The sequence below is a fragment of the Marmota flaviventris genome, chromosome 9 (assembly GCF_047511675.1).
Source record: "Marmota flaviventris isolate mMarFla1 chromosome 9, mMarFla1.hap1, whole genome shotgun sequence".
In the NCBI taxonomy this organism is placed as follows: Eukaryota; Metazoa; Chordata; class Mammalia; order Rodentia; family Sciuridae; genus Marmota; species Marmota flaviventris.
In genome coordinates this window covers 6200223-6270604 of record NC_092506.1, presented here as the reverse complement: position 1 = coordinate 6270604, position 70382 = coordinate 6200223, and the positions used below count along the sequence as shown (strand labels likewise).

Sequence of the window (70382 nt, the reverse complement as noted above, 5' to 3'; positions counted from 1 at the left end):
TTGGGTTGTTTTCACCTTTTTGCTGTCACAAATAATGCTGCTATGGATAGCCCACTTTATATATTTTGTTGTTGTTGTTGTTGTACTTAGTTTTTAATGACAGCAGAATGCATTTCAATTGATCATATACAAATGGAGCGCAACATTTCAATTCTTTGGTTGTACACAGTGTAGAGATGCATCATTTGTGCAATCATACATGTACCTAGAGTAATGATGTCCATCTCATTCCACTATCTTTCCTACCCTCATAACCCCTACCCACCCTCCCCTTTCCCCAATCCAAAGATCCTTCATTCTTCCCATGCCCCCCCACCATCATAGATAAACATCTACTAATCAGAGAAAAACATTCGGCCTTTAGTTTTTGGGGATTGGCTTACTTCACTTAGCATAATATTCTCCAGCTCCATCCATTTACCTGCAAATGCCACAATTTTATTTTCTTTTAATGCTGAGTAATATTCCACAGTCTCTTTATCCAGCTATTTAATCTCTTTACTCAGCTATTGATGAGTATCTAGGTTGGTTCCACAGTTTAGCTATTGTGAATTCAGCTGGATAGCCCACTTTTATAAAAATATTTGAAGAAGAATTTTCTGTTTCAAAAGTTATAAATGATACCTAGTATGTAGAAAGTACTCACAGAAAGCTTCTTCAAGTTCACCCAGCTAGAAGAAAGCCTCCACGCTGACTTCTGACCATGGGAAGGTTGGTGAAATTAAGGTTGGTTGCTGTCTCCTTCCCGCTGTGAGCACGGATGCCATTCCTCTGCTGTCTTCTGCCCTTTGTCTCCTCCCAGGTATCCAGGGTATGGAGGTACAGTTGGAGAACCAGATGGTCTTGGTGCAGACCACTCTGCCCAGCCAGGAGGTGCAGGCACTCCTGGAAGGCACTGGGCGGCAGGCCGTACTCAAGGGCATGGGCAGCAGCCAGTTGCGTGAGTGACCACTGTGTCCTTGGCCTCTGACTCTCTGGGAGGGAGCTAGCCCACTACTGGTTCAAATCTACCCAGACGATTCTCATACTCTTGGTTGGAGTGACTTTGGGGACAGTGTGAAAGTCATATGAGACTCCCTGCCCTTCCTGAGTTGATGAAGAGGTAGAGCAGAGTAAGGTGGCAAACCAGCCTGAGTGTCCAATACTTTGCAGAGAATCTGGGGGCAGCAGTGGCCATTCTGGGGGGCCCTGGCACCGTGCAGGGCGTGGTGCGCTTCCTACAGCTGACCCCTGAGCGCTGCCTCATCGAGGGAACCATCGACGGCCTAGAGCCTGGGCTGCATGGACTCCACGTCCATCAGTATGGTGATCTCACGAGGAACTGCAGCAGGTATATCATCCATAATATCCCTGATAGTGGCTTCATCTGTGTGCTTTCACACCTGATCCTCACAAGAACCCCAGGAGGCTCAGCCTACAGATAAGAAACTGAGGCTCAAAGAGATTAAATGGTTTACAAAAGATCCCAGAGGATGTGAAAGGTAGAGTTGGGATTTGAATCAAGGTCTGATTCGGACGCTCCTGCTGGGAACTATTGTACTGCCTCTCAGATGAAGGGCAGGGTCTGTGACAGAGTTTTTGTCCTACTGTCATATAATTAGATGTTTACTCCTTTATATCTCTCCTGGACCAAAAGCTCATTCAGGCAAAACACAAACCCATTATTCTATCCAAACCCTTCCTTCTTGTTGCCATCTCCCCAAAGCCTGGAACAGAGTAGGCCTATTTGTTGAATGAATGAAACAAATGTAGATAGAGAAGAAAGTGGACCAACTTGGCCTGTGAGCTGCTGTTCTGCTGCCCACCTGCTACCTCTCCTCCTTAGTTGTGGGGACCACTTTAACCCTGATGGAACATCTCATGGGGGACCAGAGGACTCTGAACGGGTAAGTATTCGTCTGGGCTGGGTTCGGGTATAGAGAAAACCCAGGTCTCAGAGGCTGGGCAGGCAGCTCCTGGGGCCTTGGAGTGTGGTGGGGTCTTTTCCTCTCATTTCATTTTGTTCAGTGTAAGAACATGTGTTAATTCTTTTCTGTGAGCAAGGCCTTGGGAAATAACACTGCATAGCCCAGTGCCTGCCTCCAGGGGGCTCACAGTCTAGTGGTATAATCCTTGCTGGAGCCCCAGGAACCCAGGCTGACACCTGATCCAACCCAAGGGCCAGTGGGAAACCGCCTCCCAGCAGAGCAGGTGAGGGTGTGGAAATTGAAGGTTTTACTAAAAAGGCTGCCCCTGACACTAGGACCCCAGTCCTGGCATTGTGTTCTCTCCAGAAAATTGTTTCCCTGACTTCAGGGAGTCAATCACATGCCACCTCAAAGATTTTCGAATTTTCTGAGTCGGGTTTGTACGTTCCTCAATTGTTTAAGTTGACTCATTTTTTTCCTTCGATAAATTTAGTTGTATTATTATTACTGTTGTTGTTGTCATTATTATTATTTTCACTCAATCCCAGGAAGTTTCAACATGTTCCAAAGTAGAGCAATAAATATCAAAAACGGCCATGTGGGGCTGGGGCTGTGACTCAGTAGTAGAGCACTTGTCTGTCATGTATGAGGCACTGGGTTTTATCCTCAGCACCACATAAAAATAAATAAAATAAAGGCATTATATCTATCTACAGCTACAAAATATTCTAAAAAACCCCAAACTGCCATGTCTTTATCATCTAACTTCAGGTTACCATTTCATGGTCACCATTATTTTGTCTATGTCCCTGGCCCTTCTCCACCAGTATTTTGAAGCAAATCAAGACCTCATTTCATATCACTAAGGAAGATTGATTGATTGATTGATTGATTAACTGACTGACTGAGATAGGGTCTTGCTATGTTAAGCCCAGACTGGTCTTAACCTCACCCTCCCTAAGAGCTAGGACTGCAGGCTCACAGATAGCTGAGGTAAATTTATTTTTAACTAGAAACTTGATATTGCCACATAAAAATAAATCAATAAAAGAAAAAAAGTTATTAAAGTCCTGCTAGAGACTGGCTTGACAGGCTTGGGGACTGAGGTCACTTTGTCAAAGTACAGATTAGAGGACATGAAAGTGATGTAAAATACCTGTTCACACTAACCTGAGACTTTCCTCCTGATGCCTTCCCAGGGGCTGGAAGCCATTGAAGGGGGGACTGCATGTTCCTTAATGCCCTGTCACACCTCTTATCATCTCCTTTCTGGGGGTCTATGTCCCCCCAGCTCTTGGAGATAACAGCCAAAGGCAGGTTCCTGGTGCTGGAAACCTGCCAGCTCCTTCTAATGTGGTAGGACTCGGGGCCTTGTTTTTATTTTTTTTCTTTTGTTCACATCTGTCTCTCATTACTTATGAGATCTTCAAAACTTCTTTACCTTGTAAAATACCTTTTCCTGCCTGTATTTTTTTTATTTTTATATTACATTTTCTTTAAATATGATTTTATTTATTTATTTATTTTGGTACTAGGGATTGAACCCAGGGGTGCTTATTCACTGAGCCACATCCCCAGACCCTTTTATGTTTTATTTTTTTATTTAGAGACAGGGTCTCACTGAGACAGTGCTTAGGGACTCACTAAGTTGCTGAGGCTGACCTCAAACTTATAATCCTCCTGCCTAAGCCTCCCAAGTTGCTGGGATTATAGGTGTGTGCTACCATGCCCAGCTTTATTTTCTATCTTGATGAACATTTTCAACCTCTGACACAAAACCAATGAAACCATGGTACAGGGTAAGCATCCTTAACCTCAAAATCCAAAATCCAAATACTCTAAATCTGGAACTTTGAGTGTAGTCCTTTTTGTTTTGGAGGAGATAGAGGTATAGAGGTTTGAACATGCTAGCAAGTACTCCACTGCAGAGTGAGGTGTATTTTTAAGAGTTTGGATTTTTGTATTAGGGTTGCTCAACCAGTAAAGTGTATAAGAACTTTTTTAAAATCTGAAACACTTGGAAATCACTGACCTCAAGCATTTTGGATATTATTCAACTTGTATGTTTATTATTTCATGTAACTGATTATTTTGGATTTGGGACAGCTCTGTCTTGTTTCTAGTGGTCAAAATCTCTAATTTTGCCCCTGAGAAGTTGGGGAGACAAAATGTCCGCAGTGTCCAGGGCATTAGTGATCTTCTGCCTCAAATCAAATGACTCAGCTTTAGCATATAAAACAGTAGACTTTGATCATCTCAGTTTCTTTGGGCCAGAATCTGGGTGTTTCTGGCTCAGGATCTCATGGGGCTGCAGTCATTGAGGGCTCAACATGGAAAGGATCAGTTTCCCAGCTTGCTATTGCAAGAGTTGCTGTTGACAGGCTTCGGGTCCTCCTTGGCTGTTGGCCAGATACTTAGTGCTTTGTCACGTGGGTCTCTCGCTAGGGCAGTAGCTGGCTTCCTTTAGAGTACATGAGTAAGAGTGTGAAAGCCTCCAAGACTGAAGCCAGGTTCTTGTTGTAACCTAATCTAGGAAGTGACACTCAGTCTAGCCCCCTCTCCAGGGGGTAAATCACACAGATGTGGATAGGGGAGGTGCATCTCCACCCTGCCTGCCTCCTTGAGCCTTGAATGAGCGTGGGAAAGGCAGATCCAGGGCGGGGGTGGGGGGGGTGGGGGGTGGGGGGGTGGCGGTGGCTTGGAGGCCAGGCCAGCCAGGAGGTATGGCACAGCAGGAGTGTTTCTGGAGGGCAAGAAACTACCTTGTCACCTGGTTCTTTGCCCCAAAGTGGATGGAGTTGGCAGCCATATTGCACCCCAGGAAGAAGTGAGTAAGAGCTGAGCAGCCAAGGCTGTCATGAGATCTCCAGTTTCCATACAGCACTTGGTTTTGCCCCACTGGAAATGAATTCATTGTGGGAATTCGTTTCCAAGCTGGTTGTCCCTTGCACATCTCTCCTAATGATCTCTAAGCTTCTGTCCCTTTTCTCCCAGCCCTCCTCAGTTTTGCCTTTTCATACAATGTACTGAGGGATTGCTCTGAAGCATGGAAGGACCATGCCACGCTCCTGCCTGAAACCCTTCTTGGCCCTCCAGTGCCTGAGGGTACAGACTGGGCCCAGCTTCTTGGTGTGATGTTCAAGGACTCCTTGGCCCAATTCCACTTGCCTGTGTGCTGAGGGGAGGGACTGGGAAGACAGTCTCTCCCTTACCCCCTGCAGGGTCATGCCCAGCCTGCTCCCAACCTAGCCCTGACACCTCCCCGACCTTGATGGTGGTTTCTACCATTAAAGTCCCCAACACAGGACAATATAACAAAAAGTGCCAGGTGCTGGCCACAGATGCTGGCCACAGATGCCCCTCTGAACATGAAGATAAAGCAGAAACAGTATTCTTGCTGCTGTCAGCCCTGTCACCCACCACGTGCTGGTGTGCTTTGCTATGCAGCAGCAAGGCCTGTGGAGCAGCCCACACTGGCTCCAGCACTTGCTTTTGCTCAAATGTCAGGTCAGGGATGATTTATTTGCACAGATGTAGGTTTCTGTAGCTTACCAATAAGGTCCTATCACCCCAGGACATACCAGCTATTGTCCTCATCTGTGTTACTTTTTTTTTTTTTTTTTTTGGTACTGTGGATTGAACCCAAGGGTGCTTTGACATTGAGCTATATCCCCAGCTCTTTTTTTAATATTTATTTTTTAGTTTTAGGTGGACATAATATCTTTATTTTTTTTAATTTTTATGTGGTGCTGAGGATCAAACCCAGTGCCCCACGCATGCCAGGCGGGTGCATTACCACTTGGGCCACATCCCCAGCCCCCCAGCTCTTTTCATTTTTCATTTTGAGACAGGGTCTCGCCAAGTTGCTGAGGCTGGCCTTGAACTTGCGATCTTGCCTCAGCCTCTTAAGTCACTGGGATTGCAGGTGTGCGCTACCATGCCCAGCCCCACCTCTTTTTTTTTTTTTTTTTTTTTCTTTAAGAGGAGAGAGAGAGAATTTTTTTTAATATTTATTTTTCAGTTTTCAGTGAATACAACATCTTTATTTTATTTTTATGTGGTGCTGAGGATTGAACCCAGCACCCCTCGCATGCCAGGCAAGCACGTTACCACTTGAGCCACATCCCCAGCCCCTCACCTATGTTCTTGATCACATCTATTTCATATCGGAGGCCTTTGAGGGTGGAGACCACATATGTACCCCACCATGCCTGCCAGAGTATCTGACTAGAGGTATTCAGGAGATGTGTTAGGATGCTTTTTCTTTTCTTTTGGAGGGGAGGATTGAACTACTCGGGGGCACTTGACCACCGAGCCACATCCCCAGCCCTATTTTGTATTTTACTTAGAAACAAGGTCTCACTGAGTTTTTGCTGAGGCTGGCTTCAACTCACGATCCTCCAGTCTCAGCCTCCTGAGCTGTTGGGATTACAGGCATGTGCCATCATGCCTGGCTAGATGCTTTTCTTACCTTCTAGGATGAAGGGGGGAAACCCAGCTTCTGGAGCCAGGACAGGCCCTTTGCCCTCTCATGTTTCTTCTTTCTTTCCTTGAGCCAGGAGTCAGGGAAGTGATGCTGGCTCCTGTGATGGTTAGAGAAGCCAACTGTCACAACTTAAGCCTAGGGGAATTGAAGACTGCCAAGGGCCTGCAGAGCCAAAGGAGGCTGGAGAACTGGGCTTGGAAAGAAGCAAGAACTGGGCTATCAAGGCTGCAAGTAGGGCTGGACAATGTAGGAAAGACAGGCTGGTCCAATAGGGGTGACTGCCCAGAATGGGGATGCTGGCCCTTTCCAGGGTGCTGGCATTTCCCCTAGGATTTGAGTTCAGGGAAGGAGTGTCCAAGTTGCCTTCCTTGAGTTCCAGAACATCCCTTGATCCTACTGACTGGGCCCACAGGAAGAAATTGGTGGTTTTGGGAAGTGGGAAGAGAAATCAGATACTACAAAGCCAGAAGATAACAATATCTGTGCCCCCATGTAACCCTTCTTCCCACTGTGTCTCCAACTAGCACCGCGGAGACCTGGGCAATGTCCATGCTGATGCTGATGGCCGAGCTGTCTTCCGGATAGAGGATGAGCTGCTGAAGGTGAGCTGGGAATAAGGTTGGGCCCTTCCCAAAGGGACAGTGATTCTGAGACTGTTGTTACCCTTCAAAGGTGTGGGACGTGATTGGTCGCAGCCTGGTTGTTGATGAGGGAGAAGATGACCTGGGCCGGGGTGGCCATCCCTTATCCAAGATCACAGGAAACTCCGGGGAGAGGTGGGTAACTGCCCTCAAGAGGAGGCTGTTCTCTGCCAGTGGCACACATGGGACCCTGGGAGGTACCAGACAAGGGTCTACTCTGACCATACATCCTTCTTCAGGTTGGCCTGTGGCATCATTGCACGTTCCGCTGGTCTTTTCCAAAACCCCAAGCAGATCTGCTCTTGTGACGGCCTCACCATCTGGGAGGAGCGAGGCCGGCCCATCGCTGGTGAGGGCCGAAAGGACTCAGCCCAGCCTCCTGCTCACCTCTGAGCAGGGCCTCGCCTTGATTCTCTTCTGTCCTGCCAGCTGAGCACCTTCCCCCTACAGAGGAAGAAGAGTGAGTTGTGCTTGCTCAGGCCCAGGAGGACTGGGCACAGGGCATATAGGGGTCACTGTGAGGTTCCTTTGGCAAATTAAACTTTTATTTTCATATGGAACATTGCTTTTGTCTCTCTGTGTCCCTTAATGGACTTGGTGAACATAGTCTTTCTGCTCTGTGTTTTGCCCCAGGGCTACTCCTTAGCTTTGAAGCCAAAAAACCTGGATTAAAATCCACACACTGGCCAGGAGTGGTGGCACACACCTGTATTCCCAGGCATTTGGGAGACTGAGGCAGGAGGATCACAATTTCAAAGCAAGCCTCAGGAACTTAGGCCCTCAGCAATTTAGTGAGGCCCTGTCTCAAAATAAAAAGTAATAAAAGGGCTGGGATTGGGGCTGATGTTGTGGCTCAGTAGTAGAGTGCTCTCCTAGCATGTATGAGGCGCTCAAGCCTTAGCACCACATAAAAATGTATAAAATAAAGGTATTGTGTCCAACTACAACTGGAAAAAAAAAGGTGGGGTCAATCCCTAGTGCCAAAAAAAAAAAAAAAAAGTTCCACACACCAGGCCTCAGGCCCCTCTTCCTCTTTAGGGTAATAGTGAAGGGCCACAGCAGTTGTATTCCTGTGTGTGGCCTCCCTTTTCCCCTCACTTGGCTGACTGGAATCAAATCAACTCCACCTGTGCTAGCCCCTGCATTCCTTGAGAAATCAGAGCAGATCTAGTTGTAGTTTCTCCCTGTGGTTGGACTCATAAGAATGTAGGAACTTTAGGACCCCATACTCTTTTAAAATTAATCTGGCTCAAGTTGATTTCTTTATCAACTCACAAGTAAAAAAAAAAAAAAACTCTTAATTAACCTAATTAAGTCTTAATTACTAAGTGAGTGCTTGGCAGAAAGCCTGGTACATGCTAAGTTAAGGGAGCTGAAGCTGTGATTCTGAGGCCACATGGGCCCCTGGAGACAACCCCAGCAAAATTCCTCTCTCAGCCAGTGGCTGTTAACCAAAATAGCACATGGGCCTTGGATTTTGGGCTCCCCTCAGCTGTTCCCCCAACACCCCCACCCTATGCCACGTTAGGCTTTCCTATCCTTAACAAAACTGCTTTTTCAACCTGGTGAAGTACAAACTTTGCCCCTGTGCCACCTGCTTGGAATCAGGAGGGGGCTTTATAGTTAGTTGGCTTTGGCTTTGAGGCTCCTGGCTCTGTTCCCATTCCCTAGGCCCTGCCTGTTTTCCACTTCAAGGATGCTGGCACCACCTCCAGTGCCAGCCTTGGACTCTGTTCCTTCTGACAAAACTTATGCGGTTGTATTCCTATTCCCCTTGGTCCCTGGAGCCAAATCCTTTTAAGCCTGAGATCCAGGATGTCTTCCCTACCTCCTGGCCATTACAGAAATCTCTGGGTTCTGTCCACAGCCAACCCCTGACCTTCTTACACCTCCATTCTGGAATAACAGCAGGGCTTAACCGTTTTGAGCTGAACTACTCACCATTCCCTACCACTCAGTTAACACTCTTAAGAGATCAACATGCCCATTAGCTGCTCTCTTTCTGAACTCTGAGCTATGTGATTTCTAAATTGTTTGCATATTGCAGAACACTATTGAGATGCCTTGAAGCCACATCTGCAAAACAGAAGTATATCTGCAACCAAAGATGCTGAGTCCTGTCACAGGACTCCCCCAAAGCCCTAGAACCCTAGGGAGTACAGTTTGAAAATCTTTTCAAACTCAAGGGTTGGGGTTGTAGCTCAGTGGTAGAGCGCTTGCCTAGTATGTGTGAGGCACTGGGTTCCATTCTCAGCACTGCATATAAATAAATAAAATAAGGTCCATTGACAACTAAAAAAAAAAATATTTAAAAACTCTTTGTAAACTCAAGCATTTCTGTGCTACCCCTCAGTTTTTTTGAACATTATTTAGTTGTTGATAGACCTTTATTTTATTTGCTTATTGTTATATGGTGTTGAGAATTGAACCCAGTGCCTCACACATGCTAGGCAAGTGCTCTACCACTGAGCTACAACTTCAGGCCCTACCCCTCAGTTTTCACCATGTCTATAAATCATCTGTGCTATAATTTACCAAGTAATTTTCTTTAAATTGATTCACTTTTAAACTTACTTAAAAAGGAAATTTTCATCATATTAGCAAATACCTGTATTGTGCTTATTATATAATAGTATTAAGTTCCAGGCTCTGTTATAAACACTTCCTTTTCCCTTTCCTCCCTTCCTCCCTCCTTGTTTCCTTCCTCCCTTCTTTTTATGTACTGGGGGATTGAATTCAGGGTCCCATGCATGCTAGGCAAATACTGAGCTATATCCCCAGCCTTTCTTATTTTTTTATTTTGAGACAGGGTCTAGCTAGGTTGTCCACGCTGGCCTTGAACTTGAGATCTTCCTGCTTCAGCTTCCTGAGTAGCTAAGATTACAGGTGCCACGGCATGGGGCTAGATATGGAGCTCACTCCTTCTTTCCTTCCTTCCTTCCTCCTCCCTCCTTCCCTTTCTTCCTTCTTTCCTTCTCCCTCTCCCTGTTCCTCTCCCCGCACCCTTTTCTTTTTGATACTGGGATTGAACTCAAGGGCACTCAACCACTGATCCACATCCCCAGCCCTGTTTTGTATTTTATTTAGAGTTAGGGTTTCACCAAGTTGTTTAGCGCCTAGCTTTTGCTGAGGCTGGCTTTGAACTCTACAATCTTCCTGCTTCAGCCACTGGGATTATAGGCGTGTGCCACCTCGCCTGGCCAGAAACTTTTTTGTTTTGTTTTGTATCGGGGATTGAACCCAGGGATGCTTAACCTATAAGCCACATTCCAGCCCTTTCTATTTTTTATTTCGAGACAGGGTCTCCCTAAGTTGCTTAGGGCCTTGCTAAATTGCTGAGGCTGGCTTTGAACTTGCAATCCTCCTGCCTCAAACCTTCTGAGTTGCTGGAGTTACAGGTGCCTGTCACCATGCCTGGAAGAAATGCTGGGTTAAAGACTAGAAACTGTTTTTAAGAGTCTTCTAGGTGATTTTGAAGCATGCCAAAGTTTTATTTTAAGTCCCAACTTAAAAAAAAAAAATGGGGCTTGTTATAGCTCTGTGGTAGTATTTGCCCAGTATGTATCAGACCCTGGGTTTTATCCCTAGCAACAACAAAACAAAACAGAAGAGAGGTGTGTCTTTTTTTTGTAAAAATGGGATTCAGGATTATCCTCCAGTCCCCCCAAATTCTCCTCTGTTATGTATGTGTGGTAGGGGGTGCTGGAGATCAAACCCAGGGTCTCCTGTGTGTAGCACTCCACCATTGCGATATGTCTCCACTCATATACATTCTTTTAATTTGATTGATAATAAAATTTTGTAGCAAACTTTCCTAATAGCTCCATTTACTGGGCTTAACATAGTGTTTAACATAGTGCTCAACACTTTATAGAATCTTGTTATTGCTCAAAATGACCTTGTGCTTTGTAGATATTTACCAAGGTTTATTAAACCTGTTTGCCCAAATGCCTGTACACAAACTTTTTAGTCATAACCTCCAAAAAATGGAAACAATCTAGATGTCCTTCAACTGTGGAATGGAAAAACAAATTGTGGTACATTCTTATGATGTCAATCATTGATAATAAGAACCAACTATGGATACAAGCAATGACATGGATGAATATCAGATGCACTGTTTAGTGAAAGATGCTATACTCGAAAAGCGACATATATGTGACTCTATTTAATAAACAACATTTTGGAAAAGACAATATAGTGAAAGAAAACATATAAGTGTTTGCCAGAGGCTTGAGCATGGGAGTTGACTGCAAAGAGACATCATGAGGAAGCTTTTTATGGTGATAGATCTATTCTATACTTCAATTATGATGGTCATAGGGGTGTTTGTCAAAACTCAAAGAACTATACACCAGAAAGGGAAAGTATCACTGTCTATAAATTATACTTCCATTAAAAAACAAGCAAAATCCAGCAATTTCACTACTGGGTGGAATTACAGGATATTGTTTAATATCCAAGAGAAGTAAAAGCAAGGTCTCAAATAATATTTGTACACCAATGTTCATAGTAGCATTGTCTATAATAGCCTGAAAGTGGAAGCAACCCAAGGGTATACTGATGGATGATAAACAAAATGTGGTATATACATGCTATGGAATATTATGCAGCCTTAAAAAGAAGGAAATTCTGATACCTGCTCCAACATAGATCAATCTTGAAGTGCTATGTGAAATTAGCTAGTAACAGAACAAATAATTGTATGATTTCACTTATATCAAATAATTAGAGTAGTCAAATTTCACAGAGAAAGAAAGCAGAATAGTGGTTTCCAGGCAGGGGAGAAAGGAGTTAGGTGTTTTTTTTTTTTTTTTTTTTGTTTGTTTGTTTTTGTGCTAGGATTGAACTCAAGGGCACTCAACACTGAGCCATATCCCCAGCCCTATTTATATTTTATTTAGAGATAGGGTCTCACAGAGTTGCTTAGTGCTTCTCTATTGCTCAGGCTGGCTTTGAACTCCTGATCCTCCTGTGTCAGCCTTCAGAGCTGCTGGGATTACAGGCATGCACCACCATTCCAGCTCTAGGGATTAGTATTTAATGGGTTCAGAGTTTCAGCTGGGGAATATAAAAATGTTCTGAGATGCATGGTGGTGATGGTTGCACAATAATGAGAATGTACTTAATACCATTGAACTGTGCACTTGAGTAGAGTTTAAATAATATTTTATGTTATATATCTTTTACTACAATAAAAAAATCTTATATATTTAAAAAGAAGACAAACTTGGCATGGTGGTGCATGCCTGTAATCCTGGCAATTTGGGAGGCTGAAGGATCACAAGTTGGAGGCCAGCCTGGGCAATTTAGCCATATACTGTCTCATAAAAAAAAAAAAATAAAAAGGGCTAGGGATGGTAGCTCAGAGGTAGAATGCTCCTGGTTTCAATTCCCAGTACCAAAAAACAAAACAAAACAAACAAATGGAAAACCCAAAAACACACACACACACACACACACACACACAAATAAATAAAAACCCACAAAATCTTGAGCACAAAATTCGATACTGTCTGAATATTTCTCAAGAAGGATGTAGAATTCATGATATCATCCGTATATGAATGTGGTTTTCTCAGCAATAGATGGCAATACTTTTGCAAATCTGAAGAGGTGAAAAAATATTTTCATTTTCTTAGGAAATTGAATTTCCCTGTGACTGCAATTTATTTATTGGCCATTTGCAGTTCTTTTCTATAAAACTGTCAGTTCAAATGCTTGATCATTTGCCTAATTTTTTCTTCATCAATTTGTTGCAGTTATTTGTATAGTATAGATATTAACTATTAAGATTTCCAAATTTATACCTTCAGTCCTGAACTCCAGACACATTCAATTGCCCATGATGCTCTTTTCCTTTTTTAAAATTTTTTATTGGCACCAGGGATTGAACTCAGGGCCTCACACATGTAAGCAACTGCTCTACCACTGAGCACAACTCAGCCCTTCTTTTAAGTTTTATTTGGAGACAGAGTCTCACTAATTTTTCCAGACTAACCTTGAATTTGCAATCTTTCTGCCTCAGCTTCCTGAGTCACAACTGGCTACTGGGGTATCTACTTATTTATTTTTGGTGCTGAGAATTGAATCCACGGGTGCTTTGCCACTGAGTTATATCCCAGGTCCTTTTTATTTTGAGACATGGTCTTACTAAGTTGCTGAGGCTGGTTTGAACTTACGATCCTCCTGTCTCAGCTCCCAAGTTGCTGAGATTTCAGACCTGTGCCATTACACCTGGCTGGGGCATCTTTCAACAGGGCACGAGTTTCAGTCTTTTTTTTCTTCGTACCAGGAATTGAACCCAGGGGCACCTAACCACTGAGCAACACTCTCAGCCCTTTTAATTTTTTATTTTGAGACAGGGGCTCATTAAATAGCTTAGGGCCTCACTAAATTGCTGAGGCTGGCTTTGAACTTTCAAACCTTCTGCCTCAGCCTCCTGAGCTGCTAGGATTACAGGTATGTACCACCTGCTTTACGTGCTAACCCCATCACTCAGGTTTCAACTAGGGGATTTGGGGGATGCAAACATTCAGATCATAGCAATCTCTAAAACTGAATTTCTGATTTTCATAGCAAGTGTTTCTCATAATGTAGCCCATCTCAGTAAATGGCAACTCCATGCTTCCATGTGCTCCATGTCGTCTTTAACTCCTCCCTTTCACAACTCACATCCAATCACAGCGGTGATAGTTGACATCAAACTACATCTAATCTGATCACTTTTCCTTAATTCAACCTTGTTCATATCATCTCTCTCCTGGACTTTTGCAGTGGCGATAATTATTCTGAGGAAACAATTGTTTCCTCTATAGTCTTTTTACTCACCTTAAGAGGAGGTAGAATACTTATAAAACTATGAAACAGATGTCATATCAGATCAACCCTTATGTTCTATGCCCTCCATAGACTTCCAGCCTTACAATGAAAACCAGAGTAATTCAATGACCCACAAGGTGTGGCATTACCCTTCCCCCTTTCTTCTCTTCCTATTATTCCCTTTTCCAGGCTCCAGGGATACTGGCTCTTTGCTCTTTCTGGAACCAGCCTGATTTGCTCCTGCTCCAGAACTTTTTGACTTATACTTTCCAGCTGGAATGATCTTTCCTCAGAGGATGGCATCTTGATTACTTGAATTCTTCATCACCATCTAACTGCTGTGTTTATTTTCTCTCTCCCCATCATAATATAGAGCTCCGAGAAGATTGAGATTTTGTTATTTTGGTTGTTGTTATTCACTGCTGTGTTAGTTTTTCATCACTGTTACAAAATACCTGAGAAAATCCACTTAATTAAGGAAATATTTATTTTGGCTCAAGATTATAGAGATTTCAGTCCATGGTTGTTTGGCTCCATTGCTTTGGGTCTATAATAAGGGAAAGCATCATGGGGGAAAGAGCATGGTGGAGCAGAGTGGCTCATCCCCATGGCCACAGAAAAGGTGGGGATGGGGAGATGGTTGAGGGTGCAGGGGGAGTATCAATTGTGGAGATGGCAGACAAAAACCTACATCTTTAAATAGGTCCCACCTCTTACAGTTTTCACCACCTCCTAGTAGCCCCTTCAGGTACAAATCAGATGGATTAATCCATTGATGTGGTTGAAGCCCTCATAATCTAGTCACTTAGGGCTGGGGATGTGGCTTAAGCCGTAGCGCGCTTGCCTGGCATGCGTGCGGCCCAGGTTCGGTCCTCAGCACCACATACAAACAAAGATGTTGTGTCCCCCGAGAACTAAAAAAAATAATATTAAAAAATTCTCTCTTTCTCTCACTCTCTCTTTAAAAAAACAATAATAATCCAGTCACTTCCCCAAAGCCTCACCTTTTAACAGTGCTATATTGGGGACCAAGACTTCCACATATAAGCCTTCGGGTTCAGATCCAAACCTTAACTCCTATATCATTGATGCTGTAACATCTACATGGCAGGTGTTCCATGCAGTATGTTGAATGAACATGTGAAGAATATTTGCGAATTTGTCACATGACTTTGTTTTTGGTGTGTCTTCTGCCATGTACAAATCTTTACATACTTAAATCTGTCGGTTTAAAACTTTTCCTTTCTTTTGTGAGGCTCAATTTTTGCCTCTTCAAGGATTATTTTAATTTTCCATTTTGTAAATGTTTTAATTGTGGAAAACGTCAAAGATCCAAGAGTCATTTCCTTATTTTTCGACTGAAAATTCCATCACGGCAGGTACGGGCTCTAATTTTTCGCTGTCTGCAGTGTCTACCCGGACCCCGGCGCCGGGGGGAATGTGCCTGCAAAGACTGAGTTAATGGCATCAGGACTCCTAGGGTAGACGCCTCCGGACCCCCGGACGCCCTGCACAGTCCCGGGGCGGTTTGCTGACTAGAGGGCTTGGTCCCGGTTTCTCCCGCCAGGCCTGGCCTTCCTCGGGTCTTTCACGCTGCCGTCTCCAGGCACGGGGTTAGTTAAGACTGCCAGAATGGGAGGAGCCCTGACTTCCGACTGAACAAAGTTTTCCTTTGGGCCCAGGAGTCGGGGCCCCACCCTGGCCAGAGGCCGCCTCTCCAACTAGGCCTCTGCCGCCCGCGCAGCCCGCGCGCGCTCCCTCCTCTCCAACCCTCCTTCCCCTCCCCCCGGCAGCGGCGGTTGGTCGCGCGTCGTCGTCCCTCTCCCACCCCCTCTGCTAACGAGCGGGCTCCAGGCCCTCTGGGATTGGCTGCGCCCGAGCGCATCTTCTTTCAGTCTCTATGATTGGCTGCCGCACGCGCGGGATGCCCGTCCCGATTGGCTAGATCAGCGCGCCTGCGCGGCGGGGTTCTCGGTCGCCAGCCATTCCTGGGGAGGACTGCCGGTCGGTCGGACGTCTCGGCTGTCGCTGGAGGAGCGGTCCCGGCTCTCCGGGAAGGCGGCTGCGGCGGCAAAATGAAGATATTCGTGGGCAACGTCGACGGGGCGGATACAACGCCGGAGGAGCTGGCAGCCCTCTTCGCGCCCTACGGCACGGTCATGAGCTGCGCCGTCATGAAACAGTTTGCCTTCGTGCACATGCGCGAGAACGCAGGCGCGCTGCGCGCCATCGAGGCCTTGCACGGCCACGAGCTGCGGCCGGGGCGCGCGCTCGTGGTGGAGATGTCGCGCCCAAGGCCGCTGAACACTTGGAAGATTTTCGTGGGCAATGTGTCGGCTGCATGCACGAGCCAGGAATTGCGCAGCCTCTTCGAGCGCCGCGGACGCGTCATCGAGTGTGACGTGGTAAAAGGTAACACGGAGGCACGCTCGGGGGCGGGGGCGCGCTCGGGGCACTCTGCCTGTTAGCCACGCCCCTTACCCGGGGGTCGGTCACTGCGCGGTTGGGCCGGGTGGGGAAGTGCGCTGGGGCGAGGCCAGAGGTGTTGGGGGTGCGTTGGGCAGAGCCACCCTCCTCCCCTGCGGTCCAGGCACCGTTCACCAAGTGGGAGGAAGCGGCTCTGGGAGGGTGCGGCGGCCACTGCGAGCCGAACCACGGGGCCGGGGACGCGCCAGAGACTTGCGAGTGTACCGGGGGCGCGTCTTCTGGTCTCCTGGGCCTGGCACCGAGCGGAAATTGGGAAGTGACGGGCACAAGCCGGATCATGGAGCGGGGAAGATTTCGCCACTTCCCCACTTCCTCTCCAGACGTCGGTCAGAGCAAGGGAAGAGGGAAAAGGTGGGGGCTGACGCCCCAAGGCCGCCCTCGTGTTCCCTCCCGATGAATGCTCCCAAGCGGAAGGTAACGGGGCCCTTGGACGTTTCTCGGGCTGGGATCTCTTAGTATTGTTTGGCATGGGTCTCCTCATGGGTACAGGAAGGGCCCCTTCCGAGCCACTTTGGTATTTTCAGTATTTGATGGGTTAGACGTGGCAGCTCTGTGGTCCAACTCCCTTAAACCTGTTTTCCCTCTTTCCCCACCCTTTGGGCTCGATTTTAGATCTGTTAACTGGAAACCCTGACCTTCTTGCTTGTGGAAGGAGATTTGTTTTATGAGGGCCCCTTTTGTATAGCTTTACTTGCCAAACTGATGCCCCAGGGCAGTGTCATTCTTTCATAAGCTTGGAGACTTTTGCAAGGGGGCATACTTTGGCTGAGGGGATTATGGGGAGAGATGTGTGAGAGGTCTTCCTTAAACATTGGCTGAAAACGATTTACTTGAGAGTTGTCATTGCTTGAATTAATTCTCAGAGCAGATCCCTAGTTTGCCTTTTCTTTGAGAAAAATGTGTCACCATAATTTAGGCTTGATTTCCTTTTTGGAGCCCAGTCGACTTTTTCTTTTTCTTTTTCTTTCTTTTCTTTTTTTTTTTTTTTTTTAATATTCTGGGTTCTTATCCCCTAAGTTCTTTCTCTTTTGGGGAAGATTTGATGGGTCAGCCCTTGTGTATATGTGGCCTGTCTCTGTTCCACTTGGGAACAGATCTGAGTTAACTTTGCCCTGTTATTTTCAAGGATGCACCTGGGAGTATGTGATGCCCTCCTGGTGTTGGATTCATGCCTGCTCTTACCCTGTGTGAGACGTTTTGAGGATGAGAAATAAATGGGTGCAGTTGCTTGTTCATGGTCACCAAAGATATTTCATTTGTTGTCCGGTAAAGGCACATCTTTGGCCATTCCTTGTCCTTTCCACAAGTTGGGGAAATGTAAAAGGTCATTGTGTCCCTTGCTAGGAACAAGTTCTTATTCTGCATTAATACTCCATTCTATTTTCCTCAACTTAGGTTATGCAAGTCCACGAGACTATCCGGAATCGGGCTTTCCTGCTGGGTGCTCTGAGGCAGGATGTATGGTGCATGGATTTTTGATTTTGATGAGAATGAAAGAGTGGGAGGGTGTCAGTTTGGGTACTTGGCCAGCAAGGGGTATGAGAATTTTGTGTTTAATTAATCTGTTAGGTTTCTTTTGTAGTTGTTAGGCAGGGTGACTGATAGATTGAGAGTCTAGAATCAGTACTTGGGGGCAATCTCTATGGAACTCATGATCAAGAAGCTTGTTCTCAAGTGATAGAGAAAGCCAAAAATGTTCTTGAATTTGTTTGGGATCAACACTAAGTGACCCGGGGAAGGGTGGTGGTGGTGGTGGTGGTAAAGTGCATGATAACTTTACATGAGTTTTAGAATTTCTGGCTGATTCCCTGTGAGAGTTAGAGGGAAAATTTTGTGCATTTTGTTCCTTTGTAAACATTTGTTAGCTGAAATGCTTTGACTTCCTCAGGGAGGTGTCTTCCATTGTTGTTTGTTAGGCTTATATGCAATAGCACCTGATGCACTGATATCCTTCACTGATGTCTTTATAGTTCTTAGGGGTGAAAAAACTTAGGATTTAAAGTTGGGAATGTTATAGAAGAGACTGGCTCAATAAATAGCTTACTCATTTCTTGACTGTGAATGAGCATTTGATTTGCTGTCAGGTCTTCTGGTTTGCAGTTCTGGGGTTAAAACTCAGGGCCTTACATGCTGTGCTAGCGACTCTACCATTGAGCCACACCCTCAGCCCTGTCAAGTCTTTGAAAAGCACAGGACAGCTAGCTCTGTTTTATTTCACAGGAGAAAAACATGGTTGCTTGGTTACTCTAGGAGCTTAGATATGATTTGTAGACCAAAAATCTCCATAGCAACAGTGGTAACCACTCTCTGCAGCTGTGTCCTATTGGGTGTTCAAAGATGAACAGCTTCAAGAACCACTTGCAGACTTTGGCCATTGCAGACTTCAGGGGAGGTCTGAGTCAGAAGAGGAAAATTATCCCTTCTCTTGTGTGGGTAGCCATCCTTTATATACCGAGCTCTATAGTTTCAAAGTCTTTTAAAAATCATCTTAGGATAGGAAAAGTTGTTTTTCTGGATTCTCTTAACTTTGGTACTAGAGGGATTGTGATGTCATCAGACCATTAGGAGGTATCTGCAGAACTACTTGTTAGGTTTAATGCTAGTCTTAATGGAGAGATTACTTTGAGCTAACTATCCAGGCAAAAGAGTTCCTGGAGTTCTTCGGATCTCTGCTACTCTGATGGCTGGGAAGGAATTGGGATTCTGGGCATCTTTGATGGGGTTAGGCCTGAATTTGGCTACTCAGTGTGATGGGACACAGTTAACCCTGATGTGATTCAGTCATTTGGAAACCTAGTTATAATTCCTTTCAGATATCAGGCTTAGAAACTTAGATATAATTTGGCTATAATTGTATCTTCCCCCATCATCAGTTACATAGTTCATCTGGGCTGTCAGTTGAACTGAACATGTGAAATCAGACCAACCCCGCCTTTTCTTTTTGCAGTGCAGGGAATTGAACCTAGGGCCTCACACATATTAAACATGAGCTCTGCTTACTGAGCTACATCTCCAGACCTGAAATCTCAGTTTTTAAATTTTATTCCTTGATCTCTTAATAAAACCCAGCTATGTAGGGAGTAGACAATGGATGTTTGGGGGGAATTTGTAGACCAAATAATCAGGAATGTAGTGTGTTTCCTTAATCCCTCACAGTGCCTGGAGATTGTCCCCTTTCATCCCCCCTCCCCCAGTCTGCCTACAGGCTCTAGCAGATCTTCCTGTTTTCTCTTTACCTTGAGTGAGCCTTTCTGCTTGTCATTGCATTCTCTAGGTGGTTTTGCCATTCCTGAGGGTCAGCACAGTCTCTGTTTTTAGAGACGTTAGACCACCTGCTACTGTTTTTAGCTAGCTATCCAAAATGAAGAACAGAGGATAATTCTAGTACTGTGTGGCCAAGTGAAATGGAATGCTTAGCTTTTCATAATTGGTAAATAAGGAATCAGGCTCTGTCTGTGGGAGTGTTGAAGACTTGAGGGTTGAGGTAGTTCATTTTGTTCTTTTATCATCTTTAGAAGGTTCCAAGTTTGTGTGTACAGATGACATTGTGTTTTATTAGAGATGAAAGATAATATTCTTTAGGAGAAATAGATCTGTGGGTATGCAAGCGAGGGTATCTCCATTATTTTTAAAAATGAAAATTTCTAAAAATAAGGACACTTGTTTGAAGGTCATAAAAAGGATATCTTTTATTGGAAAATAGGATGTTGGTAACTTCTTCGAGGTATCTTTTTATTTTTTAAACTAATGTGACAGAGATTGGATCCCAGCATTTGGATTTTTTTTCTTAAAATAACCATAGGGCCTTTAACTGCAGAGCTCAGGGACAAGCTCCTCTCATTGTTCTTCAGGTCCTGTTTGCACCATTGCAATTTCTACAATTTCTAGTATGGACACAACCCCGAGAATTTTTTTTCCTTTCTAAAGTTTTCTTCTGTAGTAGATGAATAGTTCAGTTTTGAGATTTATAGCCTGTCTTAGTTCCTCTTCCTCACACAATTCATTCAGGTCTTGAATGAAGCCTCAGGGGTGACCTTCTAGCTTGCAGTGATTACAGCTTCTTGCCTCATAGCTGAGAAACCAGGTCTTTCCTGTGTGCAGTCTGTCCTATGAACAGAACTCCAAAGGATAAGGTATACCTCTCTGTCCTTTAAAGAGGAAGTGGTGGAGGATGTAATATGCCTGAGGGGGAGGGGGTCTTAGTTTCCATTCCCTTACCTTGTAGGTGTACATAGGGTCTAGCATCTCTCTTTCTAAGCTTACATTTTTTTTTTCATACTACACAGTTATACCTTACACCAATCTGTCCCAAGGACAGATTGGTGTAGCAAAGGGGCATGGGGCATAGAAGAGCTAAAACTGGTCCTGGCATTAATATACTTTGATTTGGGCAAGGGTAAGCCGCATAAAAATTCTTGAACATGTTTGCCCAGCAGTAAAGTGGAGATGATGATCCTTTGTCGTGCCACCTTACAGGATTGTTGTAAGGCCCAAGTGAGGTTGTGTGCATGAAAGTACTTTGAAAATTGGAAAGTAATATGAAAAGAGGGGAGATTATATTGGAGGAATTTTGTGAACTGCTTGCTCTTTGTAGTCTCTTGCCTGAATTGAGTCTCTTTCACCTTAATTAATCTAGGCTGAGAAATGGCTTGTGCCAAAATGTGAGTAGTTGTTTCTAGTGCTTGAGAGCTAAGTGTCAAAGGTGAGTGGTGGTGTTTGGTGAGCATGGGATGAGAACACTGAATAATTGAGTGATCCAGAAACCCTTTCTTTGTTTTGTCTGCTGGTTTATTCTTACAGTAGCTGTGAAGATTTTTATCCTGTGTTGCAGTTCATCTTTACTCTTTCTTTTCTCACCAGGGAGTTGGGTGAAGTGGCAGGGGGAAAGGGGAGAATGGGAAAAAGCCCTAGTCAAAGGTGACTCTTTGGGACAGTCAGAAGCTTTGTTATGTGGGAGCCAATATTTTATGACATACTCCTGGAGAGGAGGGTTTGGTGGCCTGGAGGTAACTGGCAACAGCTGGGTGCTGTTGTATCCAATTTGGGACCCATCGGGTAGCATGCCCTGCCCCCCTAATTGCTAACCCTCTGTCTGCTGCTTTATCAGACTACGCGTTTGTTCACATGGAGAAGGAAGCAGATGCCAAAGCCGCCATCGCGCAGCTCAACGGCAAAGAAGTGAAGGGCAAGCGCATCAACGTGGAACTCTCAACCAAGGGTCAGAAGAAGGGGCCTGGCCTGGCTATCCAGTCTGGGGACAAGACCAAGAAACCAGGGGCTGGGGATACGGCATTCCCTGGAACTGGTGGCTTCTCTGCCACCTTCGACTACCAACAGGCTTTTGGCAACAGCACTGGTGGCTTTGATGGGCAAGCCCGTCAGCCCACGCCACCCTTCTTTGGTCGCGACCGAAGCCCCCTGCGCCGTTCACCTCCCAGAGCCTCTTATGTGGCTCCTCTGACGGCCCAGCCAGCCACCTACCGGGCCCAGCCCTCAGTGTCGCTGGGAGCTGCCTACAGGGCCCAGCCTTCTGCCTCTTTGGGTGTCGGCTATCGGACTCAGCCCATGACAGCCCAGGCAGCCTCTTACCGCGCTCAGCCCTCTGTCTCCCTTGGGGCCCCATACAGGGGCCAGCTGGCTAGCCCTAGCTCCCAGTCTGCCGCAGCTTCTTCTCTCGGCCCATATGGTGGAGCCCAACCCTCAGCCTCAGCCCTCTCCTCCTATGGGGGTCAGGCAGCGGCAGCTTCTTCGCTCAACTCCTACGGGGCTCAGGGCTCCTCCCTTGCCTCCTATGGTAACCAGCCATCCTCTTATGGCGCCCAGGCTGCCTCTTCCTATGGGGTTCGTGCAGCTGCTTCCTCCTACAACACCCAGGGAGCAGCTTCCTCTCTAGGCTCCTACGGGGCTCAGGCTGCCTCCTATGGGGCCCAGTCTGCAGCCTCCTCGCTAGCTTATGGAGCCCAGGCAGCTTCTTACAATGCCCAGCCCTCGGCTTCTTACAATGCCCAGTCTGCCCCATATGCTGCACAGCAGGCTGCTTCCTACTCTTCCCAGCCTGCTGCTTATGTGGCACAGCCAGCCACAGCTGCTGCCTATGCCAGCCAGCCAGCCGCCTATGCTGCACAAGCCACTACCCCAATGGCTGGCTCTTATGGGGCCCAGCCAGTTGTCCAGACCCAACTGAATAGTTATGGGGCCCAAGCATCGATGGGCCTGTCAGGCTCCTATGGGGCTCAGTCGGCTGCTGCGGCCACTGGCTCCTATGGTGCCGCAGCTGCCTACGGGGCCCAGCCTTCTGCCACCCTGGCAGCTCCTTACCGCACTCAGTCATCAGCCTCATTGGCTGCTTCCTATGCTGCCCAGCAGCATCCCCAGGCTGCTGCCTCCTACCGTGGCCAGCCGGGCAATGCCTACGATGGGGCAGGTCAGCCGTCTGCAGCCTACCTGTCCATGTCCCAGGGGGCCGTTGCCAACGCCAACAGCACCCCGCCGCCCTATGAGCGTACCCGCCTCTCCCCACCCCGGGCCAGCTACGACGATCCCTACAAAAAGGCTGTCGCCATGTCGAAAAGGTACTGTATGCCCCCCCCGCCTCTGCCCCCAGCTGGGGCTTAGGGCAAGGGGCTGAGGTTGGCATGGGAGGGGAATTTTAGGCCCCTTCCTCGGTCTTTTCTCCTTTACTCCTGTGGGGTGTGCAGAGGCCGAGGGGGTCGGTGTCTGTGAACTTTTCTGGTCACCAGGGTTCAGGTGGAGCACAGAGCTCAGCCTGGGGTGGTACCAGTCAGGCTGGGAAAATGTCACCATTCTAGACTAGCCCAGGTGCCATAGGAGCCACTGCCTGCAGGATTGTGGCTCATACCCTTTCCCTATGTCTCAGGGATTCTTAAGCCTGTTACCTGGTTGTCCTGGTGTTGGTGGGGGTGGGCGTGAAAGAGTAGTCCTTTTGGCACTTAATGGCTGAAGGCAAGTTTATGAGATGCGTCCACACTCTGGGAAGTTGGGGACCTTGCTTTCATCCGCCGTTCTGTTGATAAACAACCAAGGTCTTTGTGTAGGACCCATGGGTGGGGATATTTTGTTTGTGGTTTGGGACTATAGACCAAAATTCACCTTGGCCACTTCGGAAAGGAGGGCTTCAGTGGAAGGCTTGGTTTCCTAATGAGTTGAACCCAGGCTTGATTTCTTGGCCTGGATAGGGTGAAGAACCTTCTGACAAAAGGAAACCAAACTGTTGGAGACCAATCTGATCACACCCTCCCTGTCCCCATTGGCATCTCCCCCATGCCCATCTGGAGCCCTCCCCTCAATTGTCTCATTCACCAACTGTCTTCTTCTCTCGACTAGGTATGGTTCCGACCGGCGTTTAGCCGAGCTCTCTGATTACCGCCGTTTATCAGAGTCGCAGCTTTCGTTCCGCCGCTCGCCGACAAAGTCCTCGCTGGATTACCGTCGCCTGCCCGATGCCCATTCCGATTACGCACGCTATTCGGGCTCCTATAATGATTACCTGCGGGCAGCTCAGATGCACTCTGGCTACCAGCGCCGCATGTAGGGCCATCCTGGGGATGGGGCACCACGGGGAGGGAGGGAGAGGTAGGTAGGGTGCAGACCCAGGTTATAACCACTCTGGCCCATACCTCTCCCATTGCGGTTTTTCATCCCCTCCCTCTACCATGTGGGCCTTCCCCAGGAGACCATCCTTTTGAGTGTTTGGCAGTAACCTACTTTGTTCCTTCGCCTCAGCATCACATCTTGTTACTGGCTCTAGATCTGCGGTTTCCCCTCTACCCTGCCTCCCATCTCTCCAGAATGGGAATCACTTTTGTTTTTATTTTTTCCTGGCTCCCTTTTATTTTTGTGCGCGATATTTAAGGTCGTGTGGATGGGGAAGCAACCTGCAGCTGAGGTCGGCGGCGCCTTTTTCTTTTAGATGTGAGGGAGGCCAGGAAAGGGTTAGCTTAACCATTTCCTGTGCGCCAAGCTGTGCCAGCAGTCCAGGGGGCCCTGATTGTTCCTCTGTAGACTGTTGAGACTGAGATCCTATTGGGACAGTCAGTTGGTATGTGTCCAAATCCCTGCTCACCACTGATGTTCTAGCGATGGTGAGCAGCACAGTCCCAATTCCCCATCTCCCCAAGTAGGTGGTGTTAGAAAACCTTAATTTCCCCCCCTTTTGTATGGACTACAAATAAAACTTGGGGCGATTTGCAGTTTGGAAACCTGGTTGTCATTGTCTTGATTGCACTCAGTGTCAGAGGAGCCAGTTTGACATCCAGGAAGTCATGACAACTAAAGGGCAGATAGCCTCAGAAACCAGGGTGGGTTTGGAACGGGGTTTGAATGTGGGAATTAGAATGATATCTCTGCTGCCCCAGTGGGATTTAGCTCATCGGCGTCCTACTAGCTTTCAGCCATCTTTAGGGCAGGAGAGTCCAGACCAAGTGGTTGGACTTCTTAGCCCTCAATTTGGTCACACCAAAATGCAGTAATATAATACCCATTTTCCTCTGCCTATGGTTGGCTATTTGCCCTTCCTTTTCTCCAGAAACAACCTGAGCTCCAGCAGGGTGGTTGTAGGGGTTGGCTTTTCTCAAATATTAAGTGGGGAATGGGCTGCTATGGTGTTTACAAGGTGGGGTATATCCTTCAGACAGTTGGCTCTAATGAGCACCGGGGCTGGGACCTGGAAGGGAGCCATAGTCGGGTGGGAGTAATGTCCCTATCTGATGCTGCCCTGTGGTTGGAGAAAGGAGGGGGCAGGGAAAATTTGAAGCAGTTGTGAGGCATTCTGGCCAGGGTGTCCTGGTACTTCGCCTGTTGAATTTCACCATGGAGTGTCGTCCTGCATCCTGCCAACCCATCACAGCACCTGAGACTTCTTTCCCTGTGCCCATCTGTTAATGGTTTTCAGATGTCTTCTTGCTGGGTTTATATTTGGAGGTGTCATAACAGACTGGGAAGTGGGTGAGGTGCTAGTAAAATGAAATATGGGGATGCTGGAATTGGGTGAGAAATTGAGGATTCTGCCTATACTCTTACTCCAGAGCTGGGAGTTGAGGACCTGGGCAAAAAATATGACAATTTCAAGAGAACAAGATGGAGGCTTGGTAATGATGGGTGAATGAAATAAGACTGGCTGGATGGGTTTATATCAGGAAAACCTACTAATGCTCCTGTGGAAAGGGTGCTTTAAGAGATTTTTGACTTGGGAGGCTGCTAGGGCAAAGTTCACTGGGGAGGTATGTGTGTCAAGAAGAGTCCAGATGGGGTGTCTGCCTCCTTAGCGTCATATGAACATGCCTATGACAAGAGTAGTTTGCCCTCGATCTCCTCTTCCCTCTGCCAAATGTGCAAAAATAATGTGGTTTTAAAACCATGAGCTTGTATTTGTGGATGCTAAATGGGGTCATTCAAGGGGGTACGGGGGCCATAGCTCTTTTCTTTGCTTCTCTTTCTGCTCATTGCTTTGCCTTTGGGTGCTTTGCTGCTCCTTTTTATTTCTTTGCAGGACTGGGGAAGAATGGGAAGAGAAGTTTCATAAGTTTCTTATTACTTTTCTGTGTGATGGTGGAATGATCTGAGGGCCATGCTAACAAGCTGACCTTTGATTAATTACCCTGGAAAATTGAGGGTCAATTATAGGGCTGTGATTGTGGCCTCTGTTATTTGCAATATTTCTTTTTCAATGTGGCTTTCTGTCATCTTCCTTTCTCTTCAGTGAGAGTTCTGCCACTGTCCCAATCCCATGATTCCTGCAAAAAGCTTAATGTGCTTTCGGGGCCAGTGTTGACATTCTTTATTGCAGCCCCAACTCTTCAGAGTGACCTGGCCTATTTGATCACTCTTAACTGTCTGTCATTTTTAGGTCCTGATACCCTTGCTGCCTCAGCCCTCAGGCTTTCAAGCCAGAAGGAGCTACAAAGCTAAATCATTTTGTCATTTTCTTTTCTCTTGCAGATGTTTTAAAACTCCCCTTTTTTAATTTAAATTGTGCCATTTGTGTTAATCCCATATTGCACTCATACTTTGATTTTTAAATTTGATTTCCAAGGTCCTATAACTTGGGAAAAGTTGGATTTAGTGAATGAGAGAAGGGACATTTGATGTATGTTTTAGGAAATGTGCTCTCAGTCTATCTTCTGATCATTCAACTTTACACCTGTCACCTCTACAACTTTGCAGTCATTGGAGAAGTTTTAGTTGATTTATTCTTGGAACAAGGCCACATAGAGACTTCTAGCCTTGCCAGCTTTCTCTCTTGAGTTTGGACCTTGTTTTAAATTCTGTTTAGGGTGGGCCTGGGGCCCCATCTTTTGTAACGGAGGAATGGGACTATCACTGAGGGGCCAGTCTCTACAGGTAGGCTGCCTACTAGTCATAACCCCTAGTTAAGCTCTGGCAAAGTCCTTGCATAGTCTATTGGTTTTTCAGGCATTTTGTCCAGCCAAGTCAAGTCTGTGGACTCCCATGGTTGAGTGAAATCATAATGAAAATATATTCATTACTGGATTTATGGACAAGTATGCTGTGTAATAATAGGAATTTAGGTAATAGAGGAGGACAGTATATGGAAAATTTATACCTTTAAAAAGGTTATAAAATAGGATTTCAGGTTTAGCTGTAAATCATTTGAAATATCTGTCTATAATGCTTGAAATGCAGTGCTCAGGTAGCTGAGCTCTTGGTCTGACCTAGAGAAAGTTACAGTGTGGAAGTTTCAATGACCTACCTCGATGAAACAGTTATAGTTAATAAGTAATGATAGACAAGTGATTAGGTTAGGAAGGAGAGGATGTGGTATCCCCAGTCGTTGGAGAATACTTTCTGGAGGTGGGACTTGATTTGAAAACTACTGAGAGAATAAGACTTTTGTCTCAGGTTTCCTGAGTTTGAATCCTGGTGCTACCTTTTTGCCATGTGATTTTGGATGTCAGGAACTCTGCCTCATTTTTGTCATCCAACATTTCACTGTAGTACTAAACATTGTTGAAAGTGCTTTTCAGGGCTGGGAATGTAGCTCAGTTGTTCAGAGCGCTTGCCTAGCATGCTCAAAGCCCTGTATTTAGTTCATCAAACACAAAACAAACAAACACACACACACAAAGTGCTTTTTTTGTGTTAATAAAATCTTCATAACAACCAAAATAGATATTTTTATAGGTTTTTGTTTTGTTTTGATACTGGGGATTGAATCCAAGCATGCTTTACCAACTGAGCTATATCTCCAGTGCTTTTTATTTTTTGAGACAGGGTCTTGCTTAATTGCTGAGGCTGGCCTTGAATTTTGTCCTCCTATCTCAGCCTCTTGAGTTGCTGGGATTATAGTTGAACACCAATGGGCCCAAGCTAGATATTTCTAAACCTACTTTATAAGAGGGGAAGTTGAGGCTATAGATTAAATAATTTTTCTTCAGCTCATATATGGGTTCTATCCCCAGCACTGAAGAAAAGTCACATGGCTAACAAAGTGCTTGATCGAGGAATTGAACCACCATTTGAACCATCCAGGACTTTGCTTGTAATCTTTATGGTATGCTAGTGTTGAGAGAGGGTCAAATAAGAACATGTGACAAGTTCTCATTAAATGCAAACCATCATAGATTGAGATGGCTATAGCACACAGCTCTGAGCAAAGACTTTGGATGAAGTTGTGAGTGTGGCACCTGAGTTACAGTGAAGGCAGTGAATTTTTATGAGTTATGCCTGGGATTGACTTAGGCCAATGGACTACACCAGTTTTGGCTACCTTTATTCTCTGGCAGTACTACTCTGTGTTGGATAAGAAGAAAGGTTACTGTGCAAGGTTAGGAACTTTATAGGTGGCTAAGGGTATATGGCTGGAGGGGGATTAGAGGCTTGAGAAGCCTATTTGGTCCTAGGGATCCAGTAAGCCAACCATTCATAGAGAATTTGGGCATTTATCCTATCTGTAATTCATTTCTGGTCCAGGAACCAGAGTTTTTAAGAGTATAAATTGTAATTTTCACCCCTAAGGGTGTGAGGCTAATATAGATTATTTGTATCTAAGTTTTCACTGACATTACTGTTTTACCCATATATGTGGAATTTTGTACATTTCCCTTTCAAAAGTCTAGGCTCATTTCTCATTTATATGCATGTAATATTATTCCTCCTATTTAAGGTTTGCAGCCAGGTGCTTATTTATACATATTTATGCTTTTGATAAAATGTCATTCTGGATGACTTGGGACAAGTCACTTTACCTTTTAGGAGCTTGGTAGCCTGATCTGCAGTCCCCCACCTCCCTCCCAAATCAGCAAACTTGATCATCAAAATATCTGGACATGGTAGTACAGGCCTATATAGACCCACAGACTTGGGAATCTGAGGCTGAAGGATCACTTGAGCTCAGAAATTTAAGGTCAGTTGTGCAACAAAAGTGAGAGCCCCATCTTAAAAAAAAAAAAAAAGCCAGGCATGGTGGTGCATGCCTGTAATCCCAGCAGTTTAGAGGCTGAGGCAGAAGGATTGCAAGTTCAAAGACAGCCTCAGAAATTTAGGTCCTGACTCAAAAAATGAAAAGGACTGGAGATGTGGCTCAGTAGTTAGGCGCCCCCAGGTTCAATCCTTGGTACCAAACCAACCAAACAAAATCTGAATCACTAAAATGGTATCTACAATGTTCCAGACAAGGGTCTGTTAAACATTGTGTCATTCTCAGAGCGATGAATAATGGATTAGTTGTCTCCCCCCCACACACACACAATTTTAAGCTGCATTAGTTTTCAGTAAAATAATAAACATATGAAGACATTCAAGCTACAAACCTCTCTTCCTAAAGCTTCATTTGTCAAAGTGCTCAAAATCTCTTCGCATAGATTATCTCTGGCTTTTGGCTGTCTACTTTTTGTTGAGGGAGATTGGAAAATTAGACTAGCTACTATGAATAAAGATATATCTTTTCAGTACTGATGAGTGTCTAGGATTTTGTTTTGTTTTGTTTTCCCTCTTTGCAGTGTTAGGGATGGAACCCAGGTCCTTGCACATCCTGGGCAAAAACTTGAATGCTAAGCTACATCCTCAGCCTGGTTCAGGTTCTTAACCTAATACTGACTGGAAATCAAACTCACCTCCTTTTGGTAATCAAATTAACTCATGCATTCATTCTTTTATATTTTAACTTAGCAAATATTGGAGTGTCTTCAAGGTGCCAGGTACAGTTTTAACATTGGGAATATGGTATGGAATAAGTATTTGCCAGGAACCAGGAGAGGGACAGAAAATGAAAAGATAGAATTTCAAGTAGTAGGATTTGGAAAAATAGAGTTGCAAGGCAAGGTTGGAGTAGAGGAAGCCTTTAAATGGTGGGGTGTGTGTGTGTGTGTGTGTGTGTGTGTGCAGGCAATGAAGGATCTGCAGAAAGAATATTCCAGTCTGAGCTTAGTACAATAAGGCTCTTGTGTCTAGAGGGGTGGTAGTGATTAAACAGATTGAGAGATTCCAGGAAGAACTTGATTTGATAGGGTATTAGAGTCCAGGGAGAGGAGTTTGGATTTCCCTCCCAGTTGTAATTGGTTTAAAAAAGCCTTGGGATATTTTAATTGGTTAGTTGGGTGACTTGCAAAAGCAAGTTATGACTAGATCTGGTGAGATTTCAGAAGGCAAATCCAGTAATTAGATTGAGTGTCCTTGGGTGTCTGCACACTGGCAAGAATGGTGGTCCTAAAATGATGTCTCCAGCTGCAGATGTAACTCAGCAGTAGAGCTTTTTGCATGAGGCCCTGGGTTTGATCCCTATCACTCAAACAAAAAACAACCCGCAAAGATTAGTATTTCCTGTCTCAGATTTGTAGAGATTGGAGTGAGTTGACTTCATATTCTTTGGTACTCTAGAAGAAAGCTTTGTTTGCAGGGTTTCTGGAACACAAAAATTGGAAGATCACACTGAAAGGAGATGAGAGATGTGTATCTTATTATGTGTTGTGATTACCACCAAATGCTGGTCCCCTTGGAAAAGGCATGTGCAACACACTTTAACTAGAATTGGTTTTCTTCATTACCAAACCTGTGGGTTAACAGTTAACAGTCTTGGTGGTGCATCACAGTCCAAGATGAGAAGGAACAAGATTAGTAACCATATATCCAAATGTCATGATTTTTAAGGACCTTGCCTTTTTCTACCCTAGAATAAGCTCCACCAGTTTTCTTCCATTGGATTCCTGAATCATGTTGGGTTATAAAATCCACCTTTTTTGTTTAGTACTCTGACTTCACCTTTTGCTTTACAAAATTCCTTAATCTTGTTCTTTTGTGGCTGCTTTGGGTGGTAGTATATTCTGTTTGTGTCATCTCCACTCCTGATGATCCTTTTCGTCATCAACAATTCACTGCTTTGGCTTGTTTTGTTCATATTTTAAGTTTTTACATCCAGCACTTGCATCCCCCTTTCCCCTTTAACTTCCTCTTCAAAAAAGCTGCTTTTGCAAAGGGTCTTGACTGAAGTTGCTTGCTCAATGAACAGGGGATCAAATGAAGCAGCCAAAGAAAGGGTGAGGAAGAAAATGTGATGAGGAAGTGAGACCCTGTGAAGAATGTTCTTGATTGTATTTGTTTACAGCTGATTGTGAAAATGCTCTTCCCTCTAAGGTTGGTTGGGGTGGGGGATGTTAAAACCTACAGCTCTGGTTGATGGCACCCAATAAAATAAAACAACAACAAAAAACTTTGCTGCTCCCGTTTTTTCTTAGGGAGGGGGTGGGGGGTCTGTTTCATTTTGGATCCTGGGAGGCTGCTTGCTAGAGGGAACTTGGTCTCCCCTCCTGGATGGTGCTGCCTCTGGCCGGCCTACTTTTGGGCCATCACACCTGGTCAAGCGGGACCCACTGACTTGCAGAGTTCCTTTCACTGCCTACAAGTAGTTTTAAATTTGCGGGGAGCTTCGGGGCTTTCAGGGCTACAGTGCGAGTTACTGACTGGCCTGAGAAGGTTGATTTTCTCAGGTGGGAGTCCTCGCTGTTTTCTTACCTGGCGCTGTGTCTGAGTAAGCTACTGTCCACAGCATCCAGGCTGCGAGGTGGGTGGCGTTTGGGAGTTTAGAGGGGGAAACTTGGAGTAGAGGACAAAATGGAGTGCAGAATGCTTTCGCGTTGTGCACATGGAAGTGTCGAAACGTGGAAGCTTAACAAAGTTGGCGCCATGAAGCTACCGACTGCCACACCGGGGCCCTCGCTCGCTCCGCCTAATGGCGGGCCGCCAGTCGCCGGTGAGACCCACGTTTGTGGTTCCTCCCTCAAGCCGACCTCTTACCCAATCAGTGGCTTCGGCTTCTCAATGTTGGTGCTCATTGGCTTTCGCATAAAAGCTCTGGGGTTACTGACGTTTCCACCTCTTCCCGGCCTCTCAGGTAATTGGCGTTCGCGGTAACCAATCAAGAGGAGGATCTTCGGGAACGCCTGCCATTTACTTTATTGAACGACCAATCCGGTGGATAGGTCACCTCCCCCTCTCTACCCAGAGTCACTGCTGCGGCCGCCGCCATTTTAGCGTTTTGTCAGAAGCGTCCGTGCCGCGAGGAAGAGGCCCTCCCGGTTTCCGTGCGGTGAGAGACTCCGAGCCCTTCCACTTTCTTTCCTTTGCTTTGTAAGATCTTGTCTCACTACCTTGGGCGTCGGGGGTGTCCTGGTTGGGTCGCGGCCTGCGCGCCCGTCACTGAGAGACGACCTCGGTCCTCGGCATTGCGCGGTAAGCCTGAAGCAGCCCTTCCCCCAACACCGCCCGCCCGAGAATACCTGGCTTTCCCCCCACCCTGCCCCCTACCCTACTTGGCTCGGCTTACTGCCGCGAAGTTTTCTTTGAGATAACCCCACTGTCCTTAGATGGAGCATTTGCAAGCCGTCTTGAGAGTTTCTCAGGACCTGGGACATTGTTGTCTGGTTAATGAACCTGAAGCCCCCCTCTGGCCAGGCATTTCTCCATTCTGCAGGCGCTTGTAGGCTGGTACCTCCAGAGAGGCGTTCCCCACTCGGACGCTTTTCCGGTACTCTGCACGCCGCGCTATCTGGTCTCATTCCCGCCTTCGTTACTTCCAAAGGAAGGTTCTAAACAGCTATTCCAAGGCCCACTTTTCCGGAAATGGTGGCTGCTAATGTTACTGCGGGAGGAAGAGCCAAATTATAGTTGCAGGCAATCAACCAACAAGCCTAGTAGTTAGATTTTTATCGTATGATTGACCACCTAGTGGGCAGAAAAGCTCAGTATCCCCAGATGTCCATTTATTTTCACTTTTATTCGCATTCTTTGAAGGTATCTAACTCTTAAACTCTTTAGCTACTAAGGACCTGTTAGACGTGTTCTCTTTCCTAGAGGTTCTCAGGCGGGTTCCTTAGCAGGCCTGTTTACTTCACTCCCATTTCCTTTTGATTACTGTGTGGAGATGTGAATGTGAAACAAAATTGGAAACATATGCTAGTGAAGGAAGATGGCAGTGGTGAGTCCCCCCCCCCCAAAAAAAAAAAAATTAACCTGAGGTCTTTTGTTAGAAATTTTGTTTCTTTTTTCTCAGGCTGTATCGAGATGGTGAAGCTGTTCATTGGAAACCTGCCCCGGGAGGCCACAGAGCAAGAGATCCGCTCACTCTTCGAGCAGTACGGGAAGGTGCTGGAATGTGACATCATTAAAAACTACGGCTTTGTGCACATAGAGGACAAAACTGCAGCTGAGGATGCCATACGCAACCTGCATCACTACAAGCTTCATGGGGTGAATATTAATGTGGAAGCCAGCAAGAATAAGAGCAAAACCTCAACAAAGTTGCATGTGGGCAACATCAGCCCCACCTGCACCAACAAGGAGCTTCGGGCCAAGTTTGAGGAATATGGTCCAGTCATTGAATGTGACATCGTGAAAGATTATGCCTTTGTACACATGGAGCGGGCAGAGGATGCAGTGGAGGCCATCAGGGGCCTTGATAACACAGAGTTTCAAGGTGAACCACTGTCTTTGGGTAGAGAGCTGAACACAAGGCTCTGTGCAGAAAAATGTTGGGTAAATAAAAGGAGAGTTTGTGGGTAGAGATACAGCTGTTGCTTGGTTGGTGATGATGGATTTAATATGGGTGAGGCACTTAAAATGAAATGGAAAATGCATGAGTTTTAAGGGCTTTATCTTAGGCAAGGAAAGTCTCCTGGGAAAAACTTGGTTTTCATTTGGAACCCCTAAGGCTTTTGTGCCTCTCAATATAGAAATCCTTTTCTCTTGAAGACTTCTAGTTATTGTGTCTTTTTCTTCTTTTAGTAGTAGGGCACATTGTAGAGAATTTCACTGTGTTGCCTCAGCACCACAGTATCACCATGATGCCTTATTTGACATAAGAAGAACTAGTTAAAGCAACAGTTTAGGGCAGAATTCCTATTAAACTCCCCCACCTTACCCCAGCTTTTACCTTTACAGTAACCATAACTAGTCTTTTTTTCAAGTTTTTTTTTAGTTGTAGTTGGACACGATACCTTTATTTATTTGTATGTGGTACTGAGGATCGGACCCAGGTCCTCGCACGAGTTAGGCGAGTGTTCTACCGCTAGTCTTTGAAAGGTTATTGGTCTAGTCCATTTGCATTGTGTTTGTAGTAATCCTGAAAAACACTCTAGAATTAAAAGACTGATTTTGGGAATCTTGGGAAGGAGGCATGGAATTTGGGGGCAGTAAGGGCATGTCTTAAAATTGGTTTGAGGGGGTGATGGACTGACTTAACATCTTTGGTGCATAGAATACTTAGATGAGTGTTACATTGGAGCCTTGATTAGATGAGTTGTTTTTGTGCCTAGAAGGCAGCATGGGTGGTATTGTGGATTATCAGTATATTTCAGAGGTATTGTTATTCTTCTCTTGGTTTACGCTGTTAATTCCTTTCGCAAGAGTAGCATTTAGGAGATAGAAACTATGGTGAGTTGTGAGCTGAACTCTCAACTCTTCTCCCATCTCTTTGGGTCCCCAGTGTCAAAAGCTGCCTCCCTTTGGTTGTAATTAAATTCCAAATTGGTAGTACATTCCCATAACTCATGACTATTTCAAGCCTGTTTTTTTTAACCATATCAACATGAACACTGTAAGGGCTAATTCTTTTCCTGAGTACTTGCCTTATTGTGAAGCAAGTACTGCCATCTTTGGTGTTCAGTTTACTTAAATTGGGCCTTAGAGCTGGAGGTCTAATCATTCCCTCATATAATGGGTTCCCTGTGTCATGGGCATTACTATGCATTATTAAAGAAAAGTTTCACAGGTCTCCTGGGTCTAGGTTGCTTTCCTTTTTTAATTGGCTAGTTACGAGTTATTTTGTCAACAACTTAATTGGGAACAAAGACTGCTCTTGTGAAGGGTTGTGATGTTATGTGTGATTTTTGGACACTTCCACATTTTAACCTAGCCATAGAAGCAGTGTCTCCTAGTAGCAGTTCCATGGGTAAGGGGAGGACATGTGATCTATTCAGGACAACTGATTTTTTTATCTGATCATTTGATCTCTAGGTTAGTTCTGATGTAATCTATGATTATTTTTTTCTATATTCTTTAGTGTTACCTTTCATTTCTTTTTGGTTTTGGTGGTGCTGGGGATCAAGCCCAGGACTTTATGCACACTAGGCAAGTATTCTACCACTGAACTACATTCCCAGTCCTTTTTTTCTTTCCTTGTTTTTTTTTTTTTTTGTGGGGGTGGGCTGTAGGTGCAGGGTGTCTTGCTGTGTTTTCATACTGGCCTGGAACTCCTGGGCTCAAGCAGTCATTTTGCCCAGCATTACTCTTTCTAGTAAGTTATGTGAGCGTGTTGAGTAGTGATAAATACCAGACTGGCCTTTTTCCATTTCAGTTTCTCAGTGTTGCATATATTCTTTATTGTTTGCCCACTCAAAGAAGTTGATTCTGGATATTTTTAAAGATTTAGGTCTTTTTCTGGCATTAGAATAGACAAATCCACAAATCATCAGTGCATTTGTTAATAACTTTTATGTTTTGAACTACATAGTTGGTTTCTTGATTGCACTTATTTTCCCAGTATTTGTTACCTGCCAAAGTGGCCGCCTGGGCAAATGCCAGACACAGGCTAGCACTTTAAGGTATTTAAGTACTTAATTGCCTTAATTCTTTTAATGACCGTGGACTTAACCAGATGTAATGTTAAAACAGACTTTTCTTTCATATTTGGGTTCCTCCTCCACCTAGAAGTCTCCTGTAATCTGACTTTAATTTTGCAGGTAAAATTATGTATTTACCATTTTTCCTCATTAGAAGAGCCATCTATTGACTCCTCCTTGGTTCTAACCATTCACCTCATTAACATCTGTATGTTTGGGTGCTTGTAGCTAGTTGCATTGTAGACTTTTCACTGGACTTGGATCCCTTCTGAATTTTTGCTTATCAGTAAATCGGTAGATCTTGTTAGGTGGGAATTGCATATCTGAAGAGATTTAGAAGTTAGTTTTAACTTTTCCAAAAAACTTTCTGCTTTTGTTAGTTTTTTTATTTTCAGAATTCAAATTGTGATTTTCAAAGAAAAATAGTATTAGGTGTATGTTAGACTCTCAGTCTTACTTGAAGGAGAGAAAGCACTTTAATCTTGCTGAACTGAGTAGTTTGGTCTACTGACTAATTTATTATCCATTTTCCACTTTTCTCATCCCCCTTTTCTTCCATAGTTTGTAATTCTTTCTAGAAATTGAAGTTTTTGTGAACAACTTGGCCTGTTTTCCTTTCACCCAAGTAGAGGGTCACTAAAATTAGTTGTCATATTGTAAAGAATTCTTATTTAGACAGGATGTCACTGAGTTGCTTGGAGCCTTGATAAATTGCCAAGGCTGGCTTTGAACTCACGATCCTTGTGTGTCAGCCTCTGAGTCACTCGCCTCCTGAGTTACAGGCAAGTACCACCATGCCTGGCTTGGTCAATCTTAAATGGTGGTATCCTTAGAGTCTTTAATTCTCTCTAATTTTGGGTGGTGGTGGTAGGGATATGGAACTGGCTTTTGCATCTTCCTGCTCAAATCGAGTTCGCCTTGATAGTGAAGGTTGGAGATGTCAGAAACCTGTGATGTATATATTTTGAATATCTTTTATGTCTGGCCACTGATTGGAATACATTTTTGCCCGTGTTATTTGGTAATGGATGAGATGTTTGTTTTTGAGCGAGAGTAGCTTCGTAAGCAGTAAATCGTGGCATTGCTGTAACATTTCTTCATCTAGTTGATCTTTTCTGGAAATCAGATCATTATACTGAATTTATATGTTGGACCCTTTTTAAAAAAATTTTTTTTGGCAGTGATGCATTAAGAGTTGTCTAGGTAAAGTCATTGCTATGATCAATGGCTGGGGTGTAGGGGCTTGGGCTATGACTAAGAGTGATAGCAACCCTTCTTGCGTCTGTTTCTTCAAGGCAAACGAATGCACGTGCAGTTGTCCACCAGCCGGCTTAGGACTGCGCCCGGGATGGGAGACCAGAGCGGCTGCTATCGGTGCGGGAAAGAGGGGCACTGGTCCAAAGAGTGTCCAATAGATCGTTCGGGCCGCGTGGCAGACTTGACCGAGCAATATAATGAGCAATATGGAGCAGTGCGTACGCCTTACACCATGAGCTATGGGGATTCGTTGTATTACAACAACGCGTACGGAGCGCTCGATGCCTACTACAAGCGCTGCCGAGCTGCCCGGTCCTATGAGGCAGTGGCGGCTGCAGCTGCCTCTGCGTATAATTATGCAGAGCAGACCTTGTCCCAGCTGCCACAAGTCCAGAACACAGCCATGGCCAGTCACCTCACCTCCACCTCTCTCGATCCCTACGATAGACACCTGTTGCCGACCTCAGGAGCTGCTGCTGCCACTGCCGCTGCAGCAGCAGCAGCTGCCGCTGCTGTTACTGCAGCTTCCACTTCATATTACGGGCGGGATCGGAGCCCCCTGCGTCGCGCTACAGCCCCCGTCCCCACTGTTGGAGAGGGCTACGGTTACGGGCATGAGAGTGAGTTGTCCCAAGCTTCAGCAGCCGCGCGGAATTCTCTGTACGACATGGCCCGGTATGAGCGGGAGCAGTATGCGGATCGGGCGCGGTATTCAGCCTTTTAAAGCTTGAGGTGAGAGCGGTGGGGTGTCCCCTGTTCTGGTTTGCCATCTCTCCTGCAGCCTATAAGGGCTCCAATTAGGCTGCCTGCTTGCTTGCTTTTGCAGGGTTAGGGTGAGGTTAATAGCATGGTTCAGAGTTTAGAGAAGTCCTAAATGCTTTAACTTTGAAGTAAGTAAATGTCCTTGGCCCTCCTGGCTATTTTTTTTCCCCATGGCTCCCAGCAGTGGGAGTCATTTCAGATTGTGCCTGGAAGAACAAAGAATGGTGTGCTGGTGATTCTTGGGTCACACCTATGTGCCATAATTGAACTGATCCTGGGACCCAGATGTTCAGACTCAAATACGCTGTTTCTCCAAGGCTTTGTTGAGTTTCCTAGGTGTGTGACATTATTGAGGTCTTCCAAGTTTCCTGTGTGCTTCCTGCTATTTGAAAGGTCTGATATGACCTCTATAAAGGCCATAACTATAGTTAATTGATCATCACTGCTCAGGTCCCAGTTAACTGTGAAGATTCCCAAAATGGCATCATCTTAAATCTTGAAGTGTATTTCTGAATTCTGGAACAGTTCAACAATTTTGTTTTGTTTGTTTGTTTGTTTTATAGAAGTTACTTGAAAGAGCAGAAAGAAGTAGAAAACATCTCTTAAAAGTGCCCAGACTCCAAAATCCATCTTAGCTGCTCAGCTCAAGATTTATTCCTGAAATAAATGTTAAGTTCATTCTAGTATTTTTTTGTTTTTAAACTGTTCCCATAGTGCTAAGTTTAATGTCCCTCATTTCCTCAAGGTATATGGTTAATATACCACACACCTGTTAATTTTACTCTCAGGTAAGGTTAAAACCAGGGTTGGGAGCTTTGCCATAAGCAGATCACTCCCTTCATCTTCCCACAGGTTGTTGTGGACATTTAATATTCTTGAGCTACCAGCTTTACTTTGAGTCCTCTGGCTTTCTCCATGAAAATGTTTTGAACCTCATGATTCATTTGGCTCTATTTGAATATATTCTCTTTTCATGTTTGTCCCCTTTGGGCTCCAGTTTTTGAGATTACTGTTGCACTCAAGGGTAATTCCCAATGCCCCTTAGTTTTGAGTAGCCCCTAGAGTATTCCCTACATTACCATTGATATCTTTAATACTGTAGGAACAGTGTAGGTGATATTTTGTCATCTTTCAATTAGGGCAGAAGATATGCAATTTGCCCAGGTTCACTGGCTAGGAAAGAATCAATTGGGGTTCACTGGCTAGAAAATAACTGATTTGGCTAGAATAGAAACTTGAGTGACTTGATATAGCTCACACATACCCTCCTAGTACTTTCTTTTCAAAGGTTAGTTTCTTCCCTAGGTGAAGTTGGATGCCCTCAGGTCTTAGAACTTGTTCAGTTGATAATAACTACTTTTGTCTAGACTTTGAATGGTTTTTAACTTGGACCTTGGCAGTAACTCCCTGACTGAAACATGCTGGTGACTTTTTTACACTAGAAGAAAACCTTTCCCTTTATCCTGTGCTGATGACAGTTTGTGATGTGGAATTACCTTTTCTGGGGGATGCTAATTTTAACATTAAGAGCAATGAAGTGTCTTTGCCTCTTCTTATGAAAGAAGATTGACTGTTTAGAGAAAAACCTTAATCTGGGTTTGTTTAGCAGTCCCAATTCTCTGTCCTTCAAGCTCTCTTTCGCAGATAATGATACTTGGGAACTAGTCCAAGTAAATTTAAAGAGTATCAAATTACCAGATTTTGTAAAGATGTTCTTTTGAAGTTTTAATTGGGAAATCCCTTTGAGCTTTGCTGTAAAGCCCCTTATTGTGCTCTCTTTCAGGTGGGATGTATGTGGGCTGAAATTCCGAGCTGCGGTTGTGCATGAGAATACACCCTTCGTGGTACCCCATCTCCGGGACGTTCTCGGCTCTGTGCGTTCAGTCCTCAGGAACCGTGGACCTTAATTTACCTTGCTAAGTTCAGACCTTCTCCTTTGTTTTTTCTCTCTCTCCTGCCCATTTTCCTGTTCTTCCTGTTGTTCAGTACTTCCTGTAGCTTTCCTGTTCACATTCTGTTCTCCCAGCAGGCCTCATTGTATGCAGAAACTGTGGTGGGGGCTATGCTGTTTCCTCCCCACCTCCTGCCAACACTGTGGGTGTTGGATTTGGGCATGACCTTGATGAGAGGGTCACTGCTCCTGGGTTTCTTTTGACCCAGAGGATAGACCTATAGAATTGAATCACTTTTTTTTCTTTCCGGTGAAATAAATGGTTTTTCAACTTAGGGTTTGTGTGCTTTGAGAGAGTTCTTGCTTTGGCTTGTTTTGTGGTTCTTAATTTGTACTTTTAAAGAGAAGGGGTGGGTGTGAAGTTGTAATATATTGAGCTTCAGGTGAACATCATCATTACTTTCTTTATTATAGGTAGGACTTAACAAGTGCCAAAGAGAAAAAAAAGTTATACTGAAGAACCCAGGCAGGTCACCTTATTCCAGTGAAGACTTCTTCCACTGGTCTATCCTTGTTAAAAACAAAAAAATTCCAACTATTTACTATTAGTTTAAGAGGTGTAGGTTTTTCCCTGTTAAGAGAAATAGTCATTACCTACCCTATGACTGCCATTCTAACCACCCATTCAGGTCTAAGAAAAGGAAGTGGTTTGGGGGAAGAAGGGGTTAGCTTTTACCTTTCATGTCATATGGGAAATGGAGCAATGGCTCCCACCAGAGAACATTTCACTACTTCCAGAAGCCAGTAATGCTTTGTGATTCCTTTTATCATCAATTTGTATAGCTCTGCTAAAATCTGAAGCATGTTTGAATGATGATGCTGCTCACATCTCATAGCTTGTGCTAAACCTGGCAGATACTGAACAATGAGGATGGGGGCTGAATGCAAGGAAGAGCCATTGCCTTTGGGGGGGGGGCTACCAGGGATTGAACCCAGGGGGTGCTTAACCACTGAGCCACATGTTTGCCCTTTTTTATTTAGAGACAGGGTCTTGCTGACGTTGGTTCTCACTGGGTTGCTGAGGCTAGTTTTGAACTCATCCCCTTGCCTCAACCTCCTGAGTCGCTGGGATTATAGAAATGCACCAGTCTGTTCAGTTTATGGCCTCTTGTTTCTGTCAAAAGAGTTTCTTCTACATGTTTTTATTGTCTATACTTTGCCCCAGTTTCAACATACAGATTTGTGCCTACTTAGGGCATGTCTCAATATTTGCTAAGCAAACCCTGAACACTTCATGATAATGCCAGGCATAAGACTTTCAGGAAAGGGTTGTAATGAGATGTAGCAGCTGGTTTTATTTACTTGGGTGATTTTTTCTATTAACTTCTACCCTATTGATTCATTCTAATTCATAGATGGCTGAGATTGGAACAGCTCTATTGATAAAACATGGAATGAATTATTTTCTATACATGGGTTCTGTGCTAGGTGTTTTGTGTGTTTTCATTTAAACCCCAGCAAGCATTTTTCTGTTAATTTTCCTTCCCTGGCTGGGTTATTCTCTTTACCACTGCCAGTTCTCTTGGAGAAGTCATACCTACTTTGGTCCCTTTTTCTCTGAAGAGAGACCCATTGCTGAGGTGTACTTGTATCTTAACCATTATACCCCTTGGTCTGATGGGTGGGGTTGGAAAGTTTCAAAAGATGGGAACTAATGGTATTCATTGAACCACATACTTTACTGAATGATACTTTGAAAGTTAGTATTTACATGTCAAGTAGAAAAGTCTTGTTTAGATGGAGATAGTCAGTGAAGGTTTTTAAGTGACATGTCATAGTAGAGTAGACTTGGGCATAATTTGTTTTCTTGATTGAATTCTGTGGCCCAGAATTCAATAGGGATAGGTCTAGGATTTCAAATTCCTAGACTCAAGTGTGACGGACTATAAGTGCACACCATGCAGTTTATGTTTTTGCCTTATGAAACAAGCTGATCTGGTTAAAAATTTTAATTCCTTGGTTCTATTAAATGAAGATTTTTGCTTTTTGCTTTGAGAGCCTGGTTTCCATGTAACAGACAAGTTTTTCTCATGGCTCAGTCTGAACTGGCTTAATATGCTACATTCCATACTAGAGCTCTTTTAAAAACTTAACTTGCTGAAAGAAAATACCATATTAAAGAATAGTGGGGGACCAGGTGTGGTGACGCATGACTAATCCTAGCCACTTTGGAGGCTGAGGCATGTGGATGGTAAGTTCAGTTTGAGGCCGGCCTCAGCAACTTGGTGAGACCCTATCTTGAGAAATTAAAAGGATTATGTTGTAGCTAAGTGGTAAAACACCCCTGGATTCAATCCATTGTGCCCCCAAATAGTGAATTCTAAAATTGTTTTTCAGAGATGATTTGAAAAGAAAACACTGATTTTTAAAAACTTTTTAAGTTTAAATGTAAATAACAAATTTTTGAGAAATTTGTGGGTGTTGCTATCCTTTTTTTAAAATACTTATTTTTTAGTTGTAGTTGGACACAATACCTTTATTTATTTATTTTTATGTGGTGCTAAGGAGCAAACCCAGGGCCTTGCACCTGTTAGGCAAGCGCTGTACCACTGAGCTACAAACTCAGCCCCAACACTGATTTTCTTTTTTATTTTATTTTATTTTTTTTTTTGGTAGTTGGACAGAATGCCTTTATTTATATGTGGTGTGAGGATTGAACCCAGTGCCTCACGTATGCTGGGCAAGCGCTCTGCAACTGAGCTACAGTCCCAGCCCCAACACTGATTTTCATTGTTAAAAGTGATTTGAAAATTTTAAGTTGCTAATCCAGGATATTTCTGGGTTGAGGCTATTCTGCTTAAATGGACAAGGTTATACTGCCATCACTTAACCTCAGGAGTTGGTTTTTCAAGAGTAAAGCCTTGGTTTTTTTTTTGTTGTTGTTGTTATTGTTTTTTTTTTTTGTTTTGTTTTGTTATACTGAGGATCCAACCCAGGGCATTGCATATGCTAGACAAGTGCTCTGTTACTGAACTACAGCTTCACCCCAAGAATAATACTTTGATACATTGAATTTTTCTTTAGATTTTATGATTCATTCTGTTACATGTGTGGTCATCTGTGAGCTGGCTTTGTGTTTCACTAAGTACTGACTGCTTACTGTGTTGATTATGCAGAGAATATGCAGGTAAAGGCATAGTATCTATCCTGTCTGAGCCTTGGGTGTGCAAATTCTTGGAATTCAGGTGGAGATGGGAGTAGTCACACAATTTGGAATGATGGCATGTGCCAGCCTGGTTCTGTGAAGGTCAAAAGACCTGTGAAGGGAAATCTGGGAGTTTGATGTGTTTTTTTTTTTTTTTTTAAATTTTTTATTGTTGGTTGTTCAAAACATTACATAGTTCTTGACATCATATTTCACACTTTGATTTGATGTGTTGTTAAAGCTTGTATTTGTTTTTGTTTTGTTTTGGTGGGGGGGGGGTTGAGGGTGCTGGGGATTGGTGCTAGGGCCTTCCCACAGACTCAACATGTACTGTACCACTGAGTTACACCCCCAGCCCTTGTGTTGGGACTTTCATTTTGACTTAAAAGGTCTTCTAGGCATTCTGCACATTGGGGTTGAAGTAAAATAGACCCTTACGAGGATGGAGTAGTGAGGTGTAGTAGTGGCCCAGATATGAGTTCTCTATCCACTAGGTGCTGGTGTTTCCACTGCAGGTGTGTATTGACACTTCAATTTGCTAGGATCAATATACTTAGTGCTCTGAGTTCTTAAAACATGATGTCCTGCAGAGATTTCCTAGAATGATTGTGATGGGAAGTCCCAGGATTCTTTCTGCATTATGTTTGGAGAACAGTAGTCCAGGTTGAAGCAGGAGAAAATAAGAGTTCCAGAAGGCCATGTCCCAAAGACCAAAATGTTGATGTATTTGAAGATAATGAAATTTTGGGTTCATTTGAAGATTTCACAGCTGAATTTATTGATCAAGAACAATGAAAGTAAATGAACCAGACACTGGGATATACACCTGTAATCCCAGCAAATGTGCAGGTTGAGAAAGGATCTTAAATTCAACATCAAACTCAGCAGTTTAGTCAGACCATATCAAAATATGTAAAAAGGACTGGGATGTATTTCGGTAAAGCACCCCTGACTTAGATCCCCAGGCCAAAAAAAAAAAGTTAAGGATGAGGATACAGAAACTTGGTACTATAATATGGAGTTAGTCTTAGTTGGAGCTGCTGTAAGAAACAAAATGAGTAACTTATACATCACAGAATATTCTCACAGTTGTGGAATCTGGAAATTTAAAAATCAAGGCACTAACAAATTTTGATGTGTGGTTTCTGTGTTGCTTTCACAGGGCAGAAGCAGTGAGAAATCTTGGGGTTTTTTTGTAAGGGCAGGTAGAATCTTATTTGTGAGGGCTCTGCCCTCATGTCTTGATCACATCCCAATACTGTCACCTTGGGAATTAGGATTTCACCATAGGAATTTTGGGGGAAACAATCAGACCATAGCAGGGCTCAACTTTGACATTTTCTTGGTCATAATGATGGCAGTACTTACTAAAAATAATTGTATTTAATTAATGAACTACAGATGGGCAGGTAATGTGTGTAATGGTAATTCTCATTTTACATAATAGAAATCAGTAACTTTAAAAAGCAGCAAATGGAGGGGCTGGGATTGTAGCTCAGAGGTAGAGTGCTTGCCTTGTGTGAGGTACTGGGTTCGATCCTCAGCACCACATAAAAATAAAAGTGTTGTGTTCATCTTCAACCACTGAAGGAAAAAAAAAATGGAGAATTAGGAGCATCTTATTCAGAAACAGGCCGAAGAAAAATAGTGAAATAGGGAAGTTGGGGCAGAAGACTTAAGATTTTGTAAGTGAACCTTCAAAACTGAGCTGAACATTTTATTCTAGGATTGCCTCAGTTGTCAAAGGCCAACAGAAAGCTTGAGTTCTCTATCCACTAGGTGCTGGTGTTTCCACTAAGGCCTGTGCCTGCTCCTTTAGTACCTTTGTATCCAAGTGTTTGTCTTTCCTTAGGTATGCAACAAGATGGGACCTTTCTGGCTGGGGCTATAGTTCAGTGGTAGAGAGCTTGCCTAACGTGTGAGGCACTGGGTTTGAGAATAGTAGGTTACCTATTGAGTTGAACTAGGATGTCCTGATTTATTTATAGATTTAAATTGTTTGAAGGAAGACAATTGTAGTGAACAATAGAACTTTTTCCTAGAAAGCCAGACAAGCAGCCTGGGAAATGTATGGAATGTATGGAAAACAAAGTTTCCTGCAGAATTTCAGCATGGCACATGTATGAAGTGCAGAAGGCTCAGAGATGTGAAGCCAGATTTTGGATACATGGCTCAACTGAAAAGGAAAAAAGTTGGGCTTAGTAGTGTGTGCCCAAAAACCTAACCATTCTCAAGGATTAGAGGCTGGTGGATCATTTGAGGCCAACTTGGGTAACATAGCAAGATCCTGTCTCCTCCTCCTCCTCTTTTTTTTTTTTTTTTTTTTAGGATTAATTTGGGAATGAAATGGATATGTCAATTATTAGACAAAATTTTAAAATTTATCTGAAATTTGAGTTATGCATTCATCTTATCCATAGTTTATATTTTAGTAGCACATAAAATAATGATGCATCTTTAAATTAGTGGCTTTTTTCCCCTCAGTACCTGGATGGAAACCCCATCTCTGTTGTTTAATTTTAAGACAGGATCTTATTAAATTGCTGAGGCTGTCCTCAAACTTGCAATCTTCCTGCCTCAGCCTCCAGTCACTGGGATTATAGGTGTGCAGCAGTGAATCTGGCTTAATCCTTTAACTTGTGAAAATTTTTTTCTTTGGCAAAGTAGCCCCATTGACAATCCAAGACAAAGCTTACTTGTGATGTTGAGAACTTCCTTATTTATGTTTGGTGAAAGCTCCTGTTATACTTGATTTTGCAGTACACCCACCCCAGTTCCATTTGGGCACATTGTCATGTTTGGCTTATTCTTATTTTTGTCTACCCTACTAGAAATTATTCTTCACTCAGGTCCCATGACCTTTTCTTTGAATTAGGCTTCAAGACTATAGATGGTCTCTTCAGGACACCTTAAACTCTTGCTCAGAAATAAGTTGACCTGGGCTCGGACTATAGCTCAGTGGCAGAGTGCTTGCCTAGAACATATGAGGTACTATGTTTGATCCAGATTTTAGCACCACATAAAAATAAGTCATTCTGTTCATCTAGAACTATAAAAAAAGAAATTTAAAAATATGTTGGGCCAAATGCAGGACTTAACTCCCAGGTTTCCTGCTGGGTGTGGGGAAAGAGTTGTTGAACTCATACCCAACTGGTCTGTAATGGTGGTAGGTCAAATTACAAGTTGTATGTTAATAGATGTCATTAATTTCTGGGTATTCAAAGCTATGACCTTCCCCTCCCTCTAATGGGATCTGTTTTGTGGTGCTATAACAGAATTTGTCATTCTAGAGCCTGGGAAGTACTGAGTGGAGTGGCTCACATCATCCTAAGGCAGAAGTTACTTGCCTATCTCTACTCCTACTGGGACATGGGCAATGTCTGAAGTCATATTTGGTTGTCACAACTTGGGGTTGCTACCAGTATCTGGAGGTAGAAGTCCGGGATACTAATAAATGCCCTACAATACATAGAACAGTATCCACACACCCAAATATCAATAATGCTGAGATTAAAATCCTGTGATTTCTTTTTTTTTTTTTAGAAAAAAAAAATAGAATTTTTAAATATTTTTTAGTTTTCGGCGTACACAACTCTTTATTTGTATGTGGTGCTGAGGATCGAACCCGGGCCGAACGCATGCCAGGCGAGCGCGCTACCGCTTGAGCCACATCCTCAGCCCTAAAATCCTGTGATTTCATCAATTACCTGGGCATTGTATACCATCTAGAATTGTGCTGTCCAGGTATGATAGCTATAGCCATGTGTTGAATGCAAAATATCCTCAGAATTTCAAAAAGCTAGTATAATAAATATAAAAATGCCTTTTCCCCCCTTTTGGTGATGCTGGTAATTGAACACAGGGTCTCGTGTGCCAGTCAAACTTTACCACTGAGCTGTCCCCCCTCCCTCCCCCCCCGTTTTTTTTTTTTCCCCCTAGTACTGTGTATTGAACCCAGGGACACTTAACCACTGAGCCACATCCCCAGCCCTTATTAAGTTGTGTAGAGCTTCACACTAAGTGGCTGAGGTTGGTCTTGAACTTGAAATCTTCATGCCTCAGCCTCTCAGCTTGCTGGGATTACAGGTGTGTGTCATTGTATCTGGCCCCCAATTCATTTTTTAAAAAAATTATAAATGGATAAAATACCCAATAAATTATTTTTATGTGGTGCTGAGGATCGAAGCCAGTGCCCCACACATGCTAGGCAAGCACTTTACCTCTGAGTTATAACCATTTTCCTTGCTTCCTCCCTCCCTCCCTCTGAGCCATGTCCCCAGCTCTATTTTGTATTTTATTTAGAAATGAGGTCTCACTGAGTTGCTTAGCACCTTGCGCAAGGCTGGTTTGAACTCCTGTTTCTCCTGCCTCAGCCTCTTAAACCACTGGAATTATAGGCCTGTGCCACCTCACCCAGCCCCCCATTCATTATTTTAGTTGTAGATGGACAGTGTCTTTATGTGGTGCTGAGGATGAAACCCAGTGCCTTACACATGCTAGGCAAGCACTCCAACACTGAGCCACAAACTCAGCACCCCCCATTCATTTTTAATGCTCATTACCTGTTAAAATAATATTTTGCATATATTAGGTTAAAATACATTAATATAGTTTCACATGTTTTTTTTTCAAATGTGGTTATTAAAAGTTTTCAATTGGGGCTGGTGTTGTGGCTCACTGGTAGAGTGCTTGCCTAGCACTTGCAAGGTGCTTTGTTCAATCCTCAGCACCACGTAAAAATAAATAAAATAAAGGTATTGTGTCCAACTACAACTAAAAAAAATATTTAAAAAAAAGTTTTCAGTGGCTGGGGTTGTGACTCAGTGGTAGAGCGCTTGCCTTGCACATGTGAGGCACTGGGTTCGATCCTCAGCACCACATAAAAAAAAATAAAGATATCGTGTCCATGTGTAGCTAAAAAATATTTTTAAAAAAGTTAACTATTTGACTTACATTTGTGGCTCACGTTTAATTTCTGTACCATAATGCTGATGTAGATGAAGACTCTTAAAGATATCTCCAGTCCCAAGTCTCCTGTGTGCTCAAGATTCAATAATTCAAAGATCTACTTGATGTTTAGTTATTTTCATACACTTCAAAATTAGTTATGACTGAAGTGGAACTCAAGTCTCCGCACACCAAAACTTTTTCTCAGTCCTCACCATCTCAAAATGTTAATGACTACCTATCTCTTGTAGTCAGATTCATAGTACTGGGGATTGAACCCAAGGCCTTGCATGTAGTAGGCAAGTGCTGTACTACTAAGCTATATCCCAGCCCTCATCTTTGATTCTTTTATTTCCCTTAATAATTTCTTCAGCACATTTTATATCAAATGTCTCCGTGTCTTTGCCACAGCCAAAGTTCCGATTTGTAACTCTTCTTTCCCACTTAGGACTACTACAGTGGCCTTCTCCTGGTCTCTCTTCCTTCTTTCCTCCTGTGGTCTGTCTGCAATTTTGTGTCTATTCAGTAGCCAGAATGATCTTGTCAAATAAAAAACAGATGATTATTCTCTTCCTTAAAACCTTTCAGCAACTTCCTTTTTAAAGTAAAAGGTTTTCCTTGGGCATTATAGGCTTGGCCTCTACCCCACATACCATTGTCTTGAGACAAAATAACCCCTTTTACCCACCTTAGTTTCTAAGTCACACTGGCCCACCTTTCAAAGCCTTGTTACCAAACTTTTTCCTGTCTCAAGGTCTCCTTTCTACCTGGAAGGACCTACCTTTTCACCATTTTAGGGTTTACTTACCCCCACCCCCACTAATAGAGATCAAACCCAGAGCCTGGTGCCTGCAAAGTAAGTGCTCTACCACTGAGCTACATCTTCAGCTCAGTGGCCCACTTGTCCTTTAGGTCTTACTTTTAGGACCAAGCATCAGAGTGCCTTCCCAGACCACCTGTTGCAAATTTGAAGCCCCCCACCCCGCCCCACCATCTTTCTAGTTTGTATATATTGTGGTATTTATCCTGATTTCTTTACTCATTTATTGAATATTCTTGAGAAATTGTAGAGGTGGGTGAGGAAATTATCTACCTTACTAATACATAGCCCAGTGCCTAGAAACAATATGAGACCTGTAATGGTATTTAAGAACAAGTATATGTAAGCTATTATTTGAAATGATGTGCTTTTGTTGAGAATATACTGCTCCATTCACAGCTTCAGTAGCCATGAGTCATGTGAGAAACTGGGTGCCAGCTCAGGGCTAGGCTAGCATAGAACCTGAGTTCATGGGCTGGAATCCTGCAGTTCAGCCACCTAGCTGTCATGGTAGAGCAGGCCTATAATCCCAGCGACTTGTGAGGCTGAGAGGAGGACTGAAAGTTCAAAGCCAGCCTCAACAACAGACCTTATTTCAAAATTTATAAGGACTGGGGATGTAGCTCAGTGGTAGAGGTCCCCTAGGTTCAAAAAGTTGAGCAATCAAGAAAGGCAGGGCTGGGGATGTGGCTAAAGTGGTAGTGTGCTCCCCTGGCATGCGTGTGGCCTGGGTTCGATTCTCAGCACCACATACAAACAAAGATGTTGTGTCCGCCGAAAACTAAAAAATGAAATATTAAAATTCATTCTCTCTTAAAAAAAAAAAAAAGGCAGAGATAGATGGTAGAAGTGTCATGCCTGAGGAGGGCCTGTAGTTTAGATGTGATCCCAAAGGGCAGCGCTAACTAGAATGCTGGTGCCCCACCCACCCCTTTCTACTTAGCTGAATTGCTGAGGCTGACCTTGTACTTTTGATCCTCTTGCCTTGGCCTCCCAAATTGCTGGGATTTGTGTATGTGAGGGTCTACTTAGTTGGTGAGCTCCAGTAGGGTTGGGACCCTGTCTTTAGTTTGCACTTATCAAGCTCTTCATGGCCTAGCACAAATTATTATAGTAATAGCCAACATTTACAGAGTGCTTTGCGTTTACTGGCCCAAACAACTCTGAGATGGGGGTTTGTAATTTGCATTTGACATCTGAGGAAACTGGCTGAGGTTAAGTTGCACACCCAAGGTCACAGTGAGGGCTTGGATTTGAGTTCTGGTATCCTGCAGAACCTGAGTTTTGAACCATTAGTTCAGCAGTGAGTAGGTCCAGGGCCATTAGCAGCACCCCCTCCATGGCTAATGCACCTAGGCTCTGAACTTTTCATAGATTCTTGCTTCTTGCCTTTGTCCCCAAGGTCTTGAGAGAAGGGGTAGGTACACAGAGAATGTTGGCTTGCCTTTGCTGCCTGGCAGAAGTAGTAATCCATTTCTCCACCCTTTTCAGTGCTGTGCAGTTCAAGGTAGTTACATGTAGAGTGTTGGATGCACGCTCAGCTAAACTGGGTTGGAAGTTCAGCTAAACTGAACTTCACAGAACTCATCATGTCCACACAATCAGGTATGATTCACAGCCATTGAAGTATACTGGCCATGCTTCAACAGTGGGGAAGACAGTGGTGCTCATAGCACATGTAGGAAGTCCTTTTGCTAGCCATTCAACTTTCCCTATTCTCTCAGCCACTGTCCTGATGCCAGTTCCAATGACCATCCAGAGCCACCACACTGGTAGCCTTGTTGGCCTTAGCATATGAAGAGCTGGGAATCCTCCCCTCTATGTGGACAGGTAGGTCCTCTTAGGATTGCAGGTTAATAGTGGTTAAACACCCCTAGGTTCAATCCCTGGTAATATGCTCCCCGCCCTCCAAAAAAAAAAAAAAAACCCGGACTTTTTTGAAAATGTCTGGAATAGAACTAATCTGTCCTACATAGGCAGTGAATGTTTGTGAGGGATCATGAAAACCAAGGGGATGTCCCTGGCCCAGTTTTGGAGAACAGTAACCCAAGCCTTCATGAATTTCTTCCTGAGTAGTCAGCCACTTAGGGCAGGGTTCTGGGCATCCACCCAAGCAAGGGCCAGGCACAGTGGTCATATTCTAAGAAGCACTTGAAGTCCAAGGGAAAATAAACCCTATCCTGGGCCAGGGACATCCCCTTAGCCTTCATCCATCCCTCAGAAACATTCACTGTCTATGTAGGACAGATTAGTTCTATTCCAGACATTTTCAAAGAAGTCTTTTTTTTTTTTTTTTTTTTTTTGGAGGTGGGGGGCACGTTACTAGGAAAAGGGATTGAACCTAGGGGTGCTTAACTATTATGCCACATCTTTTGTAAGCCACATTTTTAATATTTTATTTAGAGAGAAGGTTTCACTGAGTTGCTTGGGGCCTCCCACAATTGTTTAGGCTGCCTTTGAACTCGCGATCCTCCTGCCTCGGCCTCCTGACTTGGTGGTATTATAGGCAAAAGTCAATCTTAAGGCACAACTCTAACAACTGTTTTAGATTTCTCATCACAATTACCATTTTATCCTGTTTGGTACAATTATCTGTGTCAGGTCTCATTTGAGTTTAAGTGGTAGTGATAAGATTCTAATCCCAGAACTCTGACCTCAGACCTGTTTCTAACCACTATACTCAATCTCAGTAGTCTCTGAAGATCTCTAAGGGATCCTATCTCATCTCCTCTGCCCCTTAGCACTCAACGGTGCTTTTTGCAAATCCTTCCAGCAAACCCTGACCTATACTAGGTACTAAGCAAATATTAAGGTTGGAGAAACAGCCTGTCTTCTTATTTATGACTTGATCAACCTCAGGATTGTACCCAGAATCTCACATCCTCATGAATGGTCCATTTCCTGTCTACAAAGGTATTTTTTCTTCCTTTAAAATAAAACTTTAAATCAGGTGTGGTGGCACACACCTGTGATCCCAGCGACTTGGGGGGCTGAGGCAGGAAGATAGCAAGTTAGCAAATGGTTGGAATGTAGCTTAGTGGCACAGCACCCCAGAGTTCAATTCCTAGTACCAGAAAAACAAGAATCAATTCTGCTGACTTCCTGATTCGGGGAGAAGACCTCTCACACATTAGACAAATGCTGTTCACTTTTGTTCCTTTCTGATCAGTGATTTTTTTGGTTGGGGGGCAGTACTGGAGATTGAACACAGGGATTTCAACACTGATCTGCACTCCTAGCCCTTTTTATATTTTCTCATTAAGTTCTCTTTATTTTATTTATTTTTAAACACAAAGACTTTTTTAAGAGAGAGAATTTTAATATTTATTTTTTAGTTTTCAGCGGACACAACATCTTTCTATGTGGTGCTGAGGATCGAACGCGGCATGCGCGCTATCGCTTGAGCCACATCCCCAGCCCTTAAAGAGAACTTAATGAGGGCTGGGGATGTGGCTCAAGCAGTAGCGCGATTGCCTGGCATGCGTGCGGCCCGGGTTCTATCCTCAGCACCACATGCAAAACAAAGATGTTGTGTCCACCGAGAACTAAGAAATAAATATTAAAAGAAAAAAAAAAGTTCTCCTGAAGTTGCCCAGGCTAGCTCCTCTTTCCTCAGCTTCAGTTGAGGTTACAGGTGTGTGTCATTGTCTGGCATGATTTTTTTTTTTAATATATTTTTTTTTAGTTGTAGTTGGACACAATAGCTTTATTTTATTTATTTATTTTGTGTAGTGCTGAGAATCGAACCCAGGGGGTTGTACTATGTGAGCGCTCTACCGCTGAGCCACAACCCCAGCTGAGCCACAACCCCAGCCGCCCCACCCCCCACCCCCCGCATAATCTTTTAAGAATCAGCCTGTTATTCCTAAGCTTAAAACCTGAAGCTTCCAGTTATTCTAAGGTTAAAAATGAAATTTCTTAACAGAGCTTAAAGACTTGCCATAAACTTACCTCTTCAGATTTCTTGTATACAGTTTTTCCCTGCCACAGAGCTGCCTTTCTGGATCCTAATGGCATCTTACTTAGGAGCCTTCACACGTGCTGCCTTCTCCACTTTGTTGTAACCACACTCCCATGTCAGTCCTTGTGATTTGTTTTTTTGGTGTGCTGGGGATCTGGAACCCAGGGCCTTGTGAATGCTTGGCAAGCTCTCCACTTAGCTACATCTCAACCTTTTTGAAAAACTTAGGGTCCTGCTAAGTTGCTTAAGCTTGCTATATCACTGTAATAGTTTTCACTCCATAGTACTTACCAAAAATGTAATTAAGGTTTGCTTCTCCTATTAGGAATGTTCAGTTCCATTTATTACTATATCCCCAGATTCTGGCGTACAGTAGGAGTTCATTCAGTTGATAAAGGAATTTAGGAGCTTTTAGTGTGAGAAGTCACGGAACTCTGAAGTGTAGTCTACAACAAGAAACTTGGTCTTGGTGAATAAAAGGATTTCTACAACATGCAATTTCTCATGTAAGAACTGAGGTTTAGACATAAATACATTTGTCCCTACCTCAGTAAATTTTTAAAAATATCTTTATTTTTATGTGGTGTTGAGGATCAAACCTCACGCTTGTGAGGCCAGTGCTCTACCACTGAGCTACAACCCCAGCCCCTCAGGAGTTCTTTAACTGGCTAAAAACTTAATCCTTTGGAGGGATACAGGGCTATTCTTTCTTTCTCTCTCTCCCTTCCTTCCTTCCCTCCCTCCCCCATCTTCCTTCTCTTTTCCTTTCAGTACTGGAGACTGAACCTAGGAGTGCTTTACCACGGAGATACATCCCCAGCCCTTTAAAAAAAAAAAAAAAAATCTTCAAATAGGATCTAAGTTGCTGAGGCTGGCCTGAAACCTGTGATCCTGTTGCCTTAGCCCCGAGTTACTGGATTACAGATATGTACCCGCCACATCTGGCAAATATGTTGGTCAAAACCTAACCTAACATTAGATTGTGGTGGTTGGCTATGCCTGGTATCATGCACATCAATCATGAGAAAATCCCAGCATATCTTTGCCTTCTTTTCTTTTGTTACATGGACAGTCCTGTCAGTCCTGTGTCCCCATCAAAGCTAACCTGGGCCCTAGTTATATGAAATACACTAGTTGGAAAAGTGGGCATGGATCTTTATATCACCACATCCTTAGGCCCTTGTCTCCCAAATCAGGGAAAACTTCTGTTTCACTGAACCCTGCCAGGACTATTTTAAGCATAAAATGGGAGGGCTGAAGGGTGTAGCTCAGGGGTGAAGTGTGTCCTTAACATGCTCTAGGCCCTGGTTTGATCCCTAAGGTAGGGAGAATGTGGGAATACTACAATTGTAGGTAAAATTTCACATGTAGCCAGAAGTAATATGTCACAATAAAGCTTAAGCATGGTTGAATCCATCATTAAATATTCATTTTATGGGGACAGAACAATGATTTTTTTTTTTTTTTTTTTTTTTTAAAGAAAACAAAAAACCAGGCTGTCCATGGTGGCATATACCTGAAATCCTGGCTATTTGGGAGGCTGAGGCAAAATTCCAAGTTCTTGGCCAGCCTCAGCAATTTAGCAAAACTAAAGTAAAAAGGTCTGGGGATGTAGCTCAGTGGTAAAGCACCCCTGGGTTCAATCCCAAATCCAGAAAAACAACAAAAAAAAGAAAAGAAAAAAAAAGCCTCAAATATAGACACGCTTTACTATACAATATTATCACCGTATATTAAAACACTATTTGTTTTTTTTCTCTTTTTCTTTTGGTATGGCCGTAGTCCACTATTTGCTTTTCTGCTCTAAGTATTATGACACTTTATAAAAATTTTGTTACTGCAGGGGATTGAACCCAGGGCCTCCTCTTGCATGCAAGACAAAAGTGCTCTAACACTAAGCCACATCCCTTTGTCCTTTTATTTTAAAATGAGATCTTGCTAAGTTTCCCAGGTTGCAAACTTGTAATCCCCCACCCTCAGCCTCCTAAGTAGCTGGGTTTACCGGTGTGTACCACTGCAACTGGCCTATCTCCCACCCTTTTTCTTGGTGTGGGTACTGGGGATTGAACCCAAGGGTACTTTGTTACCAAGCTACATCCCAATCCCTTTTTATTTTTTTGAGACAGGATCTCATGACATTTCTTAGGGCTTTGTTAAATTGCTAAGGCTGGCCTTGAACTTCTGATTTTCCTGCCTCAGCTTCTCAAATATATGTTCATTATACCGGCCCAGCAAACTATGAAGTCAAATTGAGTCACCTGATAGGTTCCTGTAGATATTCTATGGCTGAGCCTTTTCCTGACTCAAAAGTTTCCTGTGGGGTTTCTATCACTATACTAATCTAAGTTCTAGCCTTTAAACTGTCAAGAGCAATTCTGGTTATTTAGAGAAAAGCCTGACCACCAGCTTACACATTCATCAGTGTCTCAATATTCTGGCATTATTTCTCACTATCACCTATTTCTGAAGCCATATTACTCACTAATTCCTTCCTTCTACATGTATGTTTTGAGACATTCAGTGATTAGAATTTTGTAGTTTGAGCACACTGGACAAGAATGAGAAGATTCTGGTGGTAAAAACAATCATACAAACAAAAAGATACTTCAGTGTTAGAAATATTTATTTGTCAAAAAAATTAAAAAAAAAAAGTGGGAGGAGTGGAGTTAAAACAAGGCTAAATTTCAGCTAACGCTGTACCACGATCACAGGTCAGACCAAAAAAAAAAAAAAAAAACCAAACAAAAACAACAACAAAACCCCCAATGGTCCTAGCAATTTCAGAAGATTAGCTTCAATGTTAAGAGTCCAGAGCTAACAGAGAAGAGTAAAAGGCTGTTTGCCACTACATGGTCATTTTAAAGGGAGATGCTGTAGGTAGGCAGGGAGGAAGGGTTCAAATCCTAGGGAAAGCAAGATAAGAGGGGTTCCACTGTACAGGAAAAAGGGAATGCCAGCATAATCCTTACCTAGGGATGATCTGAGGCTGAGAATATAAGGAACAAAGTGAAAGGCTACTAAGACTAGTATCAGGAGGAAAGAAAAGTAAACTTAGAAGAATTAAATTAAGAAAGAAAACATAGTTGGTCTCAAACTCCTCTGTTTACTGAAACATGAAGCAATGGAAACATCCCGGCAAAGGGGACCGCGCGGAGCAAGTTCTCATATATGACCGCAGCCCGAGGGTTCAGTCCGCAATTATCCTACCTGAAAGAGAGCACAACACAAGAGGCTTACACAATGCCTGGAGAGCAGCTTGGCTCCGAGTACAAGGGCCCTGGTCCCGTCCTGTATTCCAGGGGGGGAAAAAAAACAAAGAACAAAACAAAACCAAGTCAGATTGGATCAAATTTATATTCCACAAAATCATCTAGGGTTCTATTAAATAGGTCTATAAAGGAATATACTAATAGCTATATAGGACATACAGATGTAATCTAGGTGAAAGTCTGCTGTGTTAGTGATAAATTCAACTTTCTCATTTTCTTAGCCATCTTTTAAGCAACATAACTATTTTTTTTGATACCAGGGATTGAACCCAGGGGAGCTTAACTACTGAGCAACATCCTCAGCCCCTTTTTATATTTTATTTAGAGTCAGTAAGTTGCTTACAGCCTTGCTAAGTTGGCTGAGGCTGGTTTTGAACTTGTGATCCTCCTGTCTCAGCCTCCCAAGCCGCTGGGGTTACAGGTGTGTGCCACGGCGCCCGGCAAAATAACCTCGTTAACAGAAGGCTTCTATTGCTCCAACAAAGGGCAAACATGTATCAACAAAAATAACAGTTTAATTTTTGGATCTGGGAAAAGCAGAAGATACTGAGATCTCAAATATGGCCAACTGTTCTACTTTCCCCTTTAAAAAAATGATATGGAATTTCACTATGTTGCTCTGGTTGAATTTTCCTGGGCTTATAAGTGTTCCTTCTGAGTAGCTGGGACTATAGGTGCAAATAACCACACCCATTTTTAATTTTTCATAGTAAACTTTTAGAAATGACATTTGTAAAAGTTCTCAAGGAACAGTGGGTCATTCACCAATCTCTAACACAACTACATGTCACACTGTCACAGATTTAGAACCACAGTTCCAGTGTTTTCTCTAATTGACCAAATCTCCCTTGCCAAATCGAAAGAAGAAATCACTGCTAGAATTCTGTAATTCTTCCATTGATGATGGAAACTCCAGACACCAATGGCTGGGGGAAAAAAGAAGTTAACTCACACCAAGTTCCTCTACTTATTACAGACAAAGGGCCAAATCTTGGTCTTGATCTGTGCCAATCGACTTCAAAAGCTGTGACGTTCTTGGATCAGTTCTGCTAGTGAGACCCGAATTTGGATCCCCAACAGTTCTGGAGTGTTTCCTCCTGGCAGCCTCATTAACATCAGGCTCCTGGGACTGCAACCAACTCAGGGTTATTCAGTCCATTTGAGGTTCACACCTGGAAGGTAAGTTTCTTTAAAAGTCATCACTACAAAGAGGTTAGTTGAACAACCACTGTTCTCAGTTAAAATTCACTTTTAAAATTATGTATCAATACCCCTTAAAGACCACAATATATTAATTTAAAAATTAACTTTGAAACATACTTAAAAGAAACAGAAGTTATCTGATAGATTGATAACAACTTACTTCACTTCAGACGCATCTCAACTCATGGTAGATCCAGCTGTAAAAATTAATGGCAAACTCCTCCATAGCTTCTAAGCTTAATCTACTTCACACACATGAACACACTGCTGCACAGTGGTCTCAGGAAATCCCAAGTCTTACTGACATGGTCATATAAGATATAAAATCACAGGTTCATGACACAGTGCTTCTCACTTCACAAAAAGCAAATTCTGTAGCTTTTCTTTCTTCTACACCTATACCAAAGAGGGGATAACTTGAAATCTTGGAAGCTCAGTAGTAATTCGGTTTAACCTTGCTACTGGAGCTCAAATTCAAGTGATGCCCAATTTCAAAGTATAAGTAAAACCATGAAAATATAATGTCATGATGCTGTTTCCACTCTGATTAACTCAATACTCAATATTTCCTACCCCAGTGACTTGCAGTAACTTAGCAACTTTGATACACAATTCCTGAAGTAGGAACATTAACTTTTCAGAGTCACAACCTATAGGATTTTATGTACATCAGAAGATTGCCAATTTCTAATTCCTTAAGTATGTTCCCACACAAAAAACCCAAAATGCTGAAAGAAATGGGAAACGTATCATAGGTTACAAGAAAATAGGGGTTAAGCACTCCAATGCTCTAGATCTGAATAAGGAAAGAACTACATGGGGCAGAGCATCAAACATTCAACAAACAAGTATCTTAGAATTAGAGACACTTAACATTTATAGGACTTTATCTGGCTTGCAGATATCATACTTGAAGAGCTTCCATGATAAAGGCTAGTGACCCAATAAACAATCTTATTAGCAAATACTCTGTGATTTCCATCATTAAGTCCTGATCCTGAACCTGTACCCTTCAGCTTAATACCACACTGACTGTTAGTGGGAATTTTAAGAGTCAGGCTTGAATTTGAATTTTGGCTTCACCTCCCTCATTTACCAAATGATGATGGGCAAACTACTGAGTCCCTGGAGCCTTAGTTCCCTTCCTGTATAAAGAAATATCTCTTACTGTCTAGATATTAATATACACAGGTCACCAAACAAACATTAGTTATCTTAAATGTTTTTCTGCAACTCAAGTGGATTTACAACTGATTATAGGAATATTATTCCTAAGAAACTTTAGTATGTGAAGTCACACGCTAAAACCTCAACAGGCCAAGTGAACCTGTGGCCTAAGCTAGAGAAATAATAAAGAATAACACATAATTAGTACTTTTTGGATTCTGTTCTAATAGCAAACAAGTACCTCTAGCCTCCTCTATGAAGGTCTCTTGCAAGGGAACTAAATGGAATCTCTTAATCACACCCACCCCACTCTCACCTCCAGTTTTTAAAAGGCTGAGTACCGTGCTCGGTCCACATATTGCTCCCGCTCATACCGGGCCATGTCATACAGAGAATTCCGTGTAGCTGCTGAAGCCTGAGACAACTCACTTTCTGGCCCATAACCGTAGCCCTCTCCAACTGTGGGGAGCACAGCTGTAGCACGACGCAGTGGGCTTCTGTCCCTTCCATAATAGGAGGAAGAGGTGGCGGCAGCAGCAGCCATAGCAGCTGAGGTAGCAGCAGCACCAGAGTTCGGCAATAGGTGTCTGTCATAGGGATCAACAGAAGTAGAGTTGAGGTGACTGGTCACAGCTGAGCTCTGGACTTGAGGCAGATGAGACATGGTCTGCTCTGCATAATTGTATGCAGAAGCAGCAGCCGCCGCCGCCACCGCTTCATAAGAGCGGACCCGGTAGCGCTTATAGTAGTCGAGTGCTCCATAGGCATCATTGTAATACATGGATTCCCCATAGCCCATGGTGTAGGGTGTGCGCACTGCTCCATACTGTTCGTTGTACTGCTCAGTAAAGTCTGCCACACGCCCAGTACGATCTACTGGGCACTCTTTGGACCAGTGTCCCTCTTTCCCACACCGATAGCAGCCACTCTGGTCTCCCATCCCAGGGGCAGTTCGAAGCCGGCTGGTAGACAACTGCACGTGCATCCTTTTGCCTTGAAGAAATAGATTAAGAAGATTATAACTCATTGACACTCTTTATCCTCCCCCAAAGGAAAGTAAACATAGGACACATACATACGCACACTCTTGTGACCCTATTTCAGCAATGCCCTCTAAAAAAATAGCTGAAGTTTCAATACAGAAGACAGCCAGAAAACGTTAGTCCTCAGAGACCAGTTAGTCCTTTCTACTTACCACAGTAGCAAATTCCTACCTACTTCTGTCTCTGCAACTTTCCTTTTCCCCCCTAAACACAAAAGTCAAAAAATTTCTAATTCTTAAAGACTATTATCAACTATAATGATTCAAAACCTGAATAACTTTTCAATGATATATCCAACAAAACCTCAGTTATGCTAGATCTGGAAGGCATCTTCGTTCTTTCTCCCTGATTTACTGAAGGCCATATAAGGCCTGAGCACTTACTGCAGCTTAGAACCCACAGCAACAGCCAGGCATGGTGGTACATGCTGTAATCCCAGTGACTTGCTGCAGTAATTTAGCAAGAACCTGTCTCAAAAAATAAAAAGGGCTAGGGATATAGGTCAGGGATATTGTACCCCTGGGTTTCAATCCCCAGTATGGCTGGAGGGGTGGGGAGGGGACCACCCCAGCAATAAAGTCAGGTTGTTTCACAGTGGGAAGAGCATGTGCTCATTAGCATGCATAAGGCCCTGGGTTCAATCACCACCAACAAAACCCAATTGCAGTCTTCTTTCCACCTTGTTTCCTTCAGCAGTTTCTGCAGGGGAAGGCTATGTTGGATGCCAAATCATATCTGGCTCATCAATTGCTTCATCCCCTGTATTTCTGAGAAATAAGACATTTTAACCTCATCCTCACTTTTATCCTCAAGGGCTAATCCATCTCTACTGCAGAAAACTCTGACCAAGGCCTCTCAACAAGAATTAGGAAGATCTTAAAAACAGTACCAGCTGCTTAGGGATAATGTGTTCCCATGTAATGGAACAATCAGGATTTCAACTTGCCACTTAGTTTACAATTCTTTTCTTTTTGCAGGTGGACACAATAACTTTATTTTTTATTGTTGTGCTGAGGATCGAACCCAGTGCTTCATGCATGCTAGGTGAACGCTCTACCACTGAGCCACAAGCCCAGCCCTCTTTTCTTTATTTTAATGTACTAGGAACTGAACCCATGGGTGCTCTACCACTAAGCTACATCTACAGCCCTTTTCAGTTTTTGAGACAAGGCGTTGCTAAATTGCTGAGGCTAACCTTGAGCTTGCAATTCTTTTGCCTTAGCCTCCTGAGAAGCCAGGATTATAGACTTATGTCACTGTGTTCAGTACTTATAATTCTTTATAGGGAATCTTCTGTTTGTTTGAAAATTGCAGCATTTGCCTAAAGGATTCTGGGCCCCCATTCAAACAATTCACACCCATGCTTCTAAGAAATGACTAGCATTGAGGAACAGCTTTGAGAAGAAACCACCTTTGCTCAAGGCTGTGTGCAGCCAAACTCAAGGTCCCTTACTGATAGATGAAAGCATCTGGAGTCTTTAAAAGCAGTTCAGGAAAAGGGAGTGGTGCTGGCAGTAATTTAGTACTGAACTGCATTAAAATTCTGGAGATCAAGTCAATACTTTAAAAAAATTGTGGCCATAAGGCCAGTAAAAATAGAGAAAATGGGCTTCTTGTCATTTTTAAGGGTTGCTCAGAACAGTTTCCCCCTCTGCCATCAGCATATTGCTCTCTTTTAATAGGTCTTGTTCTGAATACAGCTGTGCAATAGGAAGCCTTGTACTTCCAACTATCTTTTTGGGAACAACCTGATTTAGGATGGGAGCCAAAACAGCACCATGCACTAACCATGAGAGGGTTGTGGATTAGTGCAGTCCTATCACTTTAGTCTAACTTGGTTCTGCCCCAAAACTCACTTCAGCAGAAACAAAGATGTTCAGGCTTTTGACCTCCAGCTGCTAATGAACAGGCAGCATCCACCATCACCAGACTCAATTAGCAGACACCAAGCAGCAATAACTCTGCAAGCAGCATTTTAGTGAGCCATCCCAGTTTTCAGAGATTTAAATACTCGCATCTAATTTTTACAAGTTATTCAATGTTACCTATGCTTACAAAAGAAATAGATTTCTGCCCCTACACTCTCTCTCTCCCTCTCTCTCTCTCTTTCTCTCTCTCTCACACACACACACACACACACACACTCACACACTCTTATATATCAAATATAGAATTCTCTATAATTTAGACTATAAAATTATAAATTACTTGGCTTTCAAACATACACATTAAGCTATATGACAGACACAAACTGTGCTCTAATTCTGAAGTCAAAGTAACAATGATAATCTAAAAAGTAGCCAATCCAGAGACCTAGAAGTAACATTTGTAAGGGGAAAAAATCCAATTAAACTTGCATTTTATTTTTTATAGATTCTGGGTCTGTTTTTTAGAGAAACAAAATCCAGTGATTTTTACCTTGATGTTTCTGATACTAAATCCAATCTTCATTTCTGTTTTTCTTAGAGGGTGGGAACTGCTAAGTGTATAAACATCTGTAGCAAAATCAAAATCTATCGGTGTAGTTGTGAAAAGGATACCATTTAAAAAAAATTATCTAGAACTAAAAAACATCTATAATAAAGTGATAGTAGGCTTTTTTTTTTTTAAATAGTCTTGCCAACACAGTCATAACCAAGCTTTTAATTTAAACCCCTTAAAGTTCCTGTAATAATTAAAAAGTACTGTGTTTGTCTATTACCTTTCAGAATCAGGGCAAAGACAAATTCTACCACTCTATTCTACTACATGTAGATAGGCCAGAAGTTTAAAAGATTTTCTGAGACCTCAAAGTTACTTAAATATGCCAAAATTTCTCACAAAATTAGCAAAATAATACTATTTTATCTTGAAAGCTGGATCAGAAGAGAATATTAAAATGCTGAGGTGGGAAAAATGGGGTCCTAATTTCTTAGCTCCTATTATGTGCCAGGATCCAGAGATGGCTGGAGATGTAGTTGATATATAGCAGTACTCTGATTTAATTCTGAAAACAAGACATATAAATTTGGGAACACCTTCCTTTCCAATACAACTATGTTCCCCTGCTGCTTATGGAGAGAAAACAGATACTGAAAGGCACAGATAATTCAGATTCTATTGCTTCCTTTTAGAAATCATACAATGCAGAAACCTAAATGGCAACCATTAAGTACATAAATAAAGGTTCAGAAGATGCCCAAAGTGGCATTTTTCCAGAGGCTATCTTCATTAGTAGATGACTAAAAAGGCTTTTATTAGAAAATTATGCAAACTGATATCTACATTGTATTTTCTGCAAAACTGATTTATTTTCCAATAATAAACTTGTCATTTTGGGAAAATATAGAAGGTTACAAAAATGTCTGCATGTGTAACTCAAAGATCACTCTCCAGAAGGCAAAGGCACACAACATAAAAACCGAGTAAAAGATTTTTCTTTCCTAATTCAGTTTAGTGTCTGTGCTTCTAAGGAAATGATAACACTTTTAAATGTCTCATGGGATCCATTGCATTATTCAGGTATCTAATTCATAAGTAATAACACCAGTTTTATTAAAACACTCAGGGCTAGGGGCATAGCTCAGTGGTAGAGCAGAAGCCCAGCATGCACAAGGCCCTGGGTTCAATCCCCAGCACTGCAAAAATAAAAACAAACAAAAAATAGACATTCTAAGCCATCTTCCTCCAGTTAACTGATTTTCCTTATACATATTTTTGCCCTTTTCCTTTTAATCAACTGCACATTAAAAGGTAAGGGCCTGTAGTATCATTGCTACAACACCTCTGAAGAGTCTGTACCTGAATTTACATTCTTTTAAATTCTGTTTATTACCTGTTAAGAGAGAACCCTCTTTCCCCATTCTCCATCCATGATCTCCTTCCACCATTGAATGAAAACAATAATACTTTTAAAGGTAAAGTGCACCAGCATTCCAAAATAATAAAAGAAAAACAAATATAAATTTAAAAAACAAATAAGAAAAGCTTAACTATCCTATCACATTTTAAATAACTTTCTCTCAATACAAACACTCATGGTTGCAAACAGCACTCACCTTTCATCATACAGTGCTTTCACTGTGGAAACATTTTCACAACTATTACCTCATCCTAGTCTCACTACCATACTGTGGGGATGGTACAACAAGGATCATTAACTCTATTTTGTAAGTAGGGCAAATGAAGCAGAAAGAGGTTAAAACATTTGGCCACTTGGTAATTAATACCAGCAACTTTTGCCCTATGTTTTTAAGAGTAGCTAAAGACCAAAGCATCACTGGCTGAAGCCACATTATACTTGATGGTCCTCAACCACTAAACTCCATTATCTGTACAGTTTCTCATTTTTTTCTGGTCAATTTCTATATTTTTCCTATTCTTTCCATTCTGCTTTCTACTTTAGCAGAGAAACTCGAAGTACTTAACAACTCTTTTAGTGGCACTCAGGGCAAAAAGGGTGTTTATTTTAAGAACCAGAAGTGGCTGTGAATGTGTAGTCCAACATGATACTTTTACAAAAACCTTGCTGTACAATGCTATTCAACAGAACTATCTGTGATAGTGAAAATATTCTGTACATGTGCTAATTCAATAGCCATTACCCTCATATGACTATTGTTTGAAATGTGTCCAGGACAACTGAAAAAGTGAATTTTTTGTTTTATTTAATTTCAATTAATTTAAACTTACCAGCCACATGTGGCTAGAGGCTACCATATTAGCACAGTTCTAGAGTTTTCAGATATCCTCTCGTGGTATTAATGACAACAAATATAACTTTATTATCAATATAAACAATGATACACTGTGTGATGCTTAACTGAAATTTTATCATAGAAGTAAGACTATCATTTCCATTTAACCTTGAATTTTTAGAAAAATTTACTTTTTTCTTGGTTGTGCTTGTATAGTCCAAAGACTTAACAAATTCACCCAAAAGACACTTCCCCAAATCCAGACTCACCACTCAGATTTATAATATAGGGCTTCCTCTAAATACCTTTTCCCCATCACTACCCCTCACCCAAGGCAGTGGAATATAAACCCTATGCATTTAAACCCTCAAACCAAAGGCTTCTTAGGCATAACAAAAGAAGTAGGTAAGTCACAGACCTTTATCCTCCCTTCTCCCCAGCAAACAGTTTCATCAGCATTTGAATGAATGAAGACCACAGGATAAAGTGACCCACACTTTGTGGTCCTACATAGCTGTTGAGGAACATCTCAGCAAACATGAACAAGGGAAGTGTTCTGCTTCCCCAAGAGTAAGTTATGCTTAAGAGCAGTAGACATAATCTATTATGTCCAGTTAAAAGATCCTGCCAGCCCCATGGTCTTGTTCTTGCACCTGTCTTGAGCTAAACCCCACTCAGCTCTGCCACCCAGGCCCCAAAGCAGTTCACCTTGAAACTCTGTGTTGTCAAGGCCCCTGATGGCTTCGACTGCATCCTCTGCCCGCTCCATGTGTACAAAGGCATAATCTTTCACGATGTCACATTCGATAACTGGGCCATACTCCTCAAACTTGGCCCGAAGCTCTTGGTTGGTACAAGTGGGACTGATGTTGCCCACATGTAACTTGGTTGAAGCTTTGCTCTTGTTTTTGCTGGCTTCCACATTGATGTTCACCCCATGCAGCTTGTAGTGGTGCAGGTTGCGTATGGCATCCTCGGCCGCCGTCTTGTCCTCTATGTGCACAAAGCCGTAGTTCTTAATGATGTCACATTCCAGCACCTTCCCATATTGCTCGAAGAGTGAGCGGATCTCTTGCTCTGTGGCCTCCCGGGGCAGGTTTCCAATGAACAGCTTCACCATCCTGACAAGAGCCTGGAAGAGAAGAAACAAGATTTCAAAAGTCGGATGGGTGGGAAATTCAAGTGCACCGCAACATTTCTGTTTAATCCTCCAAAGTTCTAGGCACCTTCAAGACCCTTCCAGAGAAGTTCATTATTCTTCCTCGAGGGAGGCGGGAAGGTTTGACAATGAGCATTGCGAGGTACGAGTGACAAGCAAATAGGAGGTCGGAGGTCAGCATGCACAACACAGTGCATCTCCCGGAGAGGAGGCGTGCTTAAAGCAGCGGGTTGGCGCTGCATGTCTAAACAGCGAGGAAAAAGCAAGCGTAGGGCAAGAGGCACCCGAGTGTCCCGGGTGACACGGTTTTGGAGGGAAATCTGTGTACCTCTGCACTGCACGATATCGCCTTCCCACACGCTCTAAGATAAAAGGCCCGCTCGGGGCCAAACCAGGACCCCGGCAGCGGCCCGACCTCCGCCTTCCTCACCCAACAAAGACTCGGCCCGACCCCGGCCCCGCCCCCTCCGTCCGGCCCCGCCTCCCCTCGTTGTCTTCCCGGGGCTGCCCACAGCGCCACCAGGAGCCCAAAGCCGGTCCGCGAGGGGCCCGGCCCGCCCGCCCCCGGCTCCCCGCACACCCACACGACCCCCTCGTACCTCCCGGCGGCGGCGGCGGTGGCGGCGGCTCCCGCGTCAGAGAGAACCCGACAAAATGGCGACGGCCGCTCGAGCCTCGGCGCGACCGGGCCCTTTCTCGCGCGCCAGCTCACGCACGCGCGGGTGCGCGCGGCCTCCTCCCCTCCCCCTCGCGGGAGCCGGGCGACCAATCCCGCGGCCGCACACAAATGGTCGCCGGGCTCGGGGGCGGGGCCAGCAGGGGACTGCGCTGCGGGGCCGAGGTCAGTCCGCCCCCGGCTAGCCAATCACCGCCCTGGGAGGGGGTCGCAGCTCCGCGTCAGAAGGGCTCGGGACGCAACCACTGTGTGGGTAAACTCAGAAGCTCGGGGGAGTCGCTAGCCATCACAATGGGTCGCGCTATTGGGCCCTTGCAGAGGGGTTGCTGATGACAAAGGGTTATCTCACCGGGTCCTAAAAGGGAGTTACTTAGCTGGCTTGTCCGTTTTTATGGCAGCTGGGGGCAACATTTCAGAAACACAGCAAACCTTGACTTTTATTTTTTTGTAGCGCTTTAAACAATTAAAATTTTTTTTTATTGCAAACGAGTTATTCATTAGTGAGAAAACAGAACCAAGGAACAGAAGATGATCTGCGATAGAGCTGGGATAGGACTAGGAGGTATATCTACCCAAACTACAATTTATTCATCTATATACGTGGCTGGTTTTCTCTCTCTGGCCAGAGTATAAGCTCAAAATGTGTGTCGTTGGTGGACACACCAAAAGAATACTTGGTACAGAGGACGAGACAGATTCCTTGCTTTAGGGTGGGACAGGTCTCCAAGTCCTCACCGAGATACTGGAGGAAGGTAACTGTGAATCTCCCGACTGACTTTCTGGCATTCAAAATTCAGCTGCGGTCTAAGGGCACCTCCTGGTGGCAAAAGGGAAGCTATTAGGTGGGTTCGCTGTCATCCTCCAACAAAGCAGAGACATTTATGGAGATTGATGGGTTGAATTTATCTCAGAGTAGAGGTGCCCGGTGGTTGTCAATCACCATTTTTCACTGTGGTGTCTCCGTAACAGCTTCTCTGATACTTTCAAGGCAATTTCTCAGTTGCCCTCCTCCACCCAACTACTTGATTATGTTTGCTTCACTGAATTCTTTTTGTTTCCCAGCCATTTCCGAAGATGCACTGTCTTTACAATTTTAATAACCCATACTGGTACTTGGCTCCCAGCTAATTCTATTTACCTCTCCTGTCCCTTTCCCTTTTCTCTGGACATTTCCAGTTTCTCTCTGTATTCAGACTTTTTACTTTTGGACATCTCTAGAAGCTTCCTTCACCATTTCTAAAACAGCTTTCATTAATCTAATAATAATAATAATAATTACTATAATAATTATTATTATTATTATTATTATCTTCCATATTAGCAAAAGCGATTTCAGGTAAATTCTATTTACCTGTCTCCTTCCCTTCTCCTTTTCCACTGATGCTCCAGAAGAGACTTCTTGAGATAGTCTGAAACTTCATATAGTGTCTTTTGGATTCTGTTCTCTCCAATTCTCCAATTTTCTTTGGTTTCTGAAGCTAATATTTCCTTAGTAACTTTCATCCTTCTAAAACGTTAATTTCACTCACCATTCCTTTCCTTGTATGGTGTTTGTATGTTTATGTTTCGGTACTGAGTGCTGTGCTTTGACTATGAGGTGTCCCCCAAAAGCTCAGGAGACAATGTAGCAATGTTCAGAGTGAAATGATTAGATTATGAGAGCTGTAACCTAAGCAGTCGATTAATTCATTTGATGGATTAATAATGAAAATATTACTACTGTGCTGTGTGATAACTATAAGCAGGCAGGGTGTGATTGGAGGAAGTAGGTCTCAAAATGTAATCATCTTGTCCCCTTGGCTTCTGTCTCTTTCTTGCTGCTTCCTGGCTACTATGAGGTGAGTGGCTTTCCTTCCACACACCCTTCTGCCACAATGCCTCACCTCAGGGCCACAGTGGTGGAGTCAGCTTACCTAAGACTAAGACCTCTGAAACTGTGAGCCAAAATAAACTTTTCTTCCTCTAAATTGTTCTTGTCAGGTATTTTGGTCCCAGTGAGGAAGAATTGGGACTATCACATGGGAATTGAAACTAGACCATCATACATGCTAGGAAAGGGGTCTACCACTGAGCCATATCTCTAGCCCTTTCTAAGATTTTATTTTGAAACAGAGTCTTGCTGAATTGCTGAAGCTGGTCTCAAATTTGCAGTCCTCCTGCCTCAGCCTCCTGAGTATCTGGGATTACATGTGCACACCACCATGCCCAGTCTCCTCTGTGTTCTTAATACTGTTTGTTCTCTTAGCTGACTGTACCATTCCATCTCCTTCCCCCCATTTTAAAATTTATTCCCTTTTATCTCCATTCTCATTCCTCCATAGGCAACAATTCTAATAAGTTTAATGTATATTACTTTCTGCTCTTGGAAGACATTTTTCATTCATTTTTTTTTCAAAAACTTTTTGTTGAAGAAATTGTCAAAAAAGTGCAAATGTAGAGACAATAGGTTAATGAACTCCTCTGGACACTTTATCCAGCTTTGGCATTATCAACATTTTGCTGATCTTATTTCAAGCAGCCTTTCCTTTTATTCCCCTCCCCTGGAGTATTTTGAAACAAACATCAAGATATAATGCTATTTTCCCCATAAGTACCTCATTATCTACTTCTAATTTAGAACATCAGCATTTTTTTTGATGCTGGGGATCAAACCCAGGGATTATATACTCTAGGCAAGCACACTACCTACTGAGCCCATATACTGTGTTAATTATATTGGTATTCCAGTTTTGCCTAGATTGTTAACAAATGTCTTTTCACAGTTGGCCTCTTCTAATATGGACCTAAGCAAAGTTCATCCATCGTATATTTGCATAAATTATGTAAATTATGTGTGTATAGCTCACTCTTTCTTACTTTTCTCCATTAAGCAGTCTATGCTATGTGATATCTAACTCCTAAGTAATACTCCATGCTGTGCAGCCACACATTTTATCTACCATCTCTGGATATAGAATACTGCCTCTGCTCCCCATCATTATGAAAAAGGTTTTAATTAACATCCTTATGTGTGTGCCCTAATTCTCATGGTAGTGTGTGGGGGGAGGATATTGCTGCAACGCTTGGTGAGTATACAGAAAACTAGCTTGTCTATGTAGTGCCAAGTTGTTCTCTGGAAAAGCTGTGCTGGTATACCCTTCCTCCAGCAGGGCACAAGGGGCCCTGTTATTTCTGTTTCTGCCATAATGTTTGACATTATCTGGGTTCCTAATTTTTGCCAGGATTTTGGACTTGCAGCACATCTTGGCTTGTATTCATTACAAGTGCTCAGTAGCCATAGTTCTTTGTTGTTTTGATTAGCATTTGTCTGGTTACTAATGATTTTAAGAATTTCTTCTTAAGTTTTTTGGGTTTACTCTCATGAATTTTCTGTGTCTTTTGTCTGTGTCTCAGATTGCAGTCTCTTTTTTGTTGTTGATGTGTAGGAATTTCTTGCATATTTCTGGATGTTGCTCTGCATTGGTTTAAAAAATCTTCTCATTTCACCGTGTTAACTTTGGCCACAGTGTCCTTCATCGGTCAGAAATTATTTTTTATGAAATCAATTTTTATCTTAAAAAATTTGTTTTTGAAGTTTCATGTCTTTTCTACCCCCAAATCACAAAGATATTCTGCATTTTCTTCTATTAACAGTGTTTTAATTTTTTCACCTTTCATAGTGAGGTCTATAGTCCATTTCGAGAAATGCCGTCCAACAGAAATATAATGTGAGCCACATAAGTAATTTTAAAAGGGCTTGGGTGTTGCTCAGTAGTACAGTGCTTGCCTAGCATGCATGAGGTCCCAGGTGCCATTCTCAGCACTGCAATGACTAATAATAATAATAATAATAATAATAATAGAAAATATAAATGTCCAATAGGGCTGGTGATGTAGCTCAGTGGTGTGGCACTTCCCTAGCATGCACAAAGCCCTAGGTTCAATCCCCAGCACCACAATAAATAAATAAACACGAAATATCAGAAAAATTTCAGTAAACACATTAAAAAGACTAAAGCCAAAGTTTGAAATCCACTTTAATGATATTTTGACTCATCATTTCAACATATAAAAATGAGATTTAAAAAAATTCCCCTGAAGTGCTTGAAATCCAGTGAGCATTTTGGACTTGCAGCACATCTTGGCTTGTATTCACTACAAGTGCTCAGTAGCCATGTGGCTGGTGGCTGCCATATTGGATCATTCAGGTCCACCCTTGCAGGTGGTGGTTAGTAAGAATGCAGACATGTTGATCTCTAGATAATTCATCCATTTTGATCTGTCCATATTCCCATTGCCTGCCTTGATGGTTTTGTGTGTGTGTGTGTGTGCTTTGACTTGTTTTGAATCCTTTACTGCCCCATTCCACCTGTTCTCTTTCCTAGAACTTTGCCTTTCCTCCACCCACAGCTCAAAGTCTCTCCCTGACCCTTGGCTTACCCTCTTCTCCAACCCGACCTTACTGAATTATGCTCTCAAGTAGCTTCAGCTGCCAGGTGTGTGCAGATGATTCTCAGACCACATTTTCCATCTTACCTTTCCATGAACAATGATGTTCTTTAGGGGTCACTTCAACTGCCCTATTTACACTTATGTTTTACATTCAAATGATCATTTCTCCATTAATTCTTCTCCCCCGTGTAAAAATTTCCAACGTTTGGTTTGCTGCTTTGGGGTACATATATCCAGGTTCCCTGAGCACTTATACTGTGTGACTGTCTCCTTCACACAGTGGAGGTTTTACCGCTGTGCTTGAAGCACAAAAGACGGTCTCTGCGTAGTGCTGCTCTATATATAACTGCAAGAGCATGTCCTGGGACTAAATGGAATAACAGAGCAGCACTACACATTTAGTCCCAGGACATGCTCTTGCAGTTATATATATATCTCCACATGTTTACCATGGAAGACTGAACCTCCCTTTCTTAATAGAAAG

The 70382-nt window shown here is 43.3% G+C and overlaps 3 protein-coding genes across 14 annotated transcripts in view; 2 read left to right on the top strand and 1 right to left on the bottom strand.

Annotated features, from left to right (window-relative positions):
• The window catches only part of Ccs (copper chaperone for superoxide dismutase), an 11515-nt gene extending 3921 nt beyond the window's left edge, over positions 1 to 7594 (top strand). The window contains exons 3-8 of the mRNA XM_027944584.2: positions 803 to 940; positions 1153 to 1330; positions 1826 to 1886; positions 6918 to 6995; positions 7066 to 7169; positions 7274 to 7594. Coding sequence (XP_027800385.1) covers positions 803 to 940; positions 1153 to 1330; positions 1826 to 1886; positions 6918 to 6995; positions 7066 to 7169; positions 7274 to 7427 — 713 coding nt within the window. The 3' untranslated portion in view covers positions 7428 to 7594. The remainder of the gene's footprint in view (positions 1 to 802; positions 941 to 1152; positions 1331 to 1825; positions 1887 to 6917; positions 6996 to 7065; positions 7170 to 7273) is intronic.
• Positions 7595 to 15833: 8239 nt separating this feature from the next.
• Positions 15834 to 39676, top strand: Rbm14 (RNA binding motif protein 14). 6 transcript variants are annotated; one of them, XM_027944026.3, is made up of 4 exons: positions 23895 to 31902; positions 32866 to 33288; positions 36727 to 37420; positions 39234 to 39676. In XM_027944026.3, exons 2-3 carry the CDS (start codon positions 32877 to 32879, stop codon positions 37410 to 37412), a joined length of 1098 nt encoding a protein of 365 aa, XP_027799827.1. In that variant the 5' UTR covers positions 23895 to 31902; positions 32866 to 32876; the 3' UTR covers positions 37413 to 37420; positions 39234 to 39676. The 6 variants fall into 6 exon arrangements, with proteins under 6 accessions (XP_027799824.1, XP_027799829.1, XP_027799825.1 ...); XM_027944025.3 differs by having other exon boundaries at positions 23895 to 32045; XM_027944023.3 differs by lacking the exons at positions 32866 to 33288; positions 36727 to 37420; positions 39234 to 39676 and adding exons at positions 15834 to 16268; positions 21451 to 22915 and having other exon boundaries at positions 23688 to 24562.
• Positions 39677 to 54879: 15203 nt separating this feature from the next.
• Positions 54880 to 65520, bottom strand: LOC114099661 (RNA-binding protein 4B). Of its 7 annotated transcripts, none has more exons than XR_011708492.1 (5): positions 65391 to 65520; positions 64341 to 64764; positions 58230 to 58906; positions 55887 to 57142; positions 54880 to 55562 (listed from the first exon to the last, which is right to left on the bottom strand). XR_011708492.1 is itself a non-coding variant. In XM_071616031.1 (4 exons), the coding sequence occupies exons 2-3, from the start codon at positions 64750 to 64752 to the stop codon at positions 58239 to 58241; spliced, it is 1080 nt and encodes a 359-aa protein (XP_071472132.1). In that variant the 5' UTR covers positions 64753 to 64764; positions 65391 to 65520; the 3' UTR covers positions 54880 to 57142; positions 58230 to 58238. The 7 variants fall into 7 exon arrangements, 4 of the variants coding, with proteins under 4 accessions (XP_071472132.1, XP_071472133.1, XP_027799831.1 ...); XR_011708493.1 differs by having other exon boundaries at positions 56496 to 57142; XR_011708494.1 differs by having other exon boundaries at positions 54880 to 55481; positions 56496 to 57142.
• Between the last annotated feature and the right edge of the window lie 4862 nt (positions 65521 to 70382).

Excerpts from the sequence above, each read along its gene's own strand:
- Rbm14 (XM_027944023.3), top strand. The coding sequence starts at position 15,932 with ATGAAGATATTCGTGGGCAACGTCGACGGGGCGGATACAACGCCGGAG. Across the intron at positions 16,269-21,450 it reads CGAGTGTGACGTGGTAAAAG|ACTACGCGTTTGTTCACATG; the intron begins GTAACACGGAGG and ends CTGCTTTATCAG. Across the intron at positions 22,916-23,687 it reads GCTGTCGCCATGTCGAAAAG|GTATGGTTCCGACCGGCGTT; the intron begins GTACTGTATGCC and ends TCTCTCGACTAG.
- LOC114099661 (XM_071616031.1), bottom strand. The coding sequence starts at position 64,752 with ATGGTGAAGCTGTTCATTGGAAACCTGCCCCGGGAGGCCACAGAGCAA. Across the intron at positions 58,907-64,340 it reads TGACAACACAGAGTTTCAAG|GCAAAAGGATGCACGTGCAG; the intron begins GTGAACTGCTTT and ends TATTTCTTCAAG.